General features: G+C 41.2%; 1 protein-coding gene and 1 pseudogene across 2 annotated transcripts; both read right to left on the minus strand.

Annotated features, from left to right (window-relative positions):
• Nucleotides 1–28,386: 28,386 nt before the first annotated feature.
• On the minus strand, nucleotides 28,387–41,254 carry PCED1B (PC-esterase domain containing 1B). Of its 2 annotated transcripts, none has more exons than XM_057702703.1 (2): nucleotides 41,109–41,254; nucleotides 28,387–29,965 (listed from the first exon to the last, which is right to left on the minus strand). In XM_057702703.1, exon 2 carries the CDS (start codon nucleotides 29,907–29,909, stop codon nucleotides 28,590–28,592), a length of 1,320 nt encoding a protein of 439 aa, XP_057558686.1. In that variant the 5' UTR covers nucleotides 29,910–29,965; nucleotides 41,109–41,254; the 3' UTR covers nucleotides 28,387–28,589. The 2 variants fall into 2 exon arrangements, with proteins under 2 accessions (XP_057558686.1, XP_057558685.1); XM_057702702.1 differs by having other exon boundaries at nucleotides 41,077–41,254.
• Nucleotides 41,255–60,609: 19,355 nt separating this feature from the next.
• On the minus strand, nucleotides 60,610–61,379 carry LOC130833743 (haloacid dehalogenase-like hydrolase domain-containing protein 2; annotated as a pseudogene).
• Nucleotides 61,380–72,089: the final 10,710 nt, after the last annotated feature.

Here is a 72,089-nt window from a genome sequence, read left to right on the forward strand (position 1 = left end):
TTGTGCTCACACACTTAGAGTGAAAGTCAATCTGGTGCAAGCTATGAACCAGAGTTTGGGCCCATTTCATTGGAGAGCTACCGAGAGTTCATTAGCAGAGTATGGTCAGAAGCCCACTATAATTAATGCAATCACTTGCACAGGGCGTTGGGGGTGAGGAGTTACCTTTTTTTATACCTACCCTCAGTCAGGCTGCTATCAACAGATAACTTCTGCGCAAGGTACTGCCAAGATCAGAGGACCACAGCATTGTATGTGATTACTTGTGGTACAGAGCGATTGAATCACAGTAAGTTTATTTCAAGTTTCACTTATTTAGGATTTGCAAATGTATGTTGGCTTTTTGAACAGTGTAATTAAACATTGTAAAGGTGGTGCTTAACTCTCTTAATGAGATATTAACTAGGATTAACTAAGATTTAATCTAAAATTGTCTCCTGCATGGGGCCACATAGTCCTGTTCCTAGACAGGACTCATTAAGGATTTATGGACAAGTGACGCAATAGCTGCTCTGACTGCTGCAGGAATCGGCAAACATCTGTAAATCTTGCTGAGCTAAACAGGAGTATTACTATGTAGAAAAATATATGGTGGTATTGTGATTATGGTGGGACCAAATTACCCTAAAATCATCATATTTAAGAGACATGCAAACATATATTCTTCCTGAGGAAATAATCTGCCTATTTTCCCTGCTTGGACCTCTTTTTCCTACAAGCCTTCAGACCCTAATTTTTTTAAGGGACCTGTATAAATCTCTCTGGAGCTGTTCACTCTAAATTCTTTATTTTCTAATAATCTCAGATAAGTGGCTTTCTGTGCCCTGCTGACCTCTTTCTCTCAAAACAAAACAAGCAAAAGAAAACATAGACCAGAAAACTGAGCCTCCTCAATAATCTAACTAGGCAACATGAAATGTGAACATTCCACAAGCATCATCAATTATTTCTTAGGCATAAAAGTCAAGTGCAAGTGTAATTATTCCACCAACTTAAAGATCTGCCTTATAAAATACAAACCACAGCATCAATCACTCTCTAAGGACAATGAAATGAGGAAATCTTATGAAAAACCAATGAGCAAACTTGATTCACCCTTCCTACCATGCACAAATGTTCCCCCCAAATATATGTTAAGTCAGTATAAATCCTAATATGAATAAGACAACATATCTTCTGCAGGAAGATCACGATGACTCTTTGTTACATAATGGAAAGTTAGACAAGACAGAGACAAATCTAGAACCTAAAATAATATTTACATCCTCTGGGAGCTCTTGTCATCTGTCATGTAATAAACGTATATGTTCTATGCCTTTGTCTAGACAGTTGGGCAGAACCTGTGTAAATCAGTAAAAATGTTGTTAATTTAAAAAATAAAATGATGGACTGACTTTTCACATTGAAACCCTTCATATGAGAAGTTCCATATCAAGGAACAATCCATCATACTTGCTTAGGTGGCATCCAAATGCTAGTCCTCAAGGGGAGAAAAATGCCTCATCAAGAAAAGGTCAAGTTAAACTAGAAGAAAGAGATATGACATATAATTACCCTCTCCCAACTTGACATTTGTTGTTAGGTAAGTACCATCAGACAAGATCATGGATGGAAAGGAACACCTTAGAGGGGAAGAATCAATATTACTAAAATTGTTCAAGAAAGAGAGTGACCTGGATACGGCCTTTAGGATCCCTGCCACGAATGTGGTGTCATTATGATGCTATGGTAAATCAAATCCAGTTATTTCTCATGATTAAATGACTTGGGATGGGGACCAAGATGCAGCATTTTCTCAGATTTTCATTTTTAAGACATTTTCCTCCCATCACTGTCAGCCTCACCATCATCATCCAACACTGAAGAAATAGCTGTGTGTTTCCTAGGAGGGGCCAGGAGGGCTGCCCGCTAGCACAGTAAGGCTCTTTCTCTGCTGCTTCAGCTCATAGCGTTCTTTCTTTTTCTGAGAAAAGGCCCATTCTGTTCCCTTTGGCAATCCATCCCGTTCTGTCCTAGTTTTGGCATGCTTCATAGGACTGTCATGCCTAAAGCGATTCCCTGACTTACACATACTTTCTACTTTTCTCAGTTCCTCCAGGACAGGGCTGAGCAGGTCCCAGACACTGATGGAAGTGAAATCAATCAAACATCCCAGTCACTCAGGTTCTCCTTTCATGATTGAGGATGTTTTCCCTCCAGAATCCTTACTCTTCCTTTTCTATGTCTCAGGCAATGGTAATGCCATCTTTCCCATCAAGAATCCTTACAATGAACATTACAGGTTTTTTTCCGACAAATCATCCTGAGTTTTTCTCTGAAGTCCCCCTGTTTTCTTAGAGTTCTTTTGTGTTCCTTCAAGTAGCCTTAAATAACTGAGTGGTGTGTGTGCCTGTTCCCTGTGCCGTCTCTGTGGTACCCATCTTGATTCCTCTTGGAGCCCCTGTTGAGCTCGGTGGAGTCTCTATACAGAAAGAGTCTCTGTGTGTGGACAGACACCCTGCCTGGCATGGTGAAGAGCCCTTGGAAAAGGCAGCCTTTATTTTTGCTCAGAGATTAATCTGATTAATTCTAATGCCATCAATTTTTAAAACAGCACCTCAAGGAGACAAGCAGAATGAGATAAGTACCACTTTATGCAGTTTTAGAGTTGCAAAACATATTCACAGTACTAATTATAATCTCCAGAAAACTGAAGTTCAGAAAGCAGTCCTTTGCCTCCGAATTGCTGGATTTCCCCTCCATCAGACCATGTAGAACTTGCCCGTTCCTCCTGACTGTTCTCAGCAAACCCTCCTGTTCATTCCTCTCTGCCTAGGTGTGGTCATTAATTAATTAATTAGTTCCACGATTTGTTCATTTATTCATTCAATACTGTACCTGCTCCCACATCCCGCTGCTCATTCCAAAAAGGATTCAAGGTCGATTGCTATCATTCTCGTGGATAAACAAGGGGCTGACCTGTTCCTCAGCATTTTTTCACAAAGCCCTTTGTCCCCAAGCTGGACTTCTGTTCCTTATCTCTCTCAGACAAGAAGCAAGGCCCATTCTTTGGAGATGGGCCCCACATTTCTCTTCTAGGACAGCTTTGAAGTATCTGGTTGGAACAGCAGCTGGGATGTGCCCTCCTCCCTGTCTGTACTTCACTCTGAAGAGAAATGGTGCGTATGTATTTCCTTTGAGCTTAAAACTCACGTACGCAAAACATCTGATTGTTTAATGAAGAAATGAAGAAATTTCAAGCAGCTTCTCTTGCCTAGAATCAGATTAATTCTCCATGCGTTTAAAATGAATCCAAGTTATGAGCTGGGCCCATGAGAGCTTGTTCCATTCACAGAAACGGAAACTGATAAATACAAACCTATCCACACACTTTCCACTTATGCTTGTTCGTTTCATGTGTGATGCTTCTACAATGGCTGCTCTTACAGAAATAGGTGGCTTTTTTTTTTTTTTTTTTTACTTCACCCCTTTCAATTGCCATAGTGAGTTTTAAATTGCTCCCATCTGTGATCCAGCCATACCATACAACTTTTTCTCACGTCCTCCTGTCTGCTTTAGGAAAATGCCTCTAGTTTTCCCGGGGATGTTTTTCCTACAGGAAGAATTCAAAGAAAGAAGATAACTCAGTTGATAAACGTGACCATCTTCCCCATCAAAATGGACATACTCTTTGCCATATGGCGGGCATTATGGAGAGATCATTTATCATCCCATTATACTCAGCTGTTGTTTACTTTTTGTGAATTGAATATTGACAATTATAGTTTGAGGGTTTTTTTTTTTTTTAAACAGCATATGCTGAACAAGATAAAATATTTAGAACAACTTACTCTGGACTTAGTAATTATGCTACATTCTTCCAGCCCATTTATGACTAAATTAGAACATTTAGTAATGTTTGGAGACAACTCCCACACTTTGTAAGCATCGAGGGAAAAAAAATAATTTATTTAATTGGTTTTCATTTGAAAGGGAAATAACCCCATTTCAAGCATCTCAGTGTTAGAAAAGGCACTGTGTATTCCCCACGAAAATACACAGATGCTCATACATTTGGGAAATTAACATATATCTTCCACAAGGAAACATATGAAGGCTATTTCATTACATTACAACCATTCCTTTCACCCACATATCTTTGCAGAATCACTACCAGTCACCTTGTCTTCTCCTCATACATATATTTTTTAAGCTCTTTATTAGAATATAATTGCTTTATACTGTTGTGCCAGTTTTTGCTGTACAACAATGTGAATCAGCTGTATTTATACATATATCCCCATATCCCCTCCCTCCCACAATTCCGCCCCCCCTAATCCAGCTCTCTAAGTCATCACCCATCATCGGCCCTCGTATATTGTTTATAGAAGCCCTGAACTTCAGACCAGAGATGAGGCTATTAAATTATCATTGGGGGACAAGATGCTCAACATCACTAACCATTAGAGAAATGCAAATCAAAACCACAATGAGGTATCACCTCACACTGGTCAGAATGGCCATCATCAAAATATCTAGAAACAATAAATGCTGGAGAGGGCGTGGAGAAAAGGAAAACTTCCTGCACTGTTGGTGGGAATGTAAACTGATACAGCCACTGTGGAGATTTCTTAAAAAACTAAAAAATAGAGCTACCATATGACCCGGCAATCCCACTACTGGGCATATACCCTGAGAAAACTATAATTCGAAAAGATACATGTATCATAACGTTCATTGTAGCACTATTTACAGTAGCCAGGACATGGAAGCAACCTAAATGTCCATTGACAGGTGAATGCATAAAGAAGATGTGACACATATATACAATGGAATATTAGCCATAAAAAGCAACGAAATTGAATTATTTGTAGTGAGGTGTGTGGACCTAGAGTCTGTCATACGGAGTGAAGTAAGTCAGAAAGAGAAAAACATACCATATGCTAATGCATACATATGGAATCTAGAAAAATGGTACTGATGAACCTAGTAACAGGGTAGGAATAAAGATGCAGACGAAGAGAATGGACTTGAGGACATGGCAGGGTTGGGGGTGGGGAAGGGGAGTCTACGATGTAGTGAGAGAGTGGCATTGACATATATACACTTCCAAATGTAAAATGTCTAGTGGGAAGCTGCTGCAGAGCACAGGGAGATCAACTTGATGCTTGGTGACAATGACCTAGAGGGATGGGATAGGGAGGGTTGGAGGGAGGCTCAAGAGGGAGGCGGTGTGGGGATATATGTATACATATAGCTGATTCACTTTGTTGTACAGCAGAAACTAACACAACATTGTAAAGAAATTATATTCCAATAAAGATGTATAAAAAATTATCATTGGTTTCCAGTGTTACCATAAACAGACATCATTCATTCAATAAGCACTCAAGGAATGCCTACTCTTTTATGCCAGGCGTGTGCTGGGCACTGGGATTCTGAGATGAACTTAATGTGGTCCCTTCTTCAAAGACCTCATGACTTAAAGGCAGAGTCAAGAAAGAAAATGCACAATTACAACTCTGTAGTGGAGAGGGGGCACAGAGGGGCACCTAAGTCAGCCGGGATGGGAAGGGGTGGCACAGGGCAGCTGAGAAACATTACCAAGAGCAGACAACATCTGAGTGAGGAAGGGGGAGAGAGGAGCTGCCTGCAGTCATACCCCCCACTCAAAGGCACAGAGGCAGGAGAAAGTGCCCTGGAGTCAGAGAGAGCTATTAGTTCATTGGCGAGCTGGGGGGACGGGAATAAGACTGAAAAGTTAGGTGCAGAGCAGATGGTGCTAGGCTTTGCACTTGAACGTTACCCTGAAAGCAGTGGGGAGCCCATGAAGAATCCTGCATTTCCTCTGGTGTACCATCTGGGAGGGTAGAGGGGAGCTGGACAGAGGGCAGTCTATGCTGTATGAACCTGAACTAGGACTGTGGCAAAGGGGTGCAGACTTGAGTGAGCTCTCAGAGTGGATGGAATGCATCTGAAGTGTGGGAAATCTTGTCTGCAGGGAAGCCTAGGCAGAAAAACTGGAGAAGAGAAGAAAATGCTTTGTCTGGTTTCCTTGCTGCTGTGGCTGGGCTCCACGACTACAATGGAAGGACACATTTTGCTCTAAGAATAGATGATTATCCAGCACTTACTGTGACCAGACCTGGTGCTAAACACTTTACATGGGAGGGGATCAGAAAATGCCACTTTAGCATAGGGATTACTTTGAGCTGAAAGCAAATGAGAAGCAACAGATGTGGGAAGAGCTCTCTGCTCTTCCTTGTCTGCCTGAAAGTAGGGCATCAATTTCCCTTTATGAAGGTGTCCTCCCTCACCCCTTCCCCACCAGGAAAGGAAGAATGACTCTAATCTCTGGAGATGCAGGGTCACACTGAGATGAGTCTGCATAAACAGACCTTATTTATCTACCATTTGTTTCCCCATATATTTCCTACTCACTTCCCCACAATTTATCATCCCATGGAACCCGAACCTCCTTTCCTTTGTTAAAATGATATATAAGCCCCTGAGTCTAACCAATTCTCTGAGTTTCACTCCTTTTCTCTGAATTCATGTACATGTAAATATTAATAAAAATTGTCCATCTTTTCTCCATGTAAACTGCCTTTTTTTCTTTTTTAGTTTAATTTGCAGGGCCCCAGACAGTAAACCTAAGAGAGCAGAGGAAAAGTTTCTCCTCTCTGACAGTATACATCATCATCTCATTGAATCCTCATTCGTCTCAGTAAAGAAGGTCCTGCTACCATCCCAGTACATCAAAGCAGACACTAAACTAAGTGATGTTTAGGGGCTGATCCAGGACCAAGCAGCTCATAGGTAGCAGGTCTGGGATTAGGACTCCTGCCCGTATGACTACACAGCCTGATCGTCTAACAGTTATGCTGTAAACCCAACACAGTGAGAAGACAGTCTAACAGAGCCAGCAGACACAGATTAGGGTGCCAGGAAACCAGTAATCTAATTCTATCCTGCTGCTACCAACAATAAAGTTAACCATGTAAATATTTGTATTGTTGTCTGTAGTTCAGATATTAAGGTGATTGCATGAGGTAATGCGTGATTTTGGATTATGGGATGAATGTTGTCCCCCCACCCACACCCCAAATTTATGTGCTGAAATGTTAACCCTGAGTACCTTAGGATGTGATCTCATTTGGAGATAAGATCTTTAAAGAGGTAATTAAGTTGAAAGAAGGTAATTAGCGTAGGTCCTAATCTAATCTGACTGGTGTCCCTATAAGAAGAGGAAATCAGGACACAGATTTACATAGAGGGAAGACTATGGGAAGACACAGGGAGAAAACCATCTGCACAACAAGGGGAGAGGCCTCAGAAGAAACTAACCCTGCGATACCTTGAGAGGAGTCTTGCTCTCAGACTTCCAGCCTCCAGAATTGCTGGGAAATAAGTTTCTGTTGTTTAAGCCACTCAGTCTGGGTCCTTTGTTATGGCAGCCTTAGTAAACAAATACAATACAATACAATCATATTATCCATCTGCATCTCATCAACACACAGTTTTAAAATTCTTATCATGTCCTAGGCACTATTCTAATATTTTTCATCTATCTTGAAATAGCAATGATTACCACTCTCCAATAGTAAGTTCGCAAGCTAAACCACAGATATTTAAATTCTGCGGCTCCAAGAAAATGAAACAGAAGTCCTTTCAGTTCTAATAAATGTAAAGCAAACACTTATGCCGGCCAGGTGGGGGCTGCAGGGGCTGCACCTGACACAAACCAAGGTAACTGTCAATTGCTTTAATTTGAAAGAGGAAAGGCAAGCAGCAGGGCTCCTTGTTTTGAACAGGTGACTACTCTGTCCTGAGTGGGTAGAATACAATGCATACGATACAATATTTATCCAAACTCAAAGCCATTGAGGGAGGCCCCATGGAGAGCCATCTTTGATAGAGAAGGTGAAAAGGGGGTAAACGGAAAACTCCGCAGCTAGGGACAAAACTTATGTGGAGAAGATTCAGGAGAGAGTTATGGGAGAGCAGAGGGGTGAGCTGAGGTGGGGAGAAAAGATGGAGAGAGATATGGTAGCCGTGGCAGGAGAGAAGTTTAAAGAAATGGTGAAATGATATTTAGAAAGGTTTTTCAGTGTGTGATATGAGATATAGATTCCTCTTTAATCTATCTACAAAGACATTAAAACTATTCCTCGTTATAGGTTGTGCTGGCTATTTGCCTGTTTGCTCCGGACCCATTCCCTGCCTGTGCTCTCTCTTGTCTGCCTGTTGCAAGCTACGACTCCCAGGCTCTCTTGACCACCAGCTGTATATTAAGTTTGCCAGTGAGAAGCACTGGTGGAGATTGGAGTTTGGGAAGAAAGGAGAAGCCAGGGTATTTTCCTCTGTTTTGACAGGCTTGCCTGGCAGCAGCTGCAATTCCTCTGTGGCTCCAGCTCTTGCCCAAATGGGGCCCTTATGATACTAGGGTCTACAGAGTGGACTCAGCTCCTGGGCTCAGGTAACACCACCTTTTTTATTTGTTCCTCCAGCCCTAGGAGTGGACAGTGGCTTCCCAGTTGCTAATTTTCAGGATGCCTTGTATACCTAGGTTATTCTTTCAACTCCCCAAACATCTTTGTAACTAATTCCCTGTGTTTAATACCCTCTATTTAATAACCCTGGTGTGGATTTTGTTTTTCTGGCAGACCTTGATTGATACAGAGGAGAGGCATCTTTTCTCTTCTCCCGGTTTCTATAATGAAGATTTCCCTAACACAGGCTTTGTCTCTCTTTACGCCTTTACTTATTCCATTCTTTGGATCAGCTCTGCTTCTTCCTTTTTGGACTCTGGAGTATGAGTAATCTGATCATAATTTTGGAAGAATCACTGCACCCACTGGATCAGCTCTGCTTCCTTTTCAGAGTGAGCCTTCCAAGAGAGCACAGTGTCTCTCTGTGTTGAAAGTCTTGCCACTGCAGGCCTGCCTGGTCCAGCAAGTGTCTGCCTATGGGCAAGTCTGTCTAAGTTCAGCCCATTTGACCGCCAGACCTAAAGCCTAGTCTTCAAGCCTGGTCTCTAGCAGTAACATTTGCTCTACCTTTGTCTTATTTTTTCAACTTGTTCAGAACCCAGTGTAGGGAAGAGGAGTACTGTTTATTGAGGCTTCTTCAGAGACCTTAACATTATTCATCAATTGTTTTGGAACTGGGTTTATGGGCCTTTTTTTTAGATGCTACAATAGTTGAAAAAGGCCTAAAGGCATGGGCACCTGGGCTTAGTTGATTGCATGAAGTTCCCCTCCTCAGCAATTTCTGGAACTCTACACTTGGGCTCACATGTGTCCATGGATCAGTCCTCCTTATTGCTCACTTCCCAACTTTGTAGTCCCTCACCTGACAGTTCTACAGTGGTGCCAGTGAGCTAGAGTACTGTTCCTAATGCCATGTTGATGTGGTCAAAATTCATCTCTGTCCATGGGATTGGAATCCCACCATATGTTGTTGCTGTTACAAGTAGAGCCCTGCTGTATTTGGGTGTCAGTAAAGCTAACTTCTAGGGTAAGGCTTCTCTTGATTTCTAGAATCACCAGTACCTTGAACTCCCAAAGCTAGAGACCTTCCTCCCTCATGACATGTTCTCCTGCAGTGGTCCTCATCATTCTCCCTGTAGTCTGGCTGCTTTGGAACCACTGGCATGCTTCGGACACACACAGACACACACACACACACATACACACACACACACACTCCCCCCTAGCCACCTGGGGTATACATGGTTCAAGTCTTTTTCCTTGGAGGCCCTCAGCTCCCATGTACACCAAGGATTCAAATACATGTACCAGGGGATTGTAATCTCCACACTTCACTCTCTAGTAGCATGTGGGTCTCAGCCATGACCTTGTGTCGGTGTATGTTTTAAAAGTTGAGCCCAGACTTCCCTGGTGGCCCAGTGGTTAAGAATCCACCTGCCAATGCAGGAGACACACGTTTGATCTCTGGTCTGGAAAGATCCCACATGCCGCAAAGCAACTAAGCCCATGCACCACAACTACTGAGCCCGTGCTCTGTAACTACTGAAGCCTGCAGGCCTAGAGCCCGTGCTCCACAACAAGAGAAGCCACTGCAGTGAGAAGCCCGTGCACAATAACGAAGGGTAGCCCTGGCTCGCAGCAACTAGAGAAAGCCCGTGCACAGCAGTGAAGACTCAAAACAGCCAAAACATAAATAAATAAATAAATAAATAAATAAATAAATAAATAAATGTAAAATAAATCTTAAAAAAAAAATGTTGAGCCCAAGGTGAAGAGTACTGCCTTCTGAACCCCACCTGGACTCTTTCTCCATTCTCCATTTTATTGATCAATTTTCATGAGTATAGTTGGAAAAAATTGAGCTCTTGGAATGACATCAGTTAAGAATATCCTACAAAAGAGTGTATTTCTTCAAAGTTCTATTTAAGTCCCATGATGGGGACAGGGTTCCAGGTCAGGAGGTAACTAAACTGAGGCACTGGTTAGTCAGGGAAACTTCGTGTACCATTGGTGGGAATATATTGATAATTTGGTTTAACCACTATGGAAAACAGTATGAAGGATCCTCAAAAAATTAAAAGTAAAACTACCATATGATCCAGCAATTCCACTCTTGGGTATTTATCTGAAGAAAATGAAAACACTAATTTGAAAAGATTTATTCACCCCATGTTCACTGCAGCACTATTCACAATAGCCAAGATGTAGACGCAATCTAAGATTCCATATATATGTATACAGTGGAATGTTACTCAGCCATAAGAAAGAATGAATTACTGCTATTTGCAGCAATATGGATGGACCTAGAGAATATTATGCTAAGTTAAATGTCAGGCCAAGAAAGACAAATAGTGTCTGATTTCACTTATAAGTAAAATGAAAAAACAAAACAAATGGGCAGGGACTTCCCCAGCAGTGTAAAGGTTAAGAATCCACCTGCCAATGCAGGGGACACGTGTTCAATCCCTGGTCCAGAAGGGACCCACATGCCACAGAGCAGCTAAACCTGTGCGTCACAACTACTGAGCCTGAGCTCTAGAGCCCTCGAGCCACAACTACTGAAGCCTGCGAGCCTAGAGCCCGTGCTCCACTGGAGAAGCCACCACAATGAGAAGCCCACGCGCCACAACGACGAGTACACCCTGCTGGCTGCAACTAGAGAAAGCCCTCGCACAGCAACGAAGACCCAACACGGCCAATACATACATACATACATACATACATACATACATACATACATAAACAAACAAACAAACAATAAATAAATAAAACAAATGGGGCGGTCCAGTGGGTTGGGACTCTGTGCTTTCATTGCTGAGGGCACAGGTTCCATCCCTAGTCAGGGAAATAGGATCCCACAGGCCACACAGTGTGGCCAAAATAATAGTAATAATAATAACAAAAAATTAAAAAAATAAAAACCAAAACAAATGAACAAACATAAAACAGAAAGAGAGTTATAGATACAGAGAACAAATGGGTGGTCTTCTGAGGGGAGGGAGGCAGGGGGAGGAAAAAAATAGGTGAGGGAGATTAAGAGGTACAAACTTCTAGTTGCAAAATAAATGTTACTGGTATGAAATGTACAGTGTGGAAAATACAGTCAGTAACTATGTAACATCTTTGAATGGGGACATGCCTTAACTAGAAGTGGTGATCAGGTTGAAATGTATAGTAACATAAATCACTATGTTGTGTAACAAGAACTAACAATGTGGGAGGTCATTTATGCTTCAAAGAACAAACAAACAAACACACTCATATAAAAGGAGATCAGGTTCATGGTTACCAGAGGTGGGGAGTAGGGGGCCCGGGAATTGAATGAAGGCTCTCAGAGGATACAAACTTGCAGTATAAAGGTAAGTACTAGAGATGTAATGTACAACATGGTGAATATATAATAATTAACACTGCTGTATGTTATATATAAAAGTAGTAGGAGAGTAAATCCTGAGTTCTCGTCATGAGGAAGAATATTTTTTTCTATTTTTTCAATTTTGTATCTGTATGAGATGATTAGATGTTCACTAACTTGTGCTAATTATTTCATGATGCGTGTAAATCAAATCATTATGCTGTATGTCTTAATCTTATATAGTGCTGTATGTCAATTATATCTCAATAAAACTGGAAGAAAAATATGTACATAATGCTCAAAATACCAAACCAAACCCCCCCAAAACCAAAACCTTAACCACAGTATATCACACTGAAAAGAAAAAAAAAGAAAAATCTTAATAACATGAGCTATCTAGTAATGTTTAAATTTCTCCAAGTTTAGTTTTTCTAGGTATTTGATCAAATTAGGATCCAAATATGATGCATTACATTGCAATTAGTTTATAGGAATCCTCTAATCTAGAGGTTCCATCTGTCTTTTTCTCTTTCTGTCTCTCTCTTCTTTCTCTCAACTTACATGTGAAGGAAATTAAGTCTTGTCTGAGCTCCCCACAGTCTGGATTTTGCTGATTGTGACCCCAAGGTGTCATGTGACATGTTCCTCAGGTCTCCTGTCTTGTCTCAAAATGGTATTTGATTCACGAATCCTGAAGAGATTTGACTCTTCTCGCAAAGAACACTTCATAGGAGGTGTGTACTTCTGTCAGGAAGAGGCTGGACATCCCTCTTTGAGAAGATTCATCCATTGATGATCATGGCTTAGATTATTTCCCTAAGGGTGTCAAAATGATAATATTCTATTCTATCTCTCATTCATTTATTAGTTGAAATTCTAAAATGAGAGATTTCCACTCATCTACTAGTTATTCTGAGGTACAGTTTATGCATATAATGGAAGGATAAATGCTCTTTATTTGACATTTAAGAAAATAGTGACATGGTTCTCTAGCATCGTCCAGAGGTTACCAGGGAGGGTGTTTATTGTGGCAGTTTTATTTGAGTCTTGTTTTCTGAGCACGGGCTCTGAAGCCCAACTGCTTGGGATCAGTATCCCAATTTTGCTGCATGACCCTGAGCTAAGCGTTTACCTTCACCTTCCTCTTTCGTAAATTGTAAACATAATGGTATCTTCATCACAGGGTTGTTCTGAGGATTAAATGAGAATATATACAGCGCTTGGAAAAATGCTTGACACAGAGCCCAAATATGTGTCGTTGATCATTGGTGCTGTCGTATTTAAATAGTCTGGAGTGGATTCTAGACAATGGTATTTTGAAAAAAGTCCCCCAAAGAAGCCAAGATGGGGAACCACAAGATGGTAAGGTTTAAAGAGATAATGTTTACAAAGCAGGGGAGTGAAATGACTGTATTTTTTTTCCCCCAGGTTAAGGTTAGGGTTAGGATTAGGCTTAGGGTTAGGGTTCTGCATTTGTATTTTTAAAAGACAGCCTAGGGATTGATGCCCTGCTCCTTCACTCACTGATAGTGTGAGATTTGACAAGCAAATTAACGTCTACAAGCCTAAGTGCCTTCATTGGAAATAAGATTAATGATAGTGCAGGACTCGTGGAGTGGCTATGAAGATCAGTAATCCTGCACAATGCTTGGTGTATAAGAAGTGTTGAAAAACTTCACCACAGACCACTGTCTGTGCCCAACTGACATTCCTCTCCCTGCCTAAATGTCTCTCCCTGGAACTAGTTGGTCCTGCCTTTTCACCATTTCTATATTCAAATCAAAAAGGCAAGCACTAAAAATTTGAGAAATATATTCCACACAAACAGCTATACTAGAAAGGTATCTATGTTCAGGGCAATGAACAGCTATATAAACTTATAGTCCAGGGCTTCCCTGGTGGCGCAGTGGTTAAGAATTTGCCTGCCAATGCTGGGGACATGGGATCGAGCCCTGGTCCGTGGAGCAACTAAGCCCGTGCACCACAACTACTGAGCCCATGTGCTGCAGCTACTGAAGCCCACGCACCTAGAGCCCATCCTCCACAACAAGAGAAGCCACCACAATAAGAAGCCTGAGCACTGAAAAGAAGAGTAGCCCCTGCTCACTGCAACTAGAGAAAGCCTGTGTGCAGCAACGAAAACCCAACACAGCCAATAAATAAAAAATAAATATGTAAATAAGTAAAAAACAAAACAAAACTTATAGTCCAGTAGTTCATAGTAGAACATGTTAATTTAGATGATATTTTGAAAGAGAGAATCTTCAAATTGGCTAAACACATAAATATAGGCCATTTGAACACCTGGGTGCCCAAGTCCAGATGGATTTTCTGTTATTTGTACTTCCTGCCTTATCAGATCTTTCTTCCCTCTGCCTGTTGCACAGCTTTAAGTCATTTGTTTTTGTTATCTACACACTATAAATTGTGGGCATTTCATTTGAGATGCTGTGTGCTTTAAAAAGAAGATATTTTGTTTCCCCAATATCCTAATTTTTCAACCATAAAGGTGACAGGATAGTCTTAAGAGACAGATGTTAAGGGATGAATTATTGATCAAGCATAAATGAGTTGGAAGATGAAATGCATTTGCTAAATCAGTTTTATTTTAATCTTTTCCAAACTTTTCATCCTCCAACCCTAGAGATGTGTCAATAATAGAGAAAAATGACATAAACATAGGTGGAACCAACTGGAATAATCAGAGGCCGTATTTTTTAAGGCAGTGGTTTTCAATACCGAGATCCTCTTTTATGACTTCCTATCCCCATGGGCCCTGTGTTTTGAAAAAATGAACACACCAAACTGCATTCATCAATATTTAATTTATCTTCCCATTTTTTATTAATCAAAGTTATCTATGACTGCCAACCAGAACATACCATCGGTATGAGACAACCTGGGTTACTATACTGAACTGCTATAATTCCAGCTAAAAGCAAGAAAATATTTGAACAGAAACCATCTTTGATCTGAAAACAGACATTGTGTTTTCTTCCCCAGCATGAAGAATGGAGAAGAGAATCTTGACATTCAGGGCCCTTTAGTCTTTGGTTCCAAACTTCGATCGGCAGAATGGCCCCCAAAATGTCCACATCCTATTCCCTGGAACTTGTGAATATGTTTGGTTTCATGGCAAGGGAGAATTAAGGTTGCAGATGGAATTAGGGTTGCTCGTCAGCTGATTTTGAAATGGAGAGCTTATACTGGATTTTCCAGGTGGGTCTGATATAATCATGAACGTCCTTAAATGTGGAAGTGGGAGGCAGAAAAGTCAGTGTCAGAGTAATGTGAGGTGATATGGTGTGAGAAAGACTCAGTCATTGCTGGTTTTGAAGATGCATGGGGCCAGGAGCCAAGTAACGTGAGCAGCTCCTCGCTGGAAAAGGCAAGAAACTGGATTCTCCTTTAGAGCCTCCAGAGAGGAATGCAGCCTTGCTGACACCTTGATTTTGCCCAGTGAGGCCAATTCCAGACTTCCTGCCTCCAGAATAGTAAGATAATACATTTATGTTATCTTAAACCACCAGTTTGTGGCAATTTGTTACAGCAGCCAAGAAAACTACTACATAATCTCTTTCTTCAAATTATTGACCGCTACTCCCCTTATGTGTCCTGTGTTCTGGGCAAAGTGACCTCATCAGTGGTGCCTGGGAGTGCTCTTCCACTCCCTCTGGATCCTTGCTTATGCTCTCCCTCATAAGGACGTCATGTCACCTTATTTCAGTAGAGGCAAATCCTGTCCCTCTTTCAGGACGCAGTTCAGATGCCTCTTCTGCCACAAGCTCCATTGTTATTGCATCTGCCAGTTGCCTACAATCTCTCCTTCCTTCGAACTCATGCAGCGCTGTGGCTGTCTCTCCCTGCCCTGGCACTTACTGCATTTTCTCCTGAAATAGTTATTCATTCACATTATATCTTCTCTATGAGATTTTAAGTTCCTTGATGACAGGGCTAGTGTTTGACTCATCTCTAAATCTTCTATAATGTTTAGCCCAATACATATATGTCCTATGAACTTAACATATAATCATAGTCCTTTATACACGTGTACATGCATATATATGCATGTGTGTATGTATATATGTATGTGTATATAAGTAAATGACATTATAGAATGTCATATAGAACCATATGCCCTCATAAGAATAAAGGAAAGAGCTTCCCTGGTGGTGCAGTGGTTAGGAATCCGCCTGCCAGTGCAGGGGACACAGGTTCGATCCCTGGGCAGGGAAAATCCCACATGCTCCGCAGCAAGCGAAGCCACCACAATGAGAAGCCTGTGCACAGCAGCAAAGAGTAGCTCCTGCTCACCACAACTAGAGAAAGCCCATGTACAGCAACGAAGACCCAATGCAGCCAAAAATAAAAATAAATAAATAAATAATAAAATAAATCTTTAAAAAAAAAAGAATAAAGGAAAAAAGAAAACTAGGGTTTTTCACTAGCTGCCACACAAATGTCAAGCATCCCAGGCACATCTATTTTATAGGAATAGCCTGAGCACTGGTCCCTTCACAAAGCGGCTATTGAAGAGTGGAAGACTATAGGAAGTTTACCCCTTGATGGAGGAAGTGTGCAGTGAAAGTGGAGAGCTGTGCCTGAGACACCTGTGTGTTCAGACACAGGAGCGGAGCAAAGGGAGGAAGGTGAAGTCCATGAGCAGCGCTGAGTCTTGGGCCAACAGCCTCATTTTTTATTTTATTTGGTATCCAGCTACCCATCAGAAAAGAATGCAAAGCATTTTTCGTTTGTCTGTTTCATGCAGATATTGATCAATATCTTTCTAGAAAGATAGAAGCTAAGAATGAAACTAAACAAGCCACAACATCAAATAGAGGATGGCATACTTGGCTTGTACATCTGTGAGACAGAGCCATTCTTTAAAACAAACAAACAAAATGAATGCTTTGTCTCTAAGATAAGCAGGTAGCCTTGTGGCACCGTAATTTCCAGTTCTGTGAAAATAGAAAATTGTTGTTGTTCATGTTTTGCCTATTAAAGCAATTACTTCAGCAATTTTTTAGCTTTTGTCCTTCTAAAATAAACATTAGACCCAAGAATACACACCCCTCCAAAGACTATTCTAATCCTGATACATTTTTAGTTCTTTTCTTCTTATTAGAGTCAGGAAATGATAGACCACAAATTCATTTTTAATTGTTTGTATATATTGACTATTACTGTATGCCAGACATTATGCTCAGTGTTTATAGATATTCTGCCACTTAACACTAATAATCCTCCCCAATGTTCATAGCAGTATTTTTTTCAACTGCCAAGATAATGGAAGCAACCTAAGAGTCCATCAACAAATAGATGGATAAAGAAGATGTGGTGTATATATATATATATATATATACACACACACACACACACACACAATAGAATACTACTCAGCCATAAAAAAGAACAAAATTTTGCCATTTGCAGCAACATGGATGGACTTGGAGGGCATTATGCTAAGTAAAATAAGTCAGATGGAAAAAGAAAAATACTGTATGATCTCACTTACATGTGGAATCTAACAGATACAACAGACTAGTGAATATAACAAAAAAGAAGCAGACTCACAGGTATAGAGAACAAACTAGTGGTTACCCGTGGGGAGGGGGCAGCGGGAGGTACAAAACACTGGCTGTAAGAGAGGCTACACGGATGTATTGTACAATATGGGGAATACAGCCAATATTTTGTAATAACGAAATGGAGTGTAAACTTTAAAAATTAAAAAATTTTTAAAAAAACTAACAATCCCGTGAGGCAGGCATTATTGTTTTTATTTTAAAGTTTAGGTAGCTGAGCCATAAAGCATTTAGGTTATTGTGCAAGCTCTCATCACCAGTAAGGGGCACAAGACTCCATTTACCCCAAGCTGTTCGCATCCCCAAGCCCGTGTTCCTGACCTCAATGTCATCCAGAACCTCCCTGTGGGCTACTTACCAGGCAGGGGAAAGCAGCTACATCCTCCTGCACACAGACGTCGGCTTCTAACCTTAGATACTAGAATTTAAAGAAACTCCAGGGCAAGACGTTCCAACTTTTTTTGACAACAACTCATAAAAAGAATCACATTTAACATCTAATCACAGAACACACGTACACACACACACACATATCCCCCATGAAATAATACCATTTCTACTCTACATGCACTCTGATGTATTTTATTCTATTCTATTTCATTTTTTAAAAATTCTGGTCAGGAACCACTAGATGGTTATTACAATTCACTAATAGTTTATTATCTTTATTTTGAAAAACATGGCACATAGCTAGGCTATCTTACACAATTACCTCTTTGAAGAGAGGTCTACCATCTTAGGCAAGTTATTTAATTTCTGAGTCTCCAGTTTGGACCAGATTTGTGATTCTTAATCCTAGCTGCACATTAGAAATATTTAAGAGCTTTTAAATACACTTTTGTCCAGGTTTTTGCCCCAGAATCTCTGATTAAATTGTTTTGGGGTGGGGCCTGTGTACTGGTTTTTGTTGTTGTTTTATTTGGGTTTTTGTCTTTCAGCTCCCCGGGTTATACTAACAGGCTACCAGGATTAGGAATTACTGGATTAGATGATTACTAAATTTTCTTCCAGCCCAAAATTCTAGGCTATTTTGACTGGTGAGTATAACCCAGTCACCAGTCAAAATAGCTTAGTGTATATATATATATTTAAAACATCATTTTATTGTTTTTTTTATTGATCTTTTTCCTCCCTTTTTTTTTTTGGCCATGCAGTGCTGCACATGGGATCTTAATTCCCCAACCAGGGCTTGAACCCTCACCCCCTGCAGTGGCAGGGCAAAGTCTCAACCACTAGACTGCCAGGGAAGTTCCGGGTTATGTTTTTTTAGATTATTTTTAAATTTTATTTTCATAAGGAGTAAAGGGCATTAACCCTGAGCACATCCCTTACAGGAGTGCTTTTCACATTCTAGTTACAGAGGAATTGGGTTTGTTTAAAATCCTGACCCCTGGGCCCACCCGCAGCAGTTCTGAATGTGTGCATCAGGCCGAGGCCACACACCCACGGTGCATTTTTAACAAACACCTCAGTGATTTTGATGGAAGCGATCTCAGAAACATGGCTCTGCACCATTGTCTCACCGACTGTTTATAGTTTCCTCAGTCCAGTGCTTAGCACTGGGCCTGGGGCCAGTGCCCTAAAATGTTTGCTAAGTGGCTGCCCACCAGCAGGCCTGGCTGCCCCACTGCCCTCCGCCAGCTCCACAGCTTCACTTCCCTCGGCTTCACTTCCACGGCTGTGCCCTTCCCTCTGTGCTTTCATCCCTTTTCTATCTTAGCCCAAATAATCACCCTCTCCTATTTCTCCTACTGCAACCACACCTGTGTCTTTCAATATTAAAAACACACTCAGGAACTATACTCGATATTTTATAATAACCTACAGGGGAAAAAAATCTGGGGACTTCCTAGGTGGCACAGTGGTTAAGAATCTGCCTGCCAATGCAGGGGATACGAGTTCCATCCCTGCTCCAGGAAGACCCCACATGCCGCAGAGCAACTAAGCCTGAGTGCCACAACTATTGAGCCCATGTGCCGCTACTACTGAAGCCCACGTGCCTAGAGCCCGTGCTTTGCAACAAGAGAGGCCACCGCAATGAGGGGTCCGTGCACCACAACAAAGAGTAGTCCCCGCGCGCCACAACTAGAGAAAGCCTGTGGGCAGCAACAAAGACCCAATGCAGCCAATAAATAAACAAATAAAATGAATTAATAAATTAAAAAAAGATAAAGACACACTTTAAAAACAAAGAATCTGAAAAAAAATGTATGTGTAACTATACGCTTGAAACTAACACAACATTGTAAATCAACTATACTTCAATTAAAAAAAAATACACACGAATTAGGTTACTCATACCCTGAAAGCGATTATACAGTGGTAGCTAAAACAGTAGGATGAACTTGGAACAAATCTTTAATTTTATCTAATAATTATTTTTATAGTGCCTAGTACGTGCCAATCACAGCTGTAAGGCTTCATAAATATTAACTTTGTTGATGTCCATCTATAATCATCCTGTGAGGTGGGTGCTACCATCCTCCTATTTTACAAATCAGGACCCTAAATCCCTGTAGTTTTGTAGAACTGATACTACTCATTTTTTTTAAGAACTTTTATTGAGCTATGATTGACATACAATAAACTGCATATATTTAAAGTATACAATTTGATATTTTTTTCTTATTAGTAATATATATATGGCAATCCCCATCTCCCAATTCATCCCACCCCAATGCCCCCCCCGCCCCCACTCCCAGCATCCCACCACTGGCTTTCCCCCCTTGGTGTCCATGTTTGTTCTCTACATCTGTGTGTCTATTTCTGCCTTGCAAACCAGTTGATCTGTACCATTTTTCTATATTCCACATACATGCATTAATATATGGTATTTGTTTTTCTCTTTCTGGCTTACTTCTCTCTGTTTGACTCTCTAGATCCATCCATGTCTCTACAAATGTCCCAATTTTGTTCCTTTTTTTTACAGCTGAGTAATATTCTATTGTATATATGTACCACATCTTCTTTATCCATTCATCTGTTGATGGACATTTATATTCAGTTTTGAAGAGCATTATTTTTGAAATTAAACTGTGTAGGGTTGAACATAGAATTTCAGTTAATATTTTATATTTTAAGTTTTTTATTGAAGTATAGTTGATTTACAATGTGTCCATTTCAGGTGTACAGCTAAGTGATTCAGTTATATATATATTAACCCTGAACAATATAATATATATTAACCCTGAGAATATATATATATATATATATGTGTGTGTGTGTGTGTATTCTTTTTTTTTTTAACTTCATACAAGGGTAACTTTATTAAAGCAGAGAACTGAACATAATTTTAAAGGACATTTTTCAAAGGACTCCCCCTCCATCATATCTTCTCCTAACTTTTATCGTCATTGAGAGATGGTGCAAGGTTATGTTTGCTTTTCCTAGTGCTGCTGTTTCAGCTCCTCTCGCATCTCATCTTCATTTCTGATTCTGGCTCTGGAACTTCACGATCACTTTCAGAGTCAGCCTCAGCCTCAGCGGTCTTACGTCTCCTGTTCCTTCTAGCTCACATACATTCTTTTTCAGATTCTTTTCTAAGTTATTTTAAGATACTGAATATAGTTCCCTGTACTATACAGCAGGTCCTTGTTTTGTTTTTTCCATTTTATGTATAGTAGTGTGAATCTGTTAATCCCAAACTCCTAATTTATCCCCCCCACCCTCTTTCCCCTTTCGTAACCATACATTTGTTTTCTATGTCTGTGAGTCTATTTCTGTTTTGTAAATAAGTTCATTTGTATCACTTTTTCTAAGATTCCATCCATTAATATTTTAATATGAGCCATGAAATAAATTTAATTTGGGGTGTAGGCTGCTTGAGGGAGACCTCCTGTAGATAAAGGTTCAGCCTTCTCCACCATTAGAGATATTTCAGTGGAAAAGTGAGAACACGGTATTAAGGAATTACTTAGTAAAGCATTCTTAAGTTAATTCACCCAGTAGTAATTTCCTTGAATAACCTTATATAATATGGCTTTCTTATCTAAATTTTATCTCTAGCCATGAAAATTTAGTGTACTGCCAATAGATATTTTTGAGTTAACACATATGTATTTGTAAATAAACTAACTAGAGACGTATATCATTTGCCAATTGACATAGACACATAAACACCCTCACACTGATGTGTAATCATTTATTTATTGGTCAATTAAGGAAGATACAATAACAAAATGAAGATGACTTCACATGAGAAGGAGTATTTTCCACTTTTATTGTCTATTTATTAACTAACCCGCTGGGTAGGTTTTATACTCTTAGCTAATCTCCAGACTTTGCTTCCTTCCCATCTACAAAATCAGGCCCATTTGTCCAGTATTTCCAGGTTCATCTCCACCTGGTCTACATCCTTGGTGTCATTCTATCTCTGAGCTTATTTCCCAGTGTTGATATTAGGGCTCTTTATGGGGTTGTTTCAAATACCTGGCTTCTATCTAGAATCATATTTCAGATGATCAGTGTTATGTCTTTCTCCCTGCATCTGGGTCCTTTTCAGTAGAGCTTTAGCTGACTGATGGGAAGTAGGGGTGGGGGAGGGGGGGTCTGAGAATAGAATCCAGTTGTATCCATTATCATAACTCACGGTGACCAGGCTTTTCTGTAGGAGGTGTATCTCAGAATAAGCAAACAACTCCCATAAATGAAGAAAATCTCTTCCTTACAAAAGGATGCCAATCTAAGAAATGTACAAACAATGGTAAAATCAGGAAATCATCATTTTTCCACTCCTAATGAAACCTCCATTTCAAGCAAGAATCAACAATGTGTGTTAAAACCATTAAGTGAAAGAATGATGAGGAACTGGAATATTGACTTGGTACCACTGTATCACCCACAAGGCACTTGCTGGTTGCAAGTAGGAAAACTTGGTGATCAATCTCAGCATAGAATACTGGGAACCAGTTTATTCGTCTCCTGCTCTGGCACAGTGGAAGCTCACTGTCTTGCCTGTGAAGTATTCTACCAAAAATATTTAACTTGCCTCTAAATCAAACCTTTGCATCTAGGAAACACAGGGGATAAAATAAAAGTTAAATGACATTATGAAGAAATAATTAGACAAGCTCAGAAAGTGGAACATTCTGCAGGACAAATGTTTTCAATGAGTCAATGCCATGAAAAAAAGAAGGGAGTGTTTTGGATTCTCTTCTAGATTAAAGGAAATTCAGAGACATAATAACCAATGCAATGTGTGATTCTTTAGCTGATCCCAATCCGAATAGCTGTTGAAAACATTTTGGGGACTGAATCTTTGTTTGGCTGCTGTAATAAAGTCCAGCAGTTCCTCCTTGTCTGCAGGTCATGTGTTTCAAGACCCCCAGTGGATACTTAAAACTTTGGATAGTACTGAACCCTATATATACTATATAGGGTTTTTCCCTATACATACATACCTATGATGGAGTTTAATTTACAAATTAGGCACAGTAAGAGAATATCCAAATTGCCAGCATCATTACTCTTGTGCTTTGGATCATTATTAAGTAAAATAAGAGATACTTAAACACAAGCACTGAGATAGAGTGACAGTTGATCTGATAATCCAGACTGCTACTAAGTGACCAACAGGTGGGATCCACTGGACAGATGGATGATTTGTGTCCTAGGTGGGGTAAGTCAGGATGGGTGGGTGAGAGACATCATCAAGCTACTCAGAGTGGCACACAATTTAAAAGTTATGAATTACTTATCTCTGGAATTTTCCATTTAATGTTTTTGGACCACAATTGACCACAGGTAACTGAAACTGTGGAAAGTGAAACTGTGGTAAGGGGGGACTACTGTACCATAGACTGAGTGCCTTCTAAACAATAGACATTGATTTCTCACACTTCTGGAGACTGGGTGTCTGAAATCAGAGTCTCAGAATGGTCAGATTCTGGTGAGGTGCCTCTTTTTCCAACTTCTTATTGTGTCCTCACGTGGCGAAGGGTGGAGAGAGGAAGCAAGTTCTCTTGTAAATCTTACAAGTGCACTAATCTCATTCATGAGGGCTCCATCCTCATGCCCTCATTTAATCCTAATTATCTCCCCAAAGACTCACCTCCTAATACCATCACATAAGTGGGACAGGGTTTCAGCATATGATCTGGGGTTGGGGGACACTTAGGTCATAAGAGCATCCAATGACATCAACAAGTTATTGCCAGTTTTGTTAGATGTGATACTTATCTTGTGCTTATGTAGGAAAACATCCTTATTTCCCACACATAACATATTTATAGATAATATATTATGAAGTAATTTGCTTTAAAATACTTCAGAAAAAGATATAGAAAATATGGTAAGATGTTAACCATGGTTATAAATTTAGGTTATGGTGAAATGAGTGGAATTTTTACATTTTTGTTTCTTTGATGTTTTCCAAAATGTGAAACTTACTAGATATGCAAATTCTAGGACTCCACTCTGGACCTACTGAATCAGAAGCTCTGGGGAGACATGGTAGCAATATTTTGTAGTTAGGGAAGAGTGGATGGTAAGAAAAGGATGAATCTGGCAGTACGATGTAATGACTCTGATGAAATATAAGATCAAGAATTAGCCCACGCTATGTAGACTTGGGAGTGAGAAGGAAAGATAGGGGCCTGGACTCACCAAGCCAGATACCAGCAGAGTCTGAGAGGTCATTGCAGCATCACAGAAGGCACCTGTCCAGAGCCCTAACCAGATGTCACAGACCACATGGCCTGGTTGTGTCTCTTCTTCTTTGGGAGTGTCTGGCTCTGTCACAGCAGCTCCCGCGGGTGCTCTTGTTCTTCAAAGACAGATCTTCTCCTAGAGATTTAGTCCTGCTCTTATCCATGGTGTTCGCAGAGGGTGCTGTGTTGAATGACTACCTCTGCTCAGTTTCCGGATACTGTTTATTCTCCACTTCCCATTACCATGCTCCACTGGGATGTGTCTTGGGATGTTCTATGACCCTGTGCTGGGCATCAAATACCTGGGGTGGAATACCTCCACTCCATGCTATACTCTGCAGGCTGGACTAAACCCACCCCAATGCTCGTTATCAAGGAAGGCTGTCCTGATGCCTCCCCCATTTTAGGGGAAGAAGAGGGCAACCATTCCTGGTACATTTCATCCCACTTTGATTAACTAGCTAATCTCGGACTTGTCCCAGGCTCATCTAATAAATTTTAGCTCATATTTGGGCACAGATTATTATAACGCTCTGTTAAAAAAGGACTTTATATATAAAGTGTCACCAACAAACCTTTTCTTTTCATTTAGCCCAACTATTTTATCTGGCCTTTTCTAGAATAATATTTCCTCAAACATGTTTTTAAAAGATGCTACATATGAAAATGGTCTGTGGTTAAATAAATCTTGGAAATATTAGGCTAAACGCATTTAATCATTTATTTCATACAGAACTTCTCAGAGCCTCTAATCCATTACAAGCCATTGTGAATTTCCACATGGGGTAACTATAGAATGAATCTGTTGTAAGCATCCTTGCCCATAGAGTGCATGAGTAGAGATTATGGCTCAAAGGCGCATATTTTAGAACATGTTTCTTCAAGGATTAATGGGTAGTCTCATGAAGAATTATATCTATAAATTCAGCAGGCAGTGATAAAGGCTTTTCTTTAGTTGTGACGATGCAAGTCTACATAGCGTTTCTAGTTTATAGCAACAAACATACAGTAGTTGAAAACAATGGTAAATCCTTTCTCTGACATGATCTAAGTTTTCAAAACAACTCACCTTTGCGGAATTCGTGGACTGAAAGCTCCAGAGATGGAATTGCTGCTACGTACAACTCCAGAATTTAAAATGAAAATTGCCTCTGGCCGGCACGCAATGCAGGTGGGGAGCAGGGAGGAGAGGTTGGGAGTGGGAAGTTGGGGTGGGGGGTGGTTCTGTGGCTGACCAGGGACAGGGCTGATCCTGATCCTATGGGAGGATGTAAGGTTCCATTTGTTTTCAAATGTTGGGCCTTGCTTTGTTTGTACTTATGGAAAAATATAGTTACAGCCTTAAGGTTTTGGCTATTGGTATAACATAGTCTACCTTATTATAGAATCGTGTGAGAAATGTGCTGCATGGATAATGTTAATTTAATCATTAACATTCTTTTTTTCAGAAAACTTGAGACAAGAATCAAATATAAAAAGCTGTCATTTCTTGAGGCTGGAGAATAGGTCAAATGAACCCTGAATTCTAAGTCTTAACAATAGAGCAATAATTTGTCTCATATAGGTTGAATAATTCTGCCTCTTTTTACCAGACAAAAGCTTGATTGCATGGCTATTTTTCTGGACTTAAGAAGCAAGAGGACAATAGCAAAAAAAATGGGCAAAGAAAGCTCCAGGGTGGAAGATAAGGCCAGGATAAGTATGAAATTAACTGCAAGCACCACTGAAGGCGCCCTCAGGCTCTAACCCCCAGTGGGGGTGGAGAGGTCCCGAGGGTGTTAGCTTCCCAGAATGACTTAGATGAAGTTTTAGGAGAGTTCTGCAGACAGTTTCGAAAGAAAGGTAATCAAGTACAGCTCAATTCTGATATAAATTGCATTCTTATTTAAGGATACAATGTGAAGGAACTGTGTTCTTGAACATTTAACTAAACATGCTTGAACACCTTCTTTGCCAGGCACCATACTAGTAGGCACTGGGAATTCAGCAATGAGCAAGACTTGTGCAGAAGCTAACGAACAAGCAGCCACTGGTGCCACTGAGTGGCGAGCACAAAGGAAATAAAGAATGTGTTATAATGATCCTAACAGCACTTTCAGATTAAATGGTCATGGAAGACCTCTTAGAAGATGACTTGGAAGGTGTGGGTGGAAGGATGAAGAGTTAGATACGCAAAGAACTAGGGCGTAGAGGATGTAGAACATTCCAGACCAAGCGAATAGCAAGTGCAAAGACCCAAGTTATACGAGAGCTTGACATGTTGTATAAATAGGAAGAAGTCCTGTGCGGTTGAAAGTGTAAAGAACAGTGAAGAGAGTTCCAGAAGGTAACACTGCAGGGACCCGCAGAAGCCTGGTCATGTAGCAATGACAGCGTAAGACATAGTAAGGATTTTACTCTGGGCTAATGGATTTGGACGTTTGAGCTCCAGAGCTGTAAGGGAATAAATATGTGTTGTTTTCAGCCACCATGTTTGTAGTATTTGTTACAGCAGCATAGGAAATTAATACAGGTGGGAAGAAGATTGTCTGAGTTTACCTGTACTCCTAAACAGCTAAGAGAAATAGGACTGTGAAGTGACTGGTGCCATTTCACCCATAACATAATGGATTCATCATTGAGTCAGTGTCCAGTGCTCAGCACTGTATACCTGAGGACTCATTCTCTTTAGTTCATCAAGCATAATCAGGTTAAGGAGGATGAATACATACTAACTTAACTCACAAGAGAGAGATATAAACCACAACACCAATTCATTGCCTTATTTATGGAAGTAGAAATACTATTTAGGTCATCTTACTCAGATCAGCAGCTAAATGCTGCTTGATCTTGCTTGGGAATAGTAAAGCCAGAATGATGGGCAATGGGCTCATCTTGATGCCTAATTTTGCCAAATCTTATAGCCTGCTGCACTCGTCTACATGGATGAGAACATTACACAGGTCACACGGGTCCCCTCTCTCCTATGCTGGGACATTCTGGCAAATTTTGACTTGTAGGTACTACCTTTCTAGATTCCTCAGAACTCATCATGATCCTATTTTGGCAAGATTCCTTCTGATGTGCTGCAAGGATTAAGCGTCAGTTTCCATCATCTTCTTATGTAGTCTCACCAGGAACACATACTCCACCTCATCATTCACTCACTGACTCATTCAAGAAATATTATTTAGTACTTACTAAGTGCCAGACATTGTGCTAGGATTTCAGATGCAAAGTAAGATAAAGGCCCTATTTTCTAGGAATCTTATGGTGTTTTAGTGGATTAAAAGTTTCTGCATATTTTGTCTGTAAATAGCTGATCTCATCCATGTCTTGTGATTTCATGAACTCCATTTTTGCAGAAGAACATTTCCTTACCCTCATTGCCAAATTTAGGGATGGTCCAATTGAAGACCTATAAAAAGCCAAATCAATTCAATGAAAATTCCTATTACCTGGACAATTTTAGCCATGTCATATTTTGACTGTTTTATCTAAGTCAACATTTCACTAATCTAGTGTGACAAAGGGCCTAACATTTAAACAATCTCAATGATGTTAACATTGCTACAAAACAGAGAAGAGATGGTGGTGGCCACCTGTCCAATTTGCAAGGAAGGGATTGGTGCACTGGGTGGTCCCTTCCAGCTCCTGGTTTTACTCTATGATGATTCACATTGTCATTGAGTGCAACTGAATTTTCTCAAGCCCCAAACGCAAAACTATTAAACAAATCATAATGTCATAATCATGCCATCCACTCTAGTTTACATACATAATTAATTGCATATCTAACTAATAAACCTCTGGTTATAGAGCTATAGGACTTCCACAGAAAGACCATGTTTGGTAAACTTCCCTTCTTGGTTGTTACAGGATAAATCGAAATTTGAAAGTTAATACAAACTGGAAACTGGTATAAACTATGAAAGACTCGTGAAGGAGTGATTTTTCTGTGTGACCTAGAACAAGTCACTCACCTCTTGGCCTCAGTTTCCTTGTTTGTAAATGTTAGTTAAATTTTATGTTTTTAGTTTGCTCACTTCTAAAATTCCATGATTCTTCGAGAATCTCTGAAAAATATCACCGCACAAAGTTAAACTTCTTTTGTTTACTTGTAAGGAATTCGATCCATTTTATGGAAACCCTTTAGAGAAATTCCATTCTGAGCAGTTTATCAAGAGGCCATAATGCTACAGCAGATACTGTCCCTGCTCTTATGAAGCGAAGTATTCAGTGGAAGGGAGAGGCACCATTAAATACAGACTCACAAAACCCACAAGAGCTTTTCATGAAACGTTTTAACTTCAATTTTATATTTACAAAAAAGACAAAGAGACTAGGGAGTGGAGAGGAGGAATGATGCTCAGTCAAATGCTGCCCCCGGCCCCCTCAAGTGCAGGAAGAGGCCATAGCCAACAAGAATGGGTCAGACTGCTTTTCCCGGCCATTACTGATAGCAGCAGTGGACCAAAGTTAACAAGGTCGGTCTGTTTGGGGAGAGAAAGACCACCTGTCCAGTCCATTGAGGAGGAAGGCCCAAGTCAGTCTATTGAGGCCTTGGCTCTGGATAGCCTGGGGCCCTCCTCTTGGACGTTCTGGGCCGCCCTCTCCAGGGCAGGTAGGGGCCGCGACGATGATACCGGCGAAACCCTCTATGGACCACAGGGGCCTGCTGCTGATAACAGGGTGGGGGGTAGGGGGTCACAGGTGGCTGGAGATCAAACATACAGTCACTTTCTAAGGTAAATTCTGTCTGGGTAGATGGGGGGACATCTGAATGGAAATGGTCTAAGGATAATTGATCTGACTGGAAAGGACTGTGTGAAGAAAAATAGTCATCTTGGGGACAGACTAGGAACGGGGGTGTCACCTGGTGAAAGGGGATGGGATGAGGTGGTGGGGACAGGAGTGGGAAAGGCAGTGGGCGGGGAGATGGAGTGGGGAGCAGGGGGCAGCGCCCAGGCGGAGGCAAGGGTCGGGGCAGAGGAGGAAAGGCTGGGGGATCTCTGCAGATCAGGGGATGCCTCTCAAGTCTCTGGCCAGGTCCTCCCCTCTCGGGGCCATCCTTGATCCACTTCCCCACCGGATCGCGCTGGGGCAGCTCCACCCCCCAGGCGTCGGCCACGTGGGCCAGAAGAAGCTGGGAGAGATGCCGGTGCGCGAGCTCGTTCCAGTGCACTCCGTCGGGCTGCAAATACTTCCCTGTGTGGCGGCGGAAGTGGAAGTGCAAGTCCAGCACATCGAAGTCGTGCTTTTGGGCCTCAGTAGAGCTGTAAAAGTTGGCTTCAATCATTTTGCTTTTCAGTGAGGAGGTCTCGGGTTGGAGCTCGGGCGGAAAGAAGCTGCTGGTAATTTTGTCACCCACGGGCATGGCCGTGTTCCAAACGAGGAGGCACGATTCGGGCAGCACCTGGCGCAGGCGCCCAAACAGGATCTCCAGGTTCTGCAGGTAGCACGGCCAGGACTCCACCCCGTATCTGGTGAGGTCCCAGAGGCAGGAGTTCATGATGACCAAGTCCGGGTCTTGGCCGCTCGACTGCAGCTCCTGCAGGATGTCCTCGATGTAGTCAGAGTACACGCGCGTCAGGAAGTAGAAGCGCACCAGGTGCTGGCTGGAGCGGAACTGGCGCACCTCGCGGTAGTGGATGCCGTTGTGCATGCGACCTTTTTTGCCCCCCCGCACCAGCGCGTCCTGTTCGAAGCTGTACTCGCCCTTGGCCTTGAGCTGGCTGAGTGTGAGCAGGCAGTTCTTCTGCAGCAGGAGCACCAGGTCCTTGTACACAGTCCTCTGGACCGAGTCCCCCAGGATGACCACGAACTTGTTGTGGAGCAGCTGCCGTACTTCGGAGGCCTGCAGGTGGACCATGATGCCCGCGGCGCTCCACCTAGCTCCTTGCTTTCACTCGGTGGGTCTGCGGATGGCTAGGACAGAAGCAGAGAGCGTTTGGGAGGGCCCCACTTCGGGCAGGACGGTATAGGAGGGCCCAGAGACTGGGATGGAACTTTGGCCTGGGGCTCCTGCAGGGCGGGGCTCCACTACCCTCAGCCCGCAAAGAAGGGAGCCTGGTACCAGAAGCCCTCGTTGACCTAGACGCAGTTTCTGCCTGCCACTTGACTCTGAACACCCAGGAAACCCAGGTTCCACTTGGCCAGGAGCCGCCCCGCCCTCCCTGGCTGGAGGTACAACCACCACAAGATACCTCACCACCCGACGGGAGGCAGCCAGGAAGTCTGATGACTGGAGGATGGTTAGGCAAACTTTGCACCTGTTAAATAACGAGGATTATGGCCAAGTGAGATCATGGAGAGTGCGAAATACTAAGTTGAGGAAGTTACCTGCCATATGTGTGCCCCATTTCACTGAAATGGTATAAAATAGATATGCATAGATAACATTGAAAGAAAATAGGCAAAACCCAGTTTTTTTTTTTTTTTTTAATTTTTTTTTTATTTTTTGGCGCACGGGCTTAGTTGCTCCGCGGCATGCGGGATCTTCCTGGAGCTGGGATTGAACCCGTGTCCTCTGCATTGGCAGGCGGATTCTTAACCACTGCGCCACCTAGGAAGCCCAAAACCCAGTTTTTAATAGGATAGTAGGATTATGGGTGACTTGCCTCCCCCCTCCCCTTTTTGTAAATATTCTTTATACAGCCTTAAATCAATTTTAATAACTTAAAAGGAATTTAATGAAATGGAACAGGCTACAGAAAGGAAGAGCACATATGTCAGGTTAGAAAACATTATAAAAACAGATTTCTTTAATGAGGAAGCAACTGTTTCTTATCAATGGGACTAGTAAAAAAATAATTTGGAAATAATTCACATGTGTTTCAGCTGTAATATTCTTTGCTTTTCATTTGAAGGAGATCAGAATATGCCACCCCCAAATATGCTCTGGCATAAGAAATAATTTAGCTAAAGGCCACTGAGAACCAATAGATACAGGAAGAGTTCTCTGCCCTCCCCCTATGTACCTAAAAGCAGAGCATAAGTTTCCTTTTGAGGAAGGTGCCGCTTCCCCCGCCAAGGAGAGAACAGTCAAGGAAGAAGACAGGGAATTGTCAACACCAAGATGAGTCTGCATAAACAAACCTTACTAAAATAGCCCTATTTTCCATTAGTACCCCCATACATCCCTTCCCCACATTTATCATCCCTTGAAACTCATACCCTTTGTTCTTTGTTAAAATGGTATATATGCCCAAGTCTAACTGCTTGAATTTCATCCCTTTCTGCAAACTCTTATGCACATAAATGTTGACAAAAATTGAGTGTCTTTTCTTCTGTTAATCTAGCTTTTGTTAGTTTTATTCACAGGGGCCAGAGACTGATCCTAAGAGTGTAGAGGAAAAGTTTTTTCTTCCCCAGTACACTGAATAAAATGTTATAAGTTGTGAAACTCATCTTCAGAACCTCAGATTGAGTTTATTTCAAGCTGCCATTTACAGCCATATCCACCAATGAATAAAGGGTGGAAACATACTAAAATACTACTAACAATTCTCACATGTGGAGGAACATGGTATCCACTTCACACACACAGAAGCTGTTAAAATCCGCTGTGGTTTGATATGCGTAGGCTTTCATGCAGGAGTAAACATTTTAATAGATGTGGTGGATAGCTATTATTAAATTACACATTTGGTTTTTAAAAGGTATACTATTTGTGGTTTTAAATGGGTAGGAGTACAAAAATAAAGACATGAAGATGGATACAGTACAAAAGTGCTCCCCTAAGAGAACAGTTGAAAATATTGGCTTATTTGAATCTTCATTCAGATGTTCTTGCTATCAGATAAAAAGCTTAAAACTAGGACTTTGCTCATTGTGATACAACAAAACATAGTTAAAGCAAACTCCAAGTGCCACTGGAGGGACTTCCCTGGTGGCATAGTGGCTAAGAATCTGCCTGCCAATGCAAGGGACACAGATGCAAGCCCTGGCCTGGGAAGATCCCACATGCCGTAGAGCAACTAAGCCGTGCGCCACAGCTAGTGAAGCCTGCTCACCCAGAGCCCACGCTCCGCAACAAGAGAAGCCACCGCAATGAGAAGCCTGCACACCACAATGAAGAGTAGCCCCCACTCGCAGCAACTAGAGAGAGCTGGCACGCAGCAACAAAGACCCAATGTAGCCAATAAATACATAAACAAAGACATAAATAAATTTATTAAAAAAAAACCCATTGGGGCTCAGGTGTGTTTACTTGTTTCTATTCATTTATTCATCCAACTCACACTTATTAAGCACCGACTAGATGCTCCACATGGGGGATTTAAAAATGAGTAAAACTTGGTCTTGCCCTTCAGGAGCAGATCAGATATATTCCTCGACAACTGCAATACAAAGTCGTGAGTGCTAAGTGCCATGAAAACAGAACGAGCAGGTGTGGTGGACTTTCAGGGATCTTTGCGAACAGGATTACTCTACCCCAGATGGCAGTCTCCAAAGTGCAAAGTGAAGGGAGAAACCTTTTCTAAGTGTTTCCAAGCCTCCCATGCCAATCCCAGCTCTATGTGCCCTCTCTGGGCTGGACTCTGATCATATTCTGTTCTAATCCCCAAGAGGAGAGGACATCATCCCTTTCCATCGGAGTTCCCTCCTCTAGGCTGGCAGATGTGCTAACCAAGTGTTGTCTCCTTCAGTGGTACTGTGTTTACACGGCCCAACGAATTCCTTCTCTGAGTATGAAGTGCCCTAGACTTGAACTCACAGATGTGAGTCAAATTCGCTACTTAAAAGATGTGGAAAATGGAGGCACTTGAGAATATTGGTGAAAAGCGCTGCTTTTAGAGCCACACTTTCTGGGGTTTGAATCTCAGCTCTTTTACTTGCTAGCTCTTTATCCTTAGGTAAGTTATTTAGCCTTTCTCTGCCTTAATTTTCCTCATCCGTAAGGGACTTTTAGCACCCACTTCAGAGATCTGATTTGAAGACTAAATAGAAAGTGGTTAGAACAATGCCCTTTCAAATAGCATGAATATGAGCTACTGTTTACTGAGCAAGTTTCAGAACACCCGGTTAACCATCTGTAAAAGGGGGGGGGGGTACAATATTTGTGCTGTTTGTCTAGCAGGGTGCTGTGAAGAGAAAACGAGAAGAAGCAAGTGAAAGACTTTGAACAAAACAAAATTAATGTTCATTGAACAGCTACTGGATGCCAAGTGCTTTGCAAGTGTTATCTGATTTGTGAGAGAATTCCTATTCTTTCCATGTTATAGGGAAGGATCTTGATGTGATGGAGCTAAGATTTAAAACTTCTGATGGTAAAGTCTGTCCCTGTAGGAGATAATCCCTTAGAGCAGAGCCCCTGAAGGCCAGTCTGAATCCAAAAGCTTGGCTCCTGTCACAGAGATATTTGGGGGCAAGATGAGATATGAGTGTTTCAGTGTGCCTTTAAGCATAGGCAGGTAATCCTTTACTCTGCCTGCTCAGGAGAGGTGGTCCATGTGTACTTAGCGGGTTAGGCGTCTGCAAGTGAGAATATAGATAGATATAGATATAGACATAGATACAGATATAGAAATATACATATAGGTATAGATATAGGTATATCTCATCTCATACCTTGATCTCAAGCAAGAGACATGCAAAAATGAGAAGAACTGGATTTTAGAATAACCAAAACAAAAAGTCTACAGATTTCAGGGTCTCACAGTGTTTAAGAAATTCTGGCTGCCCTATATCCTGACCACTAAACCTAACCCACCCAGATGCTGTTCCAAGGGCTTGCAGCCAAAGCCAGGCAAAAATGTCCACCTATTGTTCTTCTGCAATGGCATATGCAGATTGGACCTTTGGAAAGAAGGCAGGGGGAAATGACTAGAAAGAAGCATTCCAGTCAGAAGCCGAAACTGAAAGGAAATTCATGAAATTCTTGATAAACTTGCTGTCACAACAGGATTAACAAATTGGACATCCTCAAGACTATCACTGTGGGAAAAAATCGTTTAAACTAAGATGCCAAGCATTAAAAACAAAACCTAACAAAAACAAAGTGATTTTTTTCAGGGGGGCAAATAAAGAATAATTTGGAGAGCTGAATCTTCTCTGGTCTAAAAAAAAAAAAAAAAGTTGGTAAGTTCCATTTTCAAAGCTCCTCTTATTTATAAAACTGAAACAGAAACCGGATTTGAAAACAATCAGATCAGTGATCTTTTGGCCTGAGAGTTTTTCTCTGCTTCAAATTTGTAACACTTACTTATTAGTTATGGTAGCTATTTTACAGATCAACTGACTCATTCATTCATTAAGGAATTCACTGAGAACTAGATATTGTGCTAGGTGTAAGGAGGAGGTATAAGAAGGCAGTCTCTTTTCAAGAGGATGGGTAAGAAAATGGATACATACAACTATCAAAGGAGCTAATAGCCAGAGCTGACGTATGTAAATGAAATATCAAAACCAGTAGGAAGAGTCAAGGGGGAGGGAGGAGATATATGGATAACCAACGCAACCTCTGATTCCAACCTCAAATTAAAATAGGTTTTTAAAACAGTTTTAGGATAATTCCTTAAATCACAGTTATAAGTAGTTCCATGTTTTCCTGTTTTCAAAGTAAAATTTGGGCTTTGGCTAAAGCTCTGACAGACATATACATTAATAATGGCAACTACTGTAATAAATTCCTTTTAGGCATCTTGCTTAGATTTCCATTTGGGGATAATTACTTTTTTAACAGCTTCATAAACCATCACTTATAAATCACTGGCTATTGCTTTATAACTATCACAAACCAAACACATAGCATTTGTTTTTTATTAATCAATGTGTTGCAGAAATTAGGTTAGCTCTTTTCTTATTGATCTTTAGTTACAGGAAGAGTGGCAAAGATATATAGGCCAGTTACTACAGAGACCCTGCAAAGAAGTCTTATATCACAGAGGTAATCACTAACAATTAGGATGTTGTAGGATGTACATCTAACTAGTTTAGAAGTTTCTTGCATATGACTAGCCATCTTAATGAAACATTATACTAGGAATATAAATAGTTCATTTCCTTCTAACTGTATTTTTGGTGATCAAATCTACACTTGAACTATCCAAGATCCCCTTAAGCACCAATGGAATAGATGGTACAAATAAGAAAATTATTTTTCGTGAACTCACCTATACAGCTTACCAGTTCTTGCCATTTGCTTCGTTTTCTAAGTGGAATTTAAACTTGTCAAAAAATTAAATTGTGTATCATGTAAAGTTTCCAGAGGAAAAAGAAAAGCAAAAGATTCAAACTTCTCTTTTCTGCGGATGCGGATTCTCAAGAGGTTGATCTTTTGATTTGGGACAAGTCAGTTAACTTTCTATTCCTCTATAAACAGGAAAATGGGGGAAATAATGCAGGCCTATTATTTTAAAAAGTGGTTTTCGAAGAAATTTTTAAAGATACATGAAAGTACTATGAGATACTATGATACATAAAGCAATAGAAAGATGCTTTCCAAATATTAGCCATTGGAAAGACCAATTTTAATCCCCTGCCCCCTAAAACCTTACCTCTAATGTAGGCCTCAGCTCTGCAGCCCATTCATTAATTCAGTAAAAATTCAGAAAACACTGTGTATACCTGGGGTGTGACAGTTATCATTCTGCAAGTTTGACTCACATCCCCCCAACTCTCGTGGTTTCTCTACCTCGTCCCAACACATATGTCATATGGCCCATATTTCTCACTTGGCTATTCAGTTAGTTCTTAAACACCACAGTTAAACTCTCAGAAACATGTGGCATAAATGGAAAATGGAATTTAGATGAATGATCTTCGAACTGGGCACCACGCAACCACAGGTTTTCCTTGTGGAGGCAGGAATCACTGTGGACATATTCAATTTGCATCTGTACCATCCTCACCGGGCTGGAATCTTAATTTGTGACTATTTTGTAATAAAGTATCAACAGAAGAATTTCACACATGTGAAGAGTCTGACAATTGCCAAGCTTAAAAATCCTGAAGGCAGCATATTTTTCCTATAGTAATAGTCTAATATCAGAATGTACGATGGACTATAAGAGAAACGCAGGGGACATCCTTTATGAAGTGGGGGGTCCTGACACCTGATATGCAGCTAACCCCTATGAAAACAAACTATGGAGCCCCGTTAAAACAACAAACAAGCAAACAAAAAACCCCTTGTGTTGTGCAAAAGGATCTCGCAAAGTAAAAAATCAAAGCAATTCATATAAACAAAATATGATTTCAGTCACATACAGCCTATGACAAACGTCCACATTCTGCCTCAAACCATTATTTGAACTACCCTTGAGGGGATTCCTTGGCGGTCCAGTGGTTAGGACTCCGAGCTCTCACTGCCTGAGGGCCCAGGTTCGAACTAAAATTCCACAAGCATCGTGGTGCGGCAAAACAAAATGAAACAACCGACAGGTGCTAACTCCCTATCTGTTACGCCTCTAACAGGAATGAAAGACACTGGAAGGCAGGGATCTGGCTTTCACTTCCAGGAGGTGGCATAGTCAAATGTGGACTCCGGTCTAGAACAGCTGTGTGCTCTTGGGCCGGCGGCCCCCTGCCCTGAGCCACAGTGTTTTTCTGGTGTCAAAACAGGGGTCATAGCCCCCACTGCCCTCAATAATAGAATGAAAAAAGATCAAGGTCAGTGTCCACCAAGGGTCTGGGCAGTGCCGGTCTTGCATGAGGCACCTTTAAACCCCCACCCCCTCGCAGCCACCCCTCCCTGTGGGGAGAATGCTGAGCCTGCAGACGGCGGCTCAGCTCGCTGTGGGTCCCTCCCTCAAGCTTCAAAACCCACAGCTCCCCGTTCCTCCCTCCCGAAGGGGCAGGGCTGTACCTCCTCAGGTGTAAAGGTGATCTCCCAGCTCAGGTGGCTGGTCCTCCTACATCCTCAGGCACTTTGCTCCGGGAGGTCCCCCAGAGAGGAGAGAATTATGCATTCTACGTTTCCTTCACTCTCCTGGGGCTGGCTCCTTTCTTTAAACCTTAAACACATTCTTGCTTTCAAAAAGAAAGGAAACTTCTTTGACTCCACCTCCAGGACAGTCCTATCTTTTGCTTCCCCTTCAAGGCCACTTTTGGCAAAGTTGTTTGAACTGGCTGTGTCTGGGTCCTCACCTCCCACTCATGCCTCCTGGCACTTGATTTTGGCCTCCACCTCCACCAAAGCGAAGAAGAAACGTTTGTCAGCAAATCCCCAATGATCTCCTTGTTGCTCCTTTCAGTGACTACTTGTTGGTCCTTATCACATCTGTAGCATTCTTAGCTCCTTGGGGCTGGGGCACCGAAGGTGATTCCCTTCCACGACTCTGCCGGAGAGTCTGACACCCTGGTCTCCGGTCTCACTTCCCCCGTATCCTGTGTGAGTTTCTCTTTCTCTGGCGATCCCCAAACGTTGGTCTTTCTCAAGGCCCACTCATTGGCTCCTTCCTTCTTTTCTTCAACATTCTTTCCGTCAGTGAATTCATCCACGCTCTCAGTGTCCATCCGTAAGGTGAACACATACCCCTACTTGCCCCAACTGTTCTGGTTTACCTCTGTTTTCCCAGCATATTCGTGAATAGCGACCCCCCCACCCCCACCCCCTGCCAAATGTCCTGTTTGGGATGGAAACAAATGATACAGTCCCCACATCAATTACTATTTGTATGCAGATGACTCCGAATTGAGGCCATAAAGCACAGAGGCTGAGAGGATGGGCCCTCGAGTCAGCCCCCTGGGTTCATATCCTGTTCTACCACTTACTAGCCTCTGAGACCCTGGGTAGAGTAACACTTAAGAATTTTTACCTATAAAACAGGAATACTACTATGGATTTCTTAAACAGTGAGGGTTAAATGAACACATGTAAAGTCCTTAGCATGAAGTCTATCATGTTGTTAAGTGCTCAGTAGATTTAGCTAGCCCAAACTCGCCTCCTGCGTTCCTGACATATTCTGGTGAGTACAATAAGGTGAGTTCCAAGGAGGGTGGGGAGGGGGAGGTGGCCAGGAATGACTGTGTGGGCCTTTTATCACTTCTAAATTCTCTGGATGCCATTATCCTCCCATCAAACTGTGGCTGAATTCCTAACATAATTCTCTTGTGACCTTTGAACAATTTCCCTAAAGGTAAATATCGATCATCCGTGGGAATGGTGGCATATTTTCCTGTGCATTTTCAGAGAGCTGCTATGTAATTTATGCTTGCAACACTGGCTGGGGATAACTAGGAGGAAATAAACTCTGCTTCTAAAATGCTTGGGTCAGGTCATTTTTACTTTTCATGACTGTGGCCATTTCCAGTGTTCCTAAAACATCAAAATCCTTCAGTGACAGCCTGGATATAGCTCAGTTCAACTATTTCTTGGCAATAAGAAAATAAGATGTAATTTTTGAAAATATACTTTAGGGAGGAGAATGTTGCAATATATTTTATGAAGCTGAGCACAGTAATCAATTTCACCTCTGTTTTAGATTTTATGGTTAATTTTTCTACTTTCCATAAATTTCTCTTAATCCTGAAGGAAGTGTGCCTTACTTTGACTGAAATACTTTCTAAAATGAGAATTTTTATTTTATACGTGGTTTTGCATATTTCTCAATTCCATATCTTCATTTTCATATGATATGCTAGCATAACTGCAACATTTTGCATTTATAAACTTTGTTTTTTAACCTAGGGTATGATCATTCCTTCTGTGCATCTCTCCAAAGCCTGTGGATGAATTATAGAGCTTGTGTATACCCAGAAGGCTTTTTCTTACCTCTTTATGGTTGCTCTGTGACTCAGCATTGAGTGTTCCCTAACCCGTTCTGCTGAAATTCTGTTCCCTCTTTAAGACCCAGTTTAGTACACAATTCTGTCTGAGAGCCTTCCCTATTTTCCCAGACAGAAAAATGTCCCCTTCCTCTGAGAGATGCCTCTATTTAGCACTTGGTTCTGTTTTATTCTATAGTTAACTGTCCATGTGTCTTTCTACCCCAGTACATCCTAGCCCTGGGTGGCAGAAATGGGTCTCACCCATCCTTGTACCCCTCATGGACCAGTGCCTGAGGCAGAATGGTTATTATCCACTGAGCATGTACCCTGTGCAAGGCCTATTCTATTCTCACGACCTAGTGAAGTAGAAACTATTATTACCTCCATTTTACGGGTGAGTAAACTGAGGCATGGAGAAGTTATGTCAATCATCCAAGCTTGTACAGCTAGTAAGAAGAGGCAACACTGGTCCCTAATGGACAGGGACTCTTCTGATTGATTAGATAAGCTTAAGATTTTGCTTTGCTTCTTCAGGAGGAAATATGGCTCCAGAACCCAAGCTTTTAACCTCAGCTATAAACATTTATTGAAATCAAGAGAAAAAATAATCTTATCTGGAAAAAAATTTTGCATGTTGTTTTCCTTTTTATCCTCTGTTGAAAAACAAAATAAAGCAATGCTGTGTGCACAGCTTTAAATTTTTCCATGTGAAAACAAGGCAGTTATGAAGTCCACCTAGTTGTTTTCATCACTGATAGTTAGCTATTCCTTTGAGTGTGTCAGTGAGAAAGTCAGTGCTGCACTAAAGCTACATTTGCGTTTCAAATTTTGCTGTACTTTGACTACTCTAGATTCTAACGACTCTAGAGTCAATGGTTGAGTAAAAAGTTTCCACGATTGAAAAGGGTGGGGGTGGGGGTGCTATTAATAACTAAATTGCTTTCAGCTGATAAACAGGTTGGATTCTGAAAATTCTGTCTCCAGGAATGGCCACAGGAGCCCATTTAACCAGCGATGCGAATGAACCCTAGTTTGAATCGGCAGGCTGAGGGTTTCCGGCACCTGCCGTGCTCGCTTCATCTCTGGGTGTTCAACCTTGGTGTGGGAGAAGTGGCCCCTACGTGCCTCTGGGGAGATTGCCCAGAAGAGCTTTTAAAATGAGTATTATTATTACGGTTGGTATGATTATTAACAATATTACCTAGTCTTCAGATACTGGGTGCAATAGTGTTTCTATGGGCAACAGGGCTTTTGAATTGAAAAATGGGATTCTAAGAGCCAGTCTCTGTCTGCCTTGCTCCCTACCAATACTCTTTAGTAGCGGGATCTGGAAGCCCTGGGTTCCCGCTGCTTTGCATGTAGATTTCCCCAGTTTCAAGCCCAAGGCTGGGAACAGGAGGAGGCATGCAGTGCAGGAGCGGAGGGGGCTGAGGCAAGGAGAATCTAAGCTGGAGAACTGAAGGCACCAGCTCACTTCTGACAGCAGGCCTTTCCCAAGTCATGCTTTCCTCCCTTGAGACCTGAGTTTGGACCTAAAAGTTTCTTCGTGCCACAGTGCTCAGGAGAGCTGTCAGCTGCTCCCTCATCCCTCGGTAACAAAACTAAGCCGACAGCACTGCCTACCTCAGGGTTAATGGTGGAAATGAAAAGAAATACTCTACGAACTCCTAGATGTTAATTGTTATTCTGAGTCATCTCAGCATATTTGGGGGATGGGATTTAGCAGGTAAGGAAGCTTTCCAATGAAATGAATTCTTTACCTTATTATTTACTAATTCAACTTGTTATTTAGTCACATTATTTCGTATGCACTCCGACAGGATGTTCAGTGTTTTACCTACTTATCTATCTATTCCTTTTAAGACCTGTATGAAATTGGTACTTTATTTTTCTCCATTTTACACATTTGAAAATTAAAAAGATTGAGGCATCTGCCCAAGGTCAACCATGTTATGAAAAGCAGAGCTGAGAGTCATAACTCGTGCCAAGCCTTTGTGGTCAACCGCAACATACACGATTCCACAGACAATAGATGTGTCACCTCCTTTCTCCAGTGCACCAGCTAACTGGCTGTTTCCTCGCACTGTACGCTTTTACAGGTTTAGGAGCTTACCAGTCAGGAATCCTTCTTATTACAACATAATATTACAACGATAATAGTTGTCTCTTTAGGGCTCTTCAGTTAAGTGGGGGTAGGGTGGAATGGGCTAGGATGGTGACTCCTTCCTACCCTAAGTACCCAAGACATGAGGATCCCAAGAAAGGCTGGTCAGAAATGCAGAAGGAATGCTTAAAATAAAATGGGAAAACCGGAAAGTACTTACTCATTAAAGTAACTGGTGATTAAAGAATGTACCTCTCAGTTGATTCTAGATCTCTTCCCTAGACAGACTCCTTTCTCAGCTGGAGGTTGAAGTGTCAGGTTGGAGAGCCCAGAGCCTGGGCTGCAAGGCAGGTACCTGCGCCTCTGGGTGCTGCTCCCTTTGTGAGGCAGCGTCTGGGGAGAAGAGGCCATTTCCGGTGGCATGTGGGGCAAATGACGCGAGTCAGCATTTACTTTCTTGTATTAGGAAGTGGAAGACTCATGGCCGAAGCTTTAAGAACAGGGCAAACAGGAAAACACAAATGATAAGTAAATCAAAATAGAGCATCTTCCTGGAATTTGGCTCTGAGCTTGTTTTCATTTCACATTTCTCAGTAATTTGGGTCTATTGACTCTTGCTTGGTTTCATCGTTACAATTCAGACCCTGGGTTCTTATTACCCTTACTTGTGTGGTTTGTTAGCAGCTGGGAAAGCTGTTGGGGGTGGGGGGAGGAGGGGAAGACGGTGAGGGGACAGGAAGCGGAAGTGAGAGAGACACGGAAACGAGGAGAGGAAGATTGCTCCCCTTTCTAAGTAATTTTTTAAAGTCATAATCCTGCATTTTTGTGGGGGGGCATTACAGTTTACAAACCACTTTCAAATCACTCCCCTTGTCCCTCCCACCCCCCCGGGAGTGGAAGACTAGACCATCCCACAGCTGCAGAAAGCCAGGGGCCTCAGCCACGGGCCTCAGGTAAACACAGAAAGCAGCAGTCAGGACAACTCCCCGAGGCGAGGCGCCTCTTCCGCTCCCTTTGAAACCAGCGGGTGACGGAGGGGGAAAAGGGAAGTGGTTCTCTGATTGATTAGATAAGCTCAGAGCTTTGTTTTGTATTAGATAAGTTCGGAGCTTTGTTTTGTTTTGGAAGGACCTGATTTGGAAGAGGAGGGATATCACATCCCCTACAGATGCCAAGAGGAAAGAGAAGGAGGAAATAAATCAGAAAAAAAAAAAAAAAAAAAGAGAGAGAGAGAAAATGAAGTTTTAAACGTTTTCCCCAAATGGTGAATACTCTAGAGGTGTGTCAACCACACCTCTAGAATCTCTCTCCATTACATTAAATGGTATACAATACCTAACAAACAAGAGTGACAGATTCCAAAATAGTCCTGAAACGCATGCGTTTCATGCCTAGATTTTTTGTTTTTAATTCTGTGCTTTAGGTAAACTGGCCTATAAACTGACGCAGCTGTCTTTTCTTGAAAAATATCACCTTCCTTTCCATCACTGACTGCTCAACGTATGGCTTAAAAATTAATCCCACACATTACACATTGTTTTTATCTTCTTAAATATAGCCACAAATCAAATTATTTGGCATTTTTTGTGAATTTTAATACAATCATTGTGTCTCAAGTCAGGGCTGCATCTAGAACCCAGCTGATAACTTTAGTATTTTAATATTCAGAGTCATCTCTGCTATCGCTTTGAAAATGTGCCATTTATTTGATTCTAGCAATTCTGAAAATGAGTTGCAAATCTAACTTTAGTATTTTAAAATTCAGAGTAATCTATGACATAACTTTGAAAACTTGCCATTATTTGATTTTAGCAATTCTATAAATGAGTTGCAGATCTTTCCAGTTCTCTAAATTCCACCGAGTGTGTTCGTTGTGAGAATAAAAGAACAATTTAGAGGATGACTAAAATTCTCATAATCATCCTAAGACCAGAGAATAGAGGAGCTGCAATAATGCAAATGATAATCTTGCTTGTACTCTTTAAATTTAAAATGAATTTTTTTGGGACCAAGCAACAGATTTTCCACTGATGTTCTGACTTCCAAGAACTTATTATGATATATGGAGACAGTAATGATTGCTATTCTGGCCCCGTTTCATGTTCCGTACCTCAGTGAGCTGGCTTTCTCAAAAAGCCACCAAACTTGGGTTTTTCCTAAAAGATAATGAGAAGTCTGCATATATAATGTTTTACACTTAGAATGTGCTATCTCACAACAGATCTTGGTTCATAAAGTAAGGCAAGCTCTAATTATTATCCTCACTTTGTAGATGGTGAAACTGAGGCCCTGGGAGAGCTTAAGTGACGTAAATCACCTCGGTGGATCAGCACAGGATGGAGTGCTTCTGACTATAGTGAGTCATCTTCCCCACCCTTGGGTGGGGGAGGGGGAGTTGGGGGGCAGGGAGGCCAGACAGGGCACACTGCCCTCCTTGTCATTCTTACAGCATTTCGCTTATCTCTAGAAGCTATTTAATGCACATGGTAAAAACTTCAAAAGGTAGACGTGGCATATGAGTGAGAAGCAAGTCCCCTTCCCTTTCTTGTTCCATAATCCTTCATTTTTCTTTCTAGAAACAATACTGTCATCAACCTCCTGTCTATTCTACCAGAAATATTCTATACAGATATTCTATATCTCTGAAATATTTTAGTCTCTGTCTCTTCTTTGTGAAAGAGTCAATTTTCCTTCTATGGAAGGCAGTTTCTGGAAAGAACATGAACACCATTTGGAACTGAAGTTCAACTGCAGAAAATCTTTGGTAAACTGATCATCTAGATTGTTTCAAACACTCAGATGTTTGAAAAAACTCAAGACTCACAACAGCCTGTAAAAGGGGGTGGGCCACTGTCCCTCTGGTGTGGTATCCCATCTGGGATACTCAGAAACCTTGATCTTGATTTGTGATGTGGTGACTGCATGTCTGTGAACTGTCTCTGGCTTTGGGGCCAAACAGACTTGGGTTTAAAACCTGATTCTGTGACTTATGTCTGCATGTCTCAGGTATAGTCACTTAACTCCTCTGTGGCTCTGATTTTCTCATATGTGAAATAGGGATGAAAATAACCACTATATAGATGCAAGGATCAAATGAGAAAATAAACCTGAGTACCAGGTACACGGTGGTGTATAATAAAATATACCTATATCGTTAATCATGGCTCACTTATTCTTTCTTTCACTCGTTCATTCAAAATAATCGTGGCAGGGGACTTCCCTGGTGGTCCAGTGGGTAGGACTCTGCACTCCCAATGCAGGGGGCCAGAGTTCTATCCCTGGTTGGGGAACTAGATCCTGCATGTAGGCCGAGACTGGGAGTTTGAATGCTGCAACTAGGAGTCCACATGCTGCAATTGCCAACTATAAATTGGCCCTTGCCATCTACCTTAACTACCAGGATTAAACCACACGTGCTGCTGCAGCTGCTGCCCCTCAGCATCCCCTGAAGGGAATCCAGGGTGGAGACCAGGAATGCGGCACTCTGTGCTCTGGAAAACTGGGCTGGACAGAGCAGGCCTTCAGATACTTAGGTGTTCTCAGGAGCTGATTTTGTGAGTCCAACCCTTGCATCTCCTCATATCTAGAAAAGCACTAAATCCCTACATGGTGACATCTGCTCCTCATGACGAGCAGAAACCCCCTACCAAAAAAATGTGATTGATTGCATGTACTCTTCCTTTACCAAGAATGCATATATACTAATCCTCCCCCCTGCCTCTTTGCAACAGTTTCTCAGAGCTATCTGGGATGCTGTCTCCTGGGCTGCGGTCCTCATTTTGCCCCAAATAAACTCAACTCGCAACTGCATTTTTTTAAGTCGACACAACTAAGAGGTTTACGTGCCACAACTAGGAACTCTGCATGCTGCAACTAAAAAAAAAAAAAAAAAAAAAGATCCCACATGCTGCAGCTAAAGATCCCACATGCCGCAACTAAGGTCCAGTGCAGCCAAAATGAATGAATAAAGTAAATAAATAAATAAAACATTTGTTAAAAAAAAAACCAAAATAATTGTGGCAGGCATTGTTCGAGGTGCTAGGGAGACATCACTGTGAAGAATACATGAAAGGAAAACCACCTTGCCTTATAGAGTTGACACTTGGGTTGGGGGAGGCAGACAACTAAAAAATAAGTAAAATAATATGTTAGAAAAAAGAGAAGAGGAACATGATTGCTGGGTGGGGAGGAAGCAGGGACTGTGGGTTGGAATTTTACATAGGTGATGACAAGGTTCATCACACTCTACCCTAGAATATGGCATCCCAACACATTAAATATTTAAGGTGAAAGAATGTGAGAAACAGCAGGTACTAGAAGGACACTCTGATAACCCCTGAAGCAGGTCCTAAGTCCCTGTGTGGGAGGTGCCCTCCCTATACTCAGAAGAGAGGAACGTCCTTATCTCTGAAGACAAAGGGACACTGAAAGGAATTCCCACAAATAGGCCTTGCTAAGTTCCCTCAGTTCACCACCCTTAGCTCTTACCCTTTGTCCTATCTTCATTGAACCCGGTGTGAAAACACTCAAGCTTAAACTTCTTTTGTCCCTTCATTTCCTTAGGAAGGCTAATTTGTAGCTTTTCTCTTGTTAATATGTCTTTTGTTACAGAGACCCAGCTGAGAACCAGAAGACAGAAGGGACCAACGTGGTCTGGAGGAGGCAGCCCTGAGACGATGACCTTTGAGCAAAATCTGGAGGAAGGCGATGGAGCAGACCACGTGGAAATCTTGGGGGAGAAAGCGCCAAGCAGCGAGAACAGGAGGGAGGTGAGTGTAACTAGACTGGGGTGAACAAAGGAGGGAGACACAGGACACAGACTCAGAGAAGAGGGGAGGCAGATCAAGGACCACTGAAAGGACGTGGGCTCTTGCTTTGGGAGCCATTGTGAGGGGGTTGAGCAGAAAATTAACACCACCCTAGTCTCGACTGTCTGGGGTGAGGGGGGAAGCAGGGGGACCAATTACAAGGTTATTGAGGGAGGCAGGAGTTGAGCCTTAAACCAGATGGATATTAGCCAGAGAATGAGTAAGGGTCAGATTCTGGATATATTTCGAAAGCAGTGGTGATGGGATTTGCCTACAGAGATAAGATGGGGTGTGAGAAAAAGGAGGGAAAACAAGGCTAGCTCCGTGGCTCTTGGCCTGAGCAACAGGAGGGATGAAGTTACTGAGATGAAGAACCTTGGGGAAAAACAGGTTTGGGGGTGGAGGGCTTGTACGCTTGAGATTCCTTTTACACATCTAAAGTGAGATGTGGAATGGGAATTTGGAGCTTAGGGGAGAGGACCGGGCTGGAGATAACAATTTGATTTGGGTTTGGATGCTGATGCTGTTGCCAATGGAGATGGTGAAGCTAGAGAAGGAAAGAGGTTTGAGAATTCCTGGGAGGTTAGGAAGAGGAGGAGGAACTTGGAAAGAGACTGAGAAGGAAGAGTCGGTGAAGCAGGAAGAAGAATGTGTGAGGTCCTGGGAGCCAAGAGAAAAATGTGTGTCAAGGGAGGACTCCCAGGAGGGACGGTCTGAGTCAGAGATAGCCTATAAGTCCAGTGGGCTGTTTGGCCATTGGCAGGACACTGGGGACCTAGACAGAGTGGTGGGGACAACTGCTGGTTAAAGCAGTTAGGAGAGAATGGGAGGAGAATTGGAGGCAGTGCCACCCTCGTACATTTTTACTATAAATAAAGGGAAGCTAAGAAAGAGAAGTCATCTGGAAGGGGAAGTGGGGGTAAGAGAGTTTTTGTTTCTTTTCAGATGGGGAACAATAGTAGCATGTTTGTATGCTTACAGGATTGATTCAGTAGACAGGGAAAAACAGATGCTGCAGGAAGGAACAGGGGAGAATTCTGGAGCCATGCCCTTGAACTGGTGAAAGGGATGGGCTCTAGTGCCCAAGTGGAGGGGTTGGTCTTGAATAGGAGCATGGACAGTTCCACCAGAGAAACGCTAGGGAACACACGTGATGTGGTGGAGGTGCCAGCTGGTGGGGGTTTTCCTGATTGCTCTTTTCTCAGTGAAGTAGGCAGCAAGGTCAAGGTCACCAGTTGAGAGTGGAACCTGAGGAAGGGGGTATTAGAGGTTTGAGGATGGAGAAGAAGGTATGAAGTGGTCATCTGGGGAATGAGGAGGCTGTCATTACTCAACAGCATGGAGGCCCACTCAAAGCTGGGAGCCCTTTTTTGGATCGAGGATGCCCAGTAGGGGTGGTTGGTTTTCTCTAGTCTGTTTCAGCCACACAGGTGCAGGTGCAGAGTAGGCAAAAATGGTATTTAGTCAGATTGGGGTTTTGCCTTTGAGTTTCTATTTATGTTAATGTGCCATTACAAATTTATAATTTATTTTAAACCATGATTCATTTAAAAGCAAACTCACAAAAACCAAATATTATAATTTAGTGAAAAAGTATTCTGAATATAAGGGCAGAAATGATGGTTCCTTTTAATATTAACAACTTTTTAATAGTTCCAGCCACAGATTAATTTAGACTTATCTTTATATGAACCATTTTCATCTTATCCACATTTTCTATTTTAAGGAGCACTTACTTTTCTTATCTTCTTGGAATGGAGTGTTTCAAGCGGGCCACGAATCAGCCCACTAAATATTTACTTATAAATGCACTTATTTCTGCCAGCTGCTGTGTGTTTGTGTTCAAATCAATGCCTGGTTACCTTAAAAAGAGGACCAAATTTGGCAAGTCCCAGAACAATATGTTTTCTTTGCTTGTATGACTTGAAACAGTACGTATTTTTGATCATTTCTCTTCAAAGAATTTGCATTTAGTATTTTCAAGCACATATGAATAATTTGTTTCTTTGGGGGCACAAAGTCTTCTCAGAGAGTATATTAAGAATTTTGAGACTGGATCAAAACTTCCCATGAGGAGAATGTAGTAACTGAACTAAATTTTGCACTAATTCAGTATATGGAAACTTTTGCATTGTAGAAGAGCAAGGCTAGAGTTGCTGGAGTTTGGGAGGTTACAGGTTGACAAGAGCCCAGTTGGTGGTGCCACCAGGATGGATGGAATGAGAGAGGAATGGAATTTATAAAGACCTTATTCTGTCAGGATTGCTTTCACTTTTCTGCAACCGTCTTAGAATTTTTACATTTTATGCAATTTCTCTATTCTGCTCCACCGTAGCCTCATGGTTCAGAGCACGGCCTTTGCAGGCAGAAGAAATGAGTTCAGAGTCCGAAGTTTGTAACCTGCAAGCTAAGTGACTTCAAGAAGGTTACTTAACCTCTCTGGCCCAATTCCGTTTGTGGAGATTGAATAAGCCAATCACTAAGTAGAGTGCTTGGCACTTAGTCAATGTTCAATTTATTCTAGGAATTAGTATACATATATCATGCTTTAGTAATATAAAATAATTACTAAATTATCTTAGTACCTTAGCAGTATAAAAACAGACTTTAAATGGCTAACCACTGAGCTTGGACCAAGGACCAGGCCTTCTGAATCTTGGTCCCATAGTTCCAGAGCTACGGTTCATGAATTTCAGGGGAAAAAAAAAAAAAAGAAAAGAAAAAAAAGGTTGTAAACATTTTTCACAAAAGATAATTTAATACATTAGGAGAATTGGGCCTTGAATTATTTAGCAATGTCCCTCACCTCTAAATAATATTAAATTTTATTAGAAGACTCTGGACTAATGGCTTAGTTCTCTGATTCCAGTCTCTCTCTCTCTTTCTCATTACCGTCTTAGCCATTTGCAAGTGTCCAGTTCAGTACTGTTAAGTATATTCATACTGTTGTGAAATAGACCTCCAGAACTTTTCATCTTACAAATCTGAAAAACTGTATCCATTAAACAATAACTCCCCTTTTGCTGCTCTCCACAGCCTCCGGGAACCACCATTCTACTTTCCTGTTTCTGTGAATTTGGATGCTATAGACACCTCATAGAAGTGGAATCACACAGTATTTGTCTTTTTGTGTCTGGCTTATTTCACTTAATATAACGTCCCCAAGGTGCATCCATGTTGATGTAGGTGACAGGATTTCCTTCTTTTTTCAAGCTGAATAATATTCCATGTCCAGTTCTCTAAAGTTCACCTGGTCACCATATCTGTAAGAGCACAGCTTTGTACAACCCCTGGCCAGTGCTTGAAGACACTCTTTTTTGAGGTATTTTATATTAAGGGTCACTTGACTTAGCTATTTATTAGTGACTGCAAAATTTCCTTTCCACAATCCATATTGGCATAAACTATGCAAATAAATAAGCTCCATCCTAGACCTGTGAAATGCTAGGAGCATCATTTTCTCTCACCCAGAGAGGCTGGCAAAAGGATCTTCCCTTCCCTTTCACATTCATGATCTGTGTTTGAAAAATTTCTCTTTAAAATGTCTTTTACTTTTCAACTTATATTGGAGGGGCCTATTCACAACAATGTCAGTTTAAAAAAATCTGGATATTTTGAGAATGTAAGCTGGTGCAGCCACTATGGAAAACAGTATGGAGTTTCCTTAAAAAACTAAAAATAGAGCTGCCATATGATCCAGCAATCCCACTCCTGGGGCATATATCTGGACAAAACTGTAATTCAAAAAGATACATACACCCCAATGTTCATAACATCAAGATTCACAATAGCCAAGACATGGAAACAACCGAAATGTCCATCGACATTTGAATGGGTAAAGAGGATGTCGTACATGTATGCAATGGAATACTACGCATCCACAAAAAAAGAATGAAATAATGCCATTTGCAGCAACATGGATGGACCTAGAGATAATCATACTAAGTGAAGTAAGTCAGACAAAGACAGATATCATATAATATCACTTATATGTGGAATCTAGAATATGACACAAAATAACTTGTCTATGAAATAGAAACAGACTCATAGACAGAGAACAGACTTGTGGTTGCAAGGTGGGGGGAAGGAATGGATTGGGAGTTTGAGGTTAGCTGATGCGAACTATTATATATAGTATGGAAAAACAACAAGGTCTTACTGTATAGCACAGGGAACTATATTCAATATCCTGTGATAAACCATAATGGAAAAGAATGTGGAAAAGAATATGTGTATATATATATACATGTATATGTATAATTGAATCATTGTGCTGTACAATAGAAATTAACACAACACTTTAAATCAACTATACTTCAATAAAATAAAACTGGGTTGTTTTTTTTTTTTTAATACATGCTTTTAAGTGGCATTATACATTAATTCTAACAGCGGTAACGTTATTCTTTGCTAACACCAAAATGCTAACCCTTCATCTATTTGCATGGAAGGATGCAGTAACTTCCTTTGTTTTCAAAGCTATCTGAAACTTGGTCATACCACATTTATAGAGAAAAGTTCTAATATTTTCAACAATATTAACCACAAAATTCCTGAACATGAAGTTGTCTGGTCCTAGTTTTGATGCACGCTATCCTTCCTTTCTTTTTTATTAGGTAAATCTCACTGAGTGCCTCCAGAGCCGGGCACAGTGCCTGACACCAGGGTACAAGGTTAAGTGAGATGCAGTCTTTGCATTCAAGAGCTCCCAGTCAGTCAGGAAGAAACACAGAAGCAGATGATCGTAATTCAATGTTGGAAATGTGGTTACAGCCTCTTATATTAGGGCATCACTTCTATCACTGAAAAACGATTTGAAAAATCTTACTGAAGATATGAAAATGAGACTGAAAACAGCACTGTGAAAAGTGGCTTCCTGTCAGACTCTCTTCAGATGGACATTTGTTTTGTAAAGGTAATTATTGCCCCAAATGGCATCATTTGTTTTATAAATCAATTGTGTATCACTACTCTAATTCTACTGGTAAAATAGGCTTTTGAATACTTTTCCAAATTATCATTTACAAAAATAATGTTACTGGTTACGTCTTCTTGCCTTCCTTTCTTTCCCCTTTAGGACGTTCCTTTCCTTAACATATTTTGTTGTTGAATCTCTGAAATACCTTTAAAAAAATGAAGATGGGGAACCACAAATTACTTCCACTTCTCTGAACCTAGTGTTCACCAGTTTAATCAACCTAAGATTGTAAATCTTTGAATCACATGTTGATATTCTATTTTCTTAGTCGTGATTTCTTTTTTTTTTTTTTTTTTTTTTTTTTGGGCACACGGGCTTAGTTGCTCCGCGGCATGTGGGATCTTCCTGGAGCTGGGATTGAACCCGTGACGTCTGCATTGGCAGGCGGATTCTTAACCACTGCGACACCTAGGAAGCCCCCAAAGTAGTTTTTTTTTTTGTTTGGCACACGGGCTTAGTTGCTCCGTGGCATGTGGGATCTTCCTGGAGCTGGGATTGAACCCGTGACCTCTGCATTGGCAGGCAGATTCTTAACCACTGCGCCACCTAGGAAGCCCTTAGTCGTGATTTCTAAGTGTTGCGTACATCATGCCTCCGTCACCTGATATACGGTATCTGAACAAAAACTCTGATTGTGTTTATGTTCCGTATATGCATTTATTCTTGGAGATGCATGCTAGTTAAATCACAGAGTAGTTTTAAAATACTTGACAAAAATCGCTAAGAAGAAAACAAATGTCTCTTTGCTGCTGGTTGAAGAACCTCTGTGACTATGCAGGGATCCAATTTAAAATCAGTTCTAAACTAATGATCTTATTCTCCGTAAGTGAAGCCAACATTCACTTAATTGCTCCATGACAGAAATTACAAGGTTATCTGTGATTCTTCCCTTGCCTTCATCCATCTGGAGTAGAGCAGATTCTACCTGCTGAAGTACTCTTGGATAAGTCCCCTTTTCTCCCTGCAGCCTCGACCTCAGCTCAGATCTGCAGTCCTGCTGTGGCTTACTAATTTACCTCCCCATGTATATTCTTTTCTTCCGCTACCCCATTCTCTGACCTGCAGTCTTTGCTCTTCCTAAGATGCAGATCATACAATTTCACTTCCCTTTCATAGGCTGAATTTAACCTGCTAAATCGTGTCAAAATTTTTCTGAAAATACCAAACCTTCTGGTTTTTCTTAATCAGGCATGCTAGCCAAATACATAACATTACCTCAGTGAGCCTGCAGATCCCAAAGTGACAAGGCATCTGGGTTCCCTTAGATCACAAGAATAAATAATAACAAACACTTCCCGAGTATACTATTCTGAGCACTTTGTGTATTACCTCTTTTTACAAAATCACCAGTAATAATTATTGCCATCATTTATTGGGAGTCTACTTTCCATTAGTTGTTACCTTTTAAACCACCCTGCAGGGTTAGTGTTCCTGTGTCCAGGAGGAAGTTGAAATGAGGGAAAGGATTTCTTAGAGGGTCAAGTGTTGCCCCAGGCCAGTCAGCTAGGAAGTAGCAAGGTCCAGAGCCAGCACGCATCCCCCCGCCCCTGCTCCCTGTTCCCCCTCAGCACCCGGCACCTCACCACTCTCATGCCTATAGTGGTGCCACATCAAGAAGGGTGATGGAAATCGACAAACAGTAACTACTGGAGAGGGTGTGGAGAGAAGGGAACCCTCCTTCACTGTTGGTGGGAATGGAGAACAGTATGAAGCTTCCTTCAAAAACTAAAAATAGAGCTACCATGTGATTCTGCAATCCCACTCCTGGGCACATATCCAGAGAAAAACATGTTCCAAAAAGACACATGCACCCTAATGTTCACTGCAGCAACTGTTTACAACAGCCAAGATATGGAAGCAACCTAAACGTCCGTTGACAGAGGAATGGATAAAGAAGATGTGCACATATATGCAGTGGAATATGACTCAGCCATAAAAAGAATGAAATAGTGCCATCCGCAGCAACATGGATGGACCTAGAGATTGTCATACTGAGTGAAGTAAGGCAAACAGAGAAAAAGAAATATTGTATGATATTGCTTATTTGTGGAATCTAAAAAGAAACGATACAAATGAACTTATTTACAAAACAGACTCACAGACTTAGAGAACGAAATTATGGTTACTGGGTGGGGGGAAGGGTGGGGGATGGGATACTTACGGAGTTTGGGACTGATGTGTACACACTGCTATATTTAAAATGGATAACTAACAAGGACCTACTGTATAGCACAGGGAACTCTGCTCAATATTATATAACAATCTAAATGCGAAAAGAATTTGAAAAAGAATAGATAGATGTATACATATAACTGAGTCACTTTGCTGTACACCTGAAACTATCACAGTATTTTTAATCAACTATACTCCAATATAAAATAAAAAGTTAAAAAAATAAATTAAAAAAAAGAAACATGATGGAAATGGAAATTAAAATATCGTGGCCAAGTCAGGCAGGTTGTTTTGACTGTGAGGAACAAAGCCTGGCACCAAGTCCATCACTTAACGTGTTACTGTTTGGGTTTTGGGGTTGTGTCTGGTGACAGCAGGCTCAGAACTCCTGGACGTTTAGGTGGAGCCACAGAATGTTAGCCCCCAGGCTAAAGGAGAAACTGTCTCTTGCAGAGTGTGATGAACCACAGACAAATTTTAGGAGGAAGTAGGCTAAGAAAAATCTAAAACTTTGCCTGTTGTCTGCTGAGGCTGTCAAGCAAAACTAGACAAGGAGCTTATTATTTCTTCAAGTGGGAAAGCCCTAAGTGGAAAAAGCCCCTAAATGTTTTGTCTGAATAAGTTCTCTTGGAAGTTCTCTCAGTGGCTGTCTTAAGAACAGGCGATGTGTCCTCGATGGGGGGTGGGGCGGGGACCAGCACCCAGCTTACCAGCCTGAGGCAAGTCCTTGACCTTGTGGCTGTGCCTGCTGACGAGGAATGCATACTCACAGGGTCAGCCAAGGATGATTTCCTTATGGTCCTGTCCTGTCATCGCTCAGTCCAGAGGAGGAAGGAAGAGAGGTCAGGGGGCATGCCATACTGTCACCCGAGCTCCGAGGAGAAGGCACTTGGGAGCTCCTCTTGGCCACTTGCCGATCTTCTGGGTCACCCTCGTCCTATCAGAAGAGAGACGGCACTTCCGTCAGCGGGCTTGGGTGGAGCAGCAGCCGCAGCCAGCTGGAGGGCATGGCCCTGTGGCCTTGGGCGGCTCGGGGAGATGGCTCAGGGCTTCCTCTTTCCTGGAGCTAATTACACAGAGTCTCGACTCCTATCTGTGCACCCAGATGAGCCCGGCTGCCAGCTCTCCACTTCCTGTCAACCAGTCCCACACGCTTCTTCAAACCAGCCCTGGGATTTCCTAATCATTTCTTCTACATTTGGGGACAAAGATTTAAACTAATTTAGTCCTCCATCTGTCACTTTTGGGCTAAAGTCCCTTTTCTTGGTGGTTGGACCATGGGATGCCCCTTAGGACTGGAAAAGATTTTTTTCCCTGAAGGTCCTCAGCCAGAGACCACCTGGGTCACCTTGGTCTACACCTTCTCCTAACGGGCTTTTGGTACTCTGATTGTTTGCTGACATCATGTTCGAAGCCCCGTTGGAGGAATTGGTAGAGGTAGGCAGGACACTGAGGCTTATAATGCAGGAAGCAATGTTGATTGTACTGGTACAGGCCCAGTGGATTCACATCCAAAGACTGAGCCCCGAACCGAAGGAGACCTTCTCCTTTTATAGACCAGTTCCTGCGCTTTGGGGAGTCTATAGCTATGTTTATCTATGCAGAAGCCGTGTACAGAAGCCAGAGTGCAGACGTTAGTTTTTCCTTATCTCGTTGACCCAGATATTTGCCCTGCCCCTGGCAGGGTCTTGTGAATGAGGCTATAGGTTCTTTATTCCCTGGGGCTTGCATTTTCCTGTTTGCTTTGTCCTTCCCTGTTTTTGTTACTAACCCGCCTCACCCCTGCTAACCTGAGCAGTGAGACATTTTACCTGGATGCAAATGAAGTGGGCTCCAGTTCTTCAGGCTGAGTCTATCCAAGTCCCTGGCCATTCAGACAGCCATCTATTTACGGGGGGACACTGGCCACGCAACCTGCTCCCCAGAGGTGTGCTGAGATTTGGGGGTGTGGAATGGAAGGCAGATGACGACACTCAGATTTGTTTCTTCACTTTCCAGTATACCAGGTCCTTTAAAAACCTAGGATTTTTTAAAATAATTAATCAATATAAAAAGGGAGCGCAGAAAATGGAAATACAGTTTTGTCCTGTCCCCAGTAGGCTGAAGGAATTACCAAAGAGACGGACCCAGAGTAAAACACACGAGGCCTGATGCCAACTATCGGTCACATCACGCTTCACACTTACTGAGTGCGGTTTGTGTTCGTCTTCCTGTCTGCTCCCTCCACCCCTCCCTCCCTTTCCTTCATTTTCATAAAAAACAAACCAACACTATTGGCTAAATGGATTGCTGGTTATAACAATCTACCCATAACCTCAGTTACAAGGAAGACCAAATGACTAGGGAGGTCACTGAACTAAGGTATCCAGATTCTTTGACACTAAGAATCCCTGAAAATATAGCATTTACTGCTAAACTAGGAGGAAATGTTACGGTTCAACTGTGGAAATCAGCTTATTTGCAGACAATGAGGCATGTAAATGAGGAGGAGAATTAGAGCCACCAGAACCTTTACTTTCAGATGTCTGAGCTGCTTGTCCCAGTCAGTAGGCAGTGGGGAGTTAAGGAAACTAAGCACAAGCGAGGACTGGGACCAATCCGGAACCTAATGCGTACTCCAGGAACACCCAGATGTCTGACAACCACACCACCAGCTGCAGGCTCCAGTGGCTGTAGGGACTGGATGTGAGATGGAAGAGGGTGAAGGAATGGGGTCTGTTCTTTGTGTGGACACTCATTTTGCATGTTAAACATGTAGGAATAGTCTTTGTTTCCTCTATGAATTATACAGCTGGCCCTCTGTTTCCGTGGGTTCCGTCCACATCCGTGGATTCAACCGAGGACTGAAAATATTAAAAAAAAAATTCCTGAAAGTCCCCAAAAGTGAAACTTGAATTTGCCATGTGTTGGCAACTATTTACACTGCATTTACATTGTATTAGGTATTACAAATAACCTAGAGTATTTAAAGTATACAAGAGGATGTGCATAGGTTATGTGCAAATATACACTATTTTATATGAGGGACTTGAGCATCTATGGACTCTGGTATCTTCTGGGGGTGCTGGAACCAATCCCCTGTGGGTACGAAGGGTTGACTATACTATACTTTAAAAAAATATATTCTTAAACCTCTCATAGCTCTTGTTTTGCCACTTCTAAAAAATACATAGCAACAGATAAATACCTCCCTACCATACGGAAAAATCAGAAGTGAAAGTATAGTGGTAAATAAGAACTTAATACTCAGCCTCAGTGTTGGAGACATTAGGGAATAGTGGGGATTGTGGCAAGCTGGAGAACACATGTAGCATCTAAGTGGGCAGGAGCCATCTACTCTAGCAGATTTCTTCATGAGAGAATATGGCTCCAGTATCCAATTTTTTTTTTACTTCTGTCTAGATAGTGAGGGAGTCAAATTTGGGCAAACATCTGGGAAAGGAGAACCACATAGTATCAGATCAAATGGGAGCTGTGAGTAGAAGACAGGGAAGCAGTGAGGATTGCAGGAGCTACGGAAGGGCCAGAGAGAGAATTCTGAAAACATTCTTGCCTTGGGAACAGACACTTTCCCTTTCTAGCTGTAGTAGAAACCAGTGACAGTTTCCCAGGCAACATCCAGGCTGGCATAGCCTAAAAACTCATGTGCTTCTGCAATGCAGCACAATTTCTAGATAGGCAAATCTTGGCACCATTTCTCCGAGTCTTACCAACCCAAGAATAGTAGGTGAGATGATGCTGTTGGGTAGCAACTCCCTGTCGTGGCAAATTTTAATCCTTCAATGAAGTACAGAGTTCTTAATGAATTCTCATTTCTTTGTCTTTGTAGTTCCTTGAAGTCAAGTTCTCAAAGCCTGACTGCCACATAAGAATTTTCTAGGCATTGTTTTTATTTTATCTGTGGTGCTTAAAATGAATATAGATAATTGGATATTGCAACACCAATATGCTGATATTATAGTTGATAAAAATGGATTTTAATAGTTCTTCACAGTTGGGCACAGCGCAGTGGCCTGTTTTCAGGTAGAGGCTCAGATTTATTCAAAGATGAACTTAAAAATATCTGTTTTCTTTGTTGAGGAATAATAATGGTAATAAAATACTGTTAGAGCAGTATTAATAACCATACTGTCTAGGACTTCAAAAAGCCTTCTAAATAGCTTCAAACAAATCTCTACTTTGTTTTTAAGAACGCTGGGGAAATAGAATTTAAATGAACAACTGTACCTTTTAATCCACATCTCATGGTTATTGTTTAACTGTCCTTATTATTTTTTCCACCTACTCTCTAACCAGCTGAACTGAGATGGATTAGAGGTATTGGTCTGACACAGCAGGTGAAAGCTATAGGCACATTGTATCCAGATATCAGCAAGGCTTTTGGCAATGCCTATCATTATAACATTATAAATAAGATGGAGAAGTACGTATGAACTACATGACAGCACATTTTAGTCCATTCATAGTTAGTCATCTACATTCAACATTGATTTAGCAAATATTTACTGGATCTATGGACTAGGCACTGCTCTACGTTTTGTAAGGATAGCAGTGAATATGAATTTTTTTTTTTTGTAGAAAACACTGAGAAGCAAATAGAAGTTTTAAAGAAGGTATACACACACATACACAAACACACACACAAACACTATATGTATAAATACGTATGCATTTTAAAAAATAGGTAACTCAAGCCTTGAGTGGAGAATAGATTTCATCCTCATCAACAGTGGATATTGCAATATAAAGATAATTTTGAAATGTCATAGGTGAAACGTTATATCATTACATATAATGATATGTAAAATATATATTAATAGACTATTTGTTTTTCTTTTTGAGTTAGTGTTTTTATTTCCTTTGGATGAATACCCAGAAGTAGAATTGCTAGATCATATGGTAGTTTTAATAGACTGTTAGGTATAGAGTTCCCATACATACTCCTCCCACCCTCAACGATTCCCCTATTATTAAATTTTGCATTAGTATGGTACATTTGCTATAATTGATGAACCAATATTGATATATTATTTTAACTAAAGTCCTTACTTTACATTAGGGTTCACTCTGTGTTGTATATTTGGTGGGTTTGGACAAATGCTTATTTGCATATATCATGTTTCATGGTGTCATATTATCACATATCACCATATAATGTATCCACCATTACAGTATCATACAGAATAGTTTCACGGTCCTAAAAATTCTCTGTGTTATACCTACTCATCCTCCCCTCCCCCAGAAGCCTTAGCAACCACTAATCTTTTTATTATCTCTGTAATTTGCTTTTTCCAGAATGACATATAGTTGTAATCATTCAGTATATTGCCTTTTCTGATTGGCTTCTTCCATTTAGCAATATGCATTTAAGGTTAATCTATGTCTTTTCATGGCTAGATAGTTCATTTTATTTTATCACTGAATACTATTCCATTTTATAAATGTACCACAGTTTGTTTGTCCATTCACCTACTAAAGAACATATTGGTTGCTTCCAAGTTCAGGAAAGTATGATAGAGCTGTTGTAAACATTCAAATACAGGTTTTTTGTGTGGCCATAATTTTCAACACATTTGGATAAATACCAAGGAGTACAATTAATGGATTTGTACGGTAAGCCTAAGTTTAGCTTTATAAGAAACTGCCAAACTGTCTTCTGAAATGGCTGGACCATTTTGCATTCCCATCAGCAATGAATGAAAGGTCCTGCTACACATCCTCTCCAGCATTTGGTATTGTCATTGTTTTGGATTTTGGCCAGTCTAATAGGTGTCTTATTTTTGTTTTAGTTTGTCAGTTCCCTAGTGATATATGGTGTTGAGCATCTTTTCATATACTTATTTGCCATCTATAGCTTCTTTGTTAATGTGTTAGATCTTTTACCCATTTTTAAAGTTAGGTTGTTTGTTTTCTTGTTGAGTTTTGAGAATTCTTTGTACATTTTAGATATAAGTTCTTAATCAGATACATGTTTTGTAAATATTTTCTCCTAGTCAATGGCTTTTGATTCATTTAACAGTGTCTTTTGTAGAGCAGAAGGTTTTAATTTTAATGAAGTCCCACTTAATTTTTCTTTCATGCATTGCACCTTTGATGTTGAATCTAAAAACTCATTGCCAAACACAAGATCACCTAGATTTTCTCCTTTTACATTTTCTAGAGTTTTATAATTTTGCATTTTACATTTAGGTCTGTGATCCATTTTGAGTTAATTTCTGTGAAAAGTGTAAGGTCTGTGTCAATTCCTCCTTTCCTTTTCTTTTTGCGTGTAGATGTCCAGTTTTTCCAGCGCCGTTTGTTGAAAAGATTATCCTTTCTCCACTGAATTGCCTTTGCTCCTTTGTCAAAGATCAGTTGATTAGATTTGTGTGGGTCTATTTCTTAGCTATTTATTTTGTGCCATTGATATATTTATCTATTCTTTTGCCAATTCCATATCACTATAACTTTAGGGTAAGAATTAAAGTCAGATAGTGGCAATCCTCCATATTTGTTCTTCTTTAATATTGTGTTGGCTATTCTGGGTTTTTTGCTTCTCCATATAAACTTTAGAATCAATTTGTCAATAGCCACAAAATAACTTGCTGGTATTTTTATTAGGATTGAGCTAAATCTATAGATCAAATTGGAAAGAACTGATATCTTGATGATATAGATGCTTGTTATCCATGGAATACATCTCTATTGATTTGGATCTTCTTTTATTTCTTTCATCAGAATTCTGTAGTTTTCATCAGCTAGACCTTATATATATATATATTTTAAATTAATTAATTAATTAATTTTACTTATTGGCTGTGTTGGGTCTTCCTTGCTGCACACGGGCTTTCTCTAGTTGATGCGAGCAGGGGCTACTCTTCATTGTGGTGCATGGGCTCCTCATTGTAGTGGCTTCTCTTGTTGCAGAGCATGGGCTTTAGGCATGTGGGCATCAAGAGTTGCGGCACATGGGCTCAATTGTTGTGGCTCACGGGCTCTAGAGCACAAGCTCAATAGTTGTGGCACATGGGCGTAGTTTCTCCATGGCATGTGGAATCTTCCCAGAGCAGCACTCAAACCTGTGTCCCCTGCATTGGCAGGCGGATTCTTTTTTTTTTTAAATACTGATATTTTAATTTCACATAAAATTTCCAAAATAACTGTTACACAGTATAATAGGTATCTGCAAAGAATAGGTTATTAATGGAAATATTATTTTAGATTAAAATCAGGTTCTAAATTTAAATGAGTCATCTCTGGCTAATGAAGAGAAAAAGAAGTCACCCATGCTGGGAATAATACAGTAGCTAATCTAGTTTTCAACATCCGTTAAAGCAAATTCACTCCATCACTTGGGCTAAAGGACAATTTATTTTGCTTCTTCTGTACTCCACTAGGCACTTCTGATGGATTTCATAGTTGAACTCAATATTAGAACTACAGCCTAATGCACCCTTCAATAAAAAGCACAAACTTTATGCACAATCTGAACCCCTCCAATTTACCAGTGAAGAGACAGCAGAGAACAAGGCTCCCTGCAGCAGACTCTTCCACCAGCCCCACTAACTTGATGAATATTTTAAAAGGAGTGGCACAAAATCTCAGCTTTCCCTTTCTTTGGATCTCATCTTCTTTTACAAAATAAAACAAAAGGGATTCGCCAGGCTTAGTGGCTGGCTGCAATTCAATACCTTTCTTTCTAATTACTGCACAATAAAAGAGGGTTCAGTGGTGACCAGCTCTGAGTGGTTTGTGTCTGTCCATGCTGGCACTGAGTTGTTGAGGGATTCATTCCAGATGATGAAAAGCTGCGTTTCAAGTTGCTTGTGATTCACATAATGGTTCACAGTAGATGCTGCCGAATGTGGTCCACGGCATGAGGGAAGCTCTCACAAGTTAAGTAAGGAGCTGGATTAGTTTTTTCTTTGTCTGCTGCTCGATATTTCCCAGTTTTGCCGATATCCTGAGCCCCACCGACATCATCCCAGCAATCATCTCCAATCATGACGGCCCCCTCAGGTTCACAGCCAGTGCCCCGCAACGCCTCCAAAAAAGAACGTTTTCTCTGGTTTCTCCACGACGGTGGCCTTGGTGTCTGTAGCATACTCTAAAGCAGTCACAAATGGTCCAGATCCCAGGGCTAAGCCATCTTTTCTCTTGTAATACCTGGCTTTGTGGATTGCTATCAGAGGAGCTGCATCCAGGAGTAACCGGAATGCTTGATTCAGAGTTTGATAATGAAAGTGCTCTGGTGCCAATCCTGTGACCATGGCGTTAGGGTCACTTGTTTGTATTCCTTTAAAATCGGGCAGGGCGAGATCATCAGCCAGCAGCATGGGTCGGACTTGTTTCTGCTCTATCAAGATTCTGGCTGCAGTCAGAGAAGTGAATATTTCATCTTCAGAGATATCAAACTCCAATTTTTTCAATCTTTCTAAGAGGTCTTGCTTGTTCTCTTTGGTTGTATGGGTCACAAACCTAACCATTACAGAAGTAGCACGTAACCTTTTAAGAGCTTCCTGTGTGCCTGGCACAGCTGCATCTTCAATGTGAAGTGTGCCACTGAGATCTACCAAAATAGCTTTTAATCCATCCTTCATTCTGCGCTGGCAGGGAAGTCCGCACAGCCGCGCCCCTCGGCAGCATCCTTGCCGATGGCCAAGAGCGCGCAGGCAGCTGTCTGAGGATGCAGGAAACTGGGTCCAGGACCGTGCCTGAAGTGGCAGGCGCATTCTTAACCACTTCGCCACCTAAGAAGTCCTAGATCTTGTATATATTTTCAAAGATTTTTCTGGAAGTATTTTTCCTTGAGTATTTATTTTCTTTTTTCTTTCTTTTGTAAATGGTGCTAATGTAAATGGTGTTGTGTTTTAAATTTCCAATTCCAATTGTATGTTCCTGGTATATAAGAAAGCAATTATTACTTTGGTATTATTAATCTGTATCTTACAACCTGTCTATAATCACTTATCAGTTTCAGGAGGTTTTTTGTTCATCCTTTGGGATTTTCTACACAAATAATCACTTTATTTGTGAGCAAAGACAGTTTTATTTCTTCCTTCCCTTTTACTATATACCTTTTATTTCTTCTCCTTCTTTTAATCTTATTTCATTTGTTAGGACTTCCAGTACAGTGTTGGAAAGGAGAGGTGAGAGGGGGCATCACTGCTTTGTTCCTAATCTTAGGGAGAAAGCATCTAGTTTCTATTAAGTATGAAGTTAGATGTCGGTATTTTGCAGACATTCTTTATCAGGTTGAGGAAGTTATCGTCTATTCTAGTTTGCCAATGTTTTTCTGCTTGTTTGTTTGTTTGAATTATGAATGGGTATTGGATTTTTTCAAGTGCTTTTTCTACAGTTATGGATATAATCATATGACTACCTTTAGCCTGTCGGTGTGATGAATTACATTAATTGATTTTCAAACGTTGAACCAGCCTCATGTATCTGGAATAAATCCCACTTGATCATGGTGTATACTTCTTTTTATATTGTTGGACTTGATTTGCTAATATTTTGTTGAGAATTTTCGCATCTATGTTTATGAGAGACATTGGCCGGTAGTTTCCCTTTTTTAATGTTTTTGTTTGGTTTTGCTGTTAAGGTAATGCTGGACTCATAGAATGAGTTAGGAAGCATTCCCTCAGCTGCTATTTCTACAGCTACCAATTCTGTAGAGAATTGGTAACATTTCTTCCTTAAATGTATGGTAGAATTCACCGGTGAATCCATCTGGGCCTGGTATAATAATAATAATATTTCTGTTTTGGAATATTATTAATTCCTAATTCAATTTCCTTAATAGATATAGGCTTTTCAGATTGCCTAATTCTCCTAGGTAGGAGTTTTTGAGGATTGTGTCTTTCAAAGAAATGGTCCATTTCATGCAAGTTATATTTGTGGGCACAGAGTTGTTGATAACACTCCTTTATTATTCTTTTAATGTCCATGGGATCAGTAGCAATAGCCCTTCTTTCATTTCAGATATTAGCAATTAGTGTCTTCTTTCTTTTTTTTTGTATATCATATATTTTAATGTGTAATTTTTGTTATAAGTGAAAGCAGATATGTTTTCATACAGCCTTTTTTTTTTTTCTGCATGTGGGATCTTCGTTCCCAGACCAGGGATTTAACCTGCACCCCCTGCAATGGAAGCACAGACTCTTAACTGCTGGACCACCAACGAAGTCCCCATATAGCCAGTTTTATTTCTTTTATAAACGATACAATTGATGTACTTTGCCTGTTTTGCTATTCTATCTAAGGCTTATGATATATGAAATGTTTACCTTTTGCTCTGTCACACATGCTGCAAATATTTTTATTCCAGCTTCTTACTTTCCTCTTAATTTTGTGTTCGTATTTTTTATACATAAGCTTTAGATAGAGTCTTGGAGTATTTTTTAAATTGTTGGTTCCTTTGCTATCATGCTAAATAATACCTACCATTCAGTAAGTATTTACTATGCATTGGGCATTATATAAAGTGATTTACGTATGTTATCTAAGTTAAACCTCCAAGAATCCTTGTGGTAGGTACTATTATCTCCATTTTAAGGATGAGGAAACTGAGGCATGAAATGGTGAGTATCTAGTTTCAGGTAAGAACAGAGCCAGTATTTGAAGCTAGTCTCTCTAATACCAGATACTCAGCCCCTAAGCTTTACTGACTCCCAGAGAAGTGCTGCCACTTGAAGATGGTATGATTTATCTATATTTTTTAATGGTCTATCTATTTTTTTTAAAAGGACACTCCTAAACACTCTACTTTTAAAATGTTGAGATTTTCAAATTTTATAACATAGAGCTATATGTTATAGCCCTCGCAAATTTAAAAGAGTTCATTTATTTTGGAGTTGGAATTGATGCATTATGTACTTTGACTGATTTTGTGAAAATTGGACTGATAGAATATTGGAAGATGTGGGAGAAATTGTGAGACAAAGAAAATTAAGCAATGTTTTTAAAATGGCAATTATTAACTATAGGAAAAAAGAAAATGGTAAAAAAAAAAACCCTCACAATTATAGTGCACACAACATTAAGTTGTGTATGCTATTTGCATGGACATAATAGAGTGAAAAATGAATATTTAACTATTCAAAAAAGGTGAATGAAAGGTGAGGAGGTGGAAAATGGAGAAAGTAGAACAGACAAGTCTAGTTTTGGGGAGTTGCTATTTCTAAATGAATTTAGGAGTAATCAGAGGAGGAAAAAGTATCGGTAGAGCAAAAAGGGATAGCCTTACAGCCGTCAATTATTAGATGGAGTTGAAAGTAAACATAATGAATATGGATATTGTTTCATTTTCTTTTTTAAAAAAATTTATTTATTCATTCATTTATTTTATCTTTCTTATTTTTGGCTGCATTCGGTCTTTGTTGCTGTGCATGGGCTTTCTCTAGTTGTGGTGAGCAGGGGCTACTCTTTGTCATGGTGCGCAGGCTCCTCATTGTGGTGGCTTCTCTACTAGAGCACAGCCTCTAGGCACTCGGGCTTCAGTAGTTGTGGCACATGGGCTCAGTAGTTGTGACTCATGGGCTCTAGACTGCAGGCTCAGTATTTGGCTTAGTTGCTCCACGGCATGTGGGATCTTCCCGGACCAGGGATCTAACCCGTGTCCCCTGCATTGGCAGGCAGATTCTTAACCACTGTGCCGCTAGGGAAGCCCTGTTTCATTTTCTCATGACCTCCATTTTCTCCCTTGAGACATAGCTCCAACTTTTAGAAATATTCCTAAGACTATTTCAAAAAGATTAAAACAGGTTTCTTTTTCTCGCGTTCAAGAACACATCTTCGCTTAACAAGTTAAATACATAATGCTAATAATTAATTCACAATACTCAAATGAAGACAGCTTTAAATGGAAATACAAAACAGAATAAATGGACAGTGTTATGTTTGAAGAGAACAATTTCATTTACTATAAAGTTTTGCCACATCATACCTTTCCCTGCTTCATTAAAACCCCTGGCCATATATCACTGCTTTCCCATCTAAGGAACATCTGATCTTTAAATAGCATGTGGAACTCCTACCAGAGTGACCTTTCTTTTTGGCAGGTCATCTGACAATATTAACTAGAGTACTTTGTTCTCAGAAGAGCAGGAGACCTTAATATTTGGAGAAGCTTTACTGTTGAAACAGTATGAGCAGACTGCCAAAAATGACTGACTTCCCTTGCTCTGAAGAAGTTTCTTTTGTGTTTGCAATAGGTAGATATCAAAGGGACATTTATGGGTCTAAACTAGTTCCAGTGCTTGTAAAGAGGGCCACCTCCAAGACGAGGCAGGCAGTTGGGACACAGATCTGTTTCAGGGCATGGGAGGACATTTTCTGAAGGATGCTGGCAGCAAAGGGTGAGCAGCCAGTACCACAGGGAGATCTTAACACCAAGTGTCCCTACAGATGACAGAGCATAGCAAGAGCATATCAAGAGTATGTGATATTCAATGCTAAGGTAGGAAGCCAGGAAATCAGGAATGCAGCTAAGTGAGGGCAAGAGTGAGGCAAGGCCCCAGCCCCAGAGAGACTGGGCCATGAAATGGGTTAAAAACAGCAACTCAGGAAAACGAGTGCAGTTATTGCAATTGGGTCCCAAATGGCAGACTCTGAAATAAACTGGTAAATGCAATCAGCAAACAAGGTTAGAATGTTGGAAACTATCCAGTTGCCTCCTATGATTTATAGGACTAGAGAAGTGTGCTGATCCTCATACCGAAATTTATGTCACAAGGTGAAAACACAATTCTAACTTCCCGGTGAACTGTGATTTAAGCTACAGAGGGCTGAGTGTGCGGAAGTATGTCCTTGTCTCTAAGGGAGATTATAAGAAATGCGTGCAATTTAAAAACGTCACCCCACAATGTTTAATATTTTTGTTCTGGAGATTAGCCAAAATTCCAAATCTTCTACACTAGCCATTGCAGTAGTCCAGGTGAGTGAAGACAGCAGTGATGGAGGGACGGGGACAAGATCATAGACTGAACAGTGATGGGGGCGGGGGATGGGCAAGAATCATGACCAGGGAAGTATTGTACAGAATGGTTCCTTGGTGTTAAAAGATAAACTGAGGCATATTAAAATTCTTTAGTTTCTTTGAGCAAAAATCAATTGGAGCAGCGCCAGACCAGAAGTGGTTAGGAGCCCTCCACCAACAGGAGCTCTGGGAGAGACTTTATAGAAAGAAGGTGAGAGCAAAGCAAGGAATTATTGGTTTGCTACAGTTTAAAGCCTAGTTGACTGTGATTGGTTGTCCTTAGGTCTGGATTTCGTAACCATGAGGCTTTTACAGGCTTTGATTTGGGTTTGCATTAGTGCCACCTGTCTTAATGATCTCCTAGTTGAGTTCATTTAACACTGGTTTCTGGATTGGCTTAGACAACTGAGTGGACAGGGATGCCAGCACAGAGTGGGGACAGTCTGATGCTTGGAGTCAAAACCTGACTCCAGTTTTTACATTCTGTATGAACTTGAGCCAATTACTTAACCTCTCTCAGCCTTTATCTGTAAAAACAAGAATACTTCTACTTACAAAGCTGTTGTGAGAGCTAAATGAGAGTTCATACCATGAACTTGACACATATATTGAGTGTCTATTAATTGCCAATTCCTGAATTCAAAGTCCAGTATGCTGGGAGAGACATGCAAAAATAGCCAATACACTACAAAGGGGCAAATGATAAGTGCTAAAATCTCGTTGTTCGTAAAGTGTTCGAGGACCCCTGAATCAGGCACTCTGCGTACAGATGTGGGGCAACGGGAATGGGTATTTGAGCTAGGCTTGAACGACTATGTCTCCATCAAAATGCATTTCCCCTGTGACCTTGAACAAATTAATCCCCTTGAGCCTCAGTTTCCTCAGTTAGGGATGATGACTGTAACCATCCCAAGGAGTGACGGTGAGGGTTAAGTGAAATAATCCCTGAAGAATGCCCAGTACAGTGCCTGGTACGCGGCCAGTACTCCATCAACATGGACTATTTTTATTAACGTTATTACTATGGAGAACTCTGGGACTCAAGAGCTCTGATAAGCTCAACCATATATCAAGGTCACAGCTAGTTAATAGCAGAGACTAGACTAGACTAGGCTCCAGGCCAAAATTTTATGCTCAGAATAAAAATAGAACTCTGGACTCATCCATCTCACTTTCTCTACTGGAGATTCTAAAGAGAGTGGTGGATCTTTTTGTGTATCAGGGAAACTTCAGCAATTTTTCCCAAATGAAGTTCTGAGTGAAATCATTTAATCATTTGAATGAGCTCATGTGTAAAAGGATTATCTACGTTGACAGGTAATCAGTGTGCAGTACATATATACTGACTTTTTTTTACTGGACATCTTTGCTTTTGTTTTTTTCCAGGCTACATATTTCTCTTATTTCAACCCTCTCACCTTGTTCTCTGAAGCCTATTTGATTTTCATATCAAAGGAAAATGAAAACAAAAAGAATAGGTTCTACTTGTAAGCAACACTCATTTACTGTCTGTCATGGTTCAGAAGCTCCTCGCTAGCTCTAGGGAAGGAGACGGAGAACAAAAAAGACAGCCTCCATCTCGGAGACAGTTGCCATTTTGTTTAAGTAAACAGATCTGCATGCCAAGAGAAAACAAGAATTCTAAAATAATGTATAGATATTCTATGGTCATTTGGGGTAGGTTGGATATATTCACACGGAGGAGACAAAGCCAATTGGTGTTGTACTGGGCGGGAGCTCTTGAGGATGTGTGGAGAGAAAAGAATCATCTCTTTGACCAGTGCTATGCTGGGTATAGTATAGTATAGTATCTGGACAATTTTGAGCTCTAAAAATGGTAAAGATCAGCAAAGAGAAAGGCAGGCGGTGATTTTCATTAGGATCATCTGGTACTAAACAAACAAACAAACAAACAAACAAACCTGCACCCAGCCCCCACCTTCAGAGATTCTGTTTCCATTACCCCAGGGCAGGGAGCCCAGGTCTTTCCACTTTATGAAAGCTCCCAGGTGATTCTAACGTGCAACCAAGGCTGAGAATCTCCACTTTGGGGCAAAGACCAGATGACAAATATCAGCAAGTCTGTGTAGAGAGCTTATGCATACGAAAGGGTTTTCAAAATAGCACAATACTGTGTGAATAAAGTCTTATCATTGTTTTTCTGTGTGGCGTTTGTACCTAGAGATTCCCTCACATGACATGGAGCTAGTGCACTTCAAGAGCACTGCTTATGCACTTCAAGCAGGATTCTGAGTACATTGTGTTGAAGTGGGTGTGTGGGTTTGTGGGGAAGAGGGTGAGGGTGACCAGGAGACGTGCCAGGCTGGGCTGGAGGAGCTGACCCATGAGTTCTCTTCTGTGGATTCCAGGTCTGCAGCAGCAGAAAGCTATGTCCAGGGCTTGCCAAACATCTCAGGAGCCTTCTGTTTAGAGATTTCAAGGATGCCTATTTTGTCATAGGGCTAGTGGAATGAAAATGCCAAGCTAGACAGGAACAAAAGATGGGATTCAAGAGTTTGACTCATAGTCCATGCTCATTAATTGTTTGCTGAAATGAAGACAAAATGTAGGATGATGATGTAGCACTGAAAAGAAGAGATGGCCTAGAAAATTAGATCATGGTGTTTGCATTTGATGCTACTGGCATCTGAAAGCCATGATGTAAACTTGAATAGTGTTTAAGGACCCATAAACTACTGAAAATTGAAGAAATAAATGTGTCCAAGGTTATTTATCCCTTAAGAGGACTTTAAAGAAGAGTATTTTCATCATGAGAATAGTGGTCACTATAATGGTTAATTTAAGCAAGATTATAGACTCTTCTTTTATGAACAGTGTTGCACCTTCCATTTGAGCAGGTTGTTCATGGCACAAGGGTACACAATAGAGTTGGTCCTGGAATCAGTCTATCCTGTGCTCGCTAAGCCATGCACCCAAGTGTGGGCTGCATCAGCCCAGATGAAGGGATGCCTTTTCCCACCTCACACAAAGGCACCCCATGGAGCAGTGGCAGCCCATCTCTGAAAATCTGAAGACACAGTACATGCTCTTCTGCTTAGCTGGCCTCTTTAGGTCACTTCCAGATTTGGGTAGGAAACCAATGATGTGAATAATAAAGTGGAAGACAATATAAAAAAGATCAAATACAAGAAGAAATGTAAAAGAACCACAGAGTGAGGTCCCAAGATAAGTGGGGGCTCCCCCCACATTTTTCTGATGTTGTGAGTAAACATGGAGAGAAGGTTCACAGTGACCAAATAAATGGCAGAAACAAAAATGAGGCAAAATGCAACATGGAGGCATTTTGCCATAAGAAGCAACGTGAATCTGGCATCTAAATGCAGCAATTGTATAACCAGGGCTAGAAAAAGTCCATTTTACCAGCAGCAAGTCTGTTTTTAGGGAGAAAATGTAAAGTGAGTATGTTTCCAGTGGTCCTCTGAACTTCTTTTCACTTTCATCCAAAATCCCATCCTCCTCAGCCCATTCCAGCACCACAGTGGAACTGGATGGCTACTGTTTATGTTTCACATTTCAGTTTGGATGATGAGTTTCAATATTACGTTCGTATCTGCAAGGCTCGGTCACTCTCACCTCTAACTGCTAACTCTTCTAGTACACAGTCAGAAAAGGAAGTCCTTAACTCTCACAAGAAGTTTGGTCTTGCAACTACCTAAGAAATGTCTCAATCTCTGTTCAATTTCTAAGGAAAGCAGAATTTGCACATTAGAAACAGAGCTCACAACACCTAAGCAAAGAATTTCATAGAGATGAATCAGATTAGTTCAAAGGATATTTCCCTTGTGGCGCACAGTATATCTCACATTTTTCCACAGACCAAGAAGACCTGTGGTCAACACCCTGGATTGCTATCCCTATACGGCTTTTGCGTGGAACATCACTGATTCCTATGAGTTCCAGCTGAGGAATTTATAACATGATCTTTTCCCTTGGGATTAGCCTTTAAACATTTATTTATTCATCCAGCATTTAATAGATCCCCAACTGTGTTAGATGCTGGGAACACAAAGATCACTAAGGCATGGCTACTGCTTCCAGAGTCCTTATTTACTAAGGAGAGACAGATATTTAATTTAGTAAATGCCACAGAATGCTCTGGTGTTATGACAGATGTATGTCTGGGGAAGGGAGGGGACACAAAGAGCGAGGAGGTGCTCCAAGGCAGAGCAATCTGTGGGGATAAATAAAGCAGCCGTGGGTCGAAGAGTCTGGGCTAGTCAGAAAGATACAGGTAGATCCAGTTGACCAATTGAAACCCTATACTTGCAGCAGGTGGGATAAAGGATAGGTCCAGGTAGCAGAGGTGGCCGATGGGGCCAGTGGGAGCGTAACCCATGAAACCACAGTCTTTACAGGCCTCCGTAGGATGAGTCTATATTTGCCAGATATGCCTTCAATGAAGTCAGTTTAACGTTTAAGAGGAATCCTAGAATGTGTGGAGTTGGGGGTTGCCTGGGAGACAGAATGCCCAGACAGCTACTCCCGCATCACCTGTGGTTCTCAGAGCCGAATTCCTGTTTAGTCTCTGTCTTAACTGTGAAAAATAGATTTTGAAAGAATTGATTTTTAAACATTTCACTGTTTAATGCTGTGTTGAACTGTTTAAACCTGTCACTGAACAAAGATGAAAAATACATTTCTCTATACGATACTGCCTGCAGTTAAAACAACATTTCTGTTTCTCTCTTTCTCCTTTATTCTCTCACTTTGAAACTGGGTTAATAATTCCCTTGGAGTAGGGATAGGGGATTTTCATTAGTACCAGATCATTTCACCTGCCTTTTCTCCCTAAGATTTCCAGTTTCCTGACACTTGATTTTCTTCGAGATTTCCCTCTCTTGGTTTTCCATGAGCTTCCATTGGTCTCTCCCTGTGAACAAACCTCTCACTTTTCTAACTTCTTACCTGGAACTGTATACCTGGATCCCTTATGTAAATTTTTCTTCCTTCCATCCTTCCTTCCTTTCTTATTGAAATACAGTTGATACATAATATTATGTTAGTTCGGGGCACGACATCGTGATTTGAGATTTAAATACATTACGAGATGATCACCACAGTATGTCTAGTAAGCATTTGTCTCCATAAAAAGCTATTAAAGTACCATTGATGATATTCCCTATTACAATATATCCCTGTGACTCACTTATTTTATGACTAGAAGTTTGTACCTCTTAATTCCTTTCACTTATTTCCCTCCACCCCGCCACCTCCCCTTAGCACTAATAGGCTACAGGGAGGGTTCCAAAAGAGCCCTTGCCAGCACTGACGTCAGTGGTAGAACAAGATGTCAAAAATGGCTGCTGCCAGAGTCTCAGTCGCCGGGGGAGTCCCAGCTGCCGCCTGCCTCTCCAGGATGCTCACCAAGATGAGCAAGTGGGTCTGATCCAGGTGCCTTTCAAACTACTACCTCCGTGCTGGGACTCAGAGCATGTAAGATTTTGTACACACTCTCTAAGAGTGAAGTCTCTGTTTCCCATAGCCCTGTAGTTCTCAAAGTAAGCTCAGCTGGTCTTCAACACCTGACTTTCTGGGGCCTCATCTTCCCGGAGGAGGATTCCCGGGCTGAGGCACCCCACATGGCACTTGGATCTCTTGGTCCTGGGGGAGAACCTCTACTGTCATGATTTTCCTCCTATTTGTGGGTCCGTGACCCGGGGGCATGGGTCCTGACGAGATCGTGTCTCTGCCCCTCCTACGCATCTCGCTGTGGCTTGCTCTTTGTTTGTTCAGTTGTGGAAAATCTTTGCTGCTAGTCTTCACGTCATTCTTATAGGTAGTTGCTCTGTACGTGGTTGTAATTTTGTTTTGCTCTTGGGAGGATGTGAGTTCAGGGCCTTCCTACTCCACCATCTCGACTCCCCCCTCTTTTACCTAAATTTCTGAATGTGTCTGTAGAATGTGAAGATTTGCTTTGAGATAAATCTCAAAACCATTACTTAGGGCAGCAGTGCTAACGAGGCAGCTGCAAAGCAGCAGAACAGTCCATCTTCACAGTTGCTGCCCATTGCCTCCCTGGGCCATTTCTCCTTTTCCACTGTGTTCAGATGCTGGAGAGAGATCCCTTGATCACAGGGAGACGAGTCCCTACCCCAGGACAAAGGATGAATTAGGATAGGTCCAAATCAGTCATGGAAATCCCCTTCTCCTTGGCCATTACTTCTTCTAAGTTTGGGCATCTGATCCACATCTGGCCAACGGGATGTAAAGGGAATCTGGAGACATCCTAAGATAAGGCTCGGTGATGATGTTTGTGATATGCTTCCTAGAGCTACCATAACAAAATGCCACAAAGT

This window comes from Hippopotamus amphibius, chromosome 12 (assembly GCF_030028045.1).
Source record: "Hippopotamus amphibius kiboko isolate mHipAmp2 chromosome 12, mHipAmp2.hap2, whole genome shotgun sequence".
NCBI classification, from domain to species: Eukaryota; Metazoa; Chordata; class Mammalia; order Artiodactyla; family Hippopotamidae; genus Hippopotamus; species Hippopotamus amphibius.

What these genes read in the sequence shown, in the direction of transcription:
- PCED1B (XM_057702703.1), bottom strand. Translation starts at nt 29,909, where the DNA reads ATGGTCCACCTGCAGGCCTCCGAAGTACGGCAGCTGCTCCACAACAAG.